A 72,089-nucleotide genomic window follows, 5' to 3' on the forward strand; every position below is an offset into this window, starting at 1 on the left:
ATAGCTGAAATTCTTATCTTCGTTGATGCAGTTCTGGTTGATGTCGAAGACGAGGTTGCACATTGATCTCCGAGTCTTGACGCCATCTGATGGTTCTCCAATGATGTTCTCCTTAGAGTGGAGTTCAAACCATCTTCGATACTTCTTGATTTCTTCAGGGGATGGTGGAGCTTCTTCGGTTAGAATAGCTCTGGGATGTTGAGCACCTTCTGGAGCAGGGGTGAGTTGAGCTGGGGCGGCTTCTGCGCATTCAACTTGAACTTCAGCAACTGGAGTTCCCCCTTGACTGATGCCATCTGTATTGGCTCCAGTCTGGACTTCAGACCGTTGGTTGATCTTCTGATACTGAAGCATCTCAGTATCTTCATCTTTGCCAGGTCCCCACACCAAGACAGTAGAGGGCTCGACAGTGTGGATTTCAGCTTTGGAACCTTCAGCGATCTGAACACCCTTTTCAGCATCTTGTTCCCTGAAACCATCTGTAGACTCATCAAAGATCACATGAGGTGTTTCTTCTACACAAAGAGTTTGAGTATTGAACACTCGATAGGCTTTGCTTGAACGTTCTGTTCCAGAGTATCCAAGGAAGACTCCTGGATCAGCCTTGCTATCGAAGGTGTTCAACCTCTTCTTATCATTGTTGTGTATGAAACACTTAGAACCGAAAGCATGAAAGTAGGCAATCGATGGCTTTCTGTTCTTCCATAACTCGTATGGAGTTCTTCCATGTCTCTGAGTGAGGAAGGAGCGATTCTGCGTGTAGCATGCTGTAACACCCCGTACTTTTCCTTATGTTGTGAGGTAGTGTCTTAACACTATTGAGAGTACTGAGATGTCGAGATGCGAGACTACTTTTTTTTTTTTATGACCAGATAAGACAGATTGTCTTTTTAATAGAGATATGAGTGGACAAACCAATGATAGAGTTAGAGTGAAGAGATTTAAGAAATGAGTTGAGTTAGAGATACTGATTGAATTGAGTTGAGATTTTATTTTATTTCCGACTACCGGGAATAGAATTACCGGATACCGAGTTATCAGAGATTTACTGTCCTATTAAGAAAATAGGAATAATGAGTTTGACATAGAGTCGAGGAAGAAAGAGTGAGAACCTTGATGAAAAGAGTCGGTCAGAGAGACGTCTAGTTTGTTTGTGTTTGCCGACTGCTTTGACGTGATATTATGTGAACTTACGTGACTAATTGATTATGTGATTTTTGTTACGTATGTCTTTATGAGCAAATTATTATATATTTTTTTTGAGGACTTTAGCGCTTGGAATTTTGATTAAGTTTTCAAAGCAAGTGCGGTTTATTTTTACCGAGAAATCGAATGATGTCGTTTTATGGAAATTTTTCCAAGCATAATATTTTTTTTAAATTATTTTTCCTACGAAGAGGAATATTATAATTGAGTGAGTGCACTAATAATAGTGCTATAATTATTATTTTGGTCACATGAATAATTATACTATGGTATTTTATTAATGAGTGACATTTCCATAGTTATTGTGATTTTTATTTAATCACCCTTCTCACACTTTATTTTAATTTCACTACCATATGTATATTGCCTTAAATGACTAAGTATAGAGTTTGAGAGAGTAGAGATTGAGAGTATATTATGGAGAGTGTAGAGATTAGAGAGAGAGAGATCATCCATTAATTGCAAATATTCTCCAAGATTTGGAAATCTCCTTTAAAGATCACAAGATCAAATTCAATCTTGCAAAGCCAAACCTCTCTCTCCCTCACTACAATTTTCGGCCATCATCTCTCTCCCTCACACACATTTTCTCCCAACACACACTCATCTTCTCCATTTATCAATTCCACCATTTTCCTCCATTGATGGAAACCTTCGAAGCTTCCTAAAATATTACCAAACACTTCAAATCACTCTAATATCCTCCATAAACCTATTCTATCCACTTATAATCAAGAAAATCCTTGAAGAAGAAGCTCCAAAGTAGAGTGAGAAAGTGAGAATTTTGGTGAGAACTTGGGTAAGTGGCCATGTTTTTTTTAAATTCTTGCTTGAAGGATGTTGTGTGAGTGTATTCTTGAAAGATGAAGCAAGAAAATCACCCCTCCCTATTTTCCATAATTTTCGAAAAAAAGGGTCTCCATCCCTTCAAAAAATTTTCTTTTTCTTTTCTTGATTTGGGGTGAAAAATGAGAGTTATGTGATGTGTATTGATGTTTGATATATGTTGTGAAATATGTGTCTTGAAATGTGAAACTTCGATGGGAGTTAGTTTACCCAAAAATGAGAACTTTTGAGTCAATGGGTTAAATGATGAATTGATGATGTAGATGAGTTCATGAGATGTATATGATGATGATTGATGGAGTAATTTGGGTATATGATGTTGATGGATGATTTTGATGTGAGTTAGTTTAATAAAATTAGGGATATGTGTAATCATGCGCTAATTTGTGAATTGATGGTTTTGATGTGGGATTAATTGGTTAAAAATGAAAGATCTATAAGTTGATTAAAGATTTGTGTGTGTTTGTAAAAAAATTTCAAAGAGTTAGTTTAGTAAAAATTAGGACTTTCTAGTCTATGTGTTATTTAAGTGGTTTTGCTTGAGATGTATGTTTTTAAGCATGATAGTAGTGTTTTTGTATATTTGATTAAGTCTATTGTAGGCTAAATAAAATTTTGGCTTATTTTAGTTTGTATGAAATTTTGAGTTTTTATATGATGTGAGTTTGATGCTTTATAAAATAAGGTTTAATTGCTCTATGATCATTATGAGAACTTTATCCTTGTTTGTTGAGAGTTTTATGTTGATACATGGATTTTCTATAAAATCTAGTTTATATGATAAAAAGAGAGTAAATATGTGAATAATGAGTTATATGATGTAAATGATCATATTTGAGTATTTGAGAAATTTCGAGCATGATATTAAAAAGGAATTTGTTAGATACGTTCGTTGAAATGTTTTCTATAAGATTTGAGTTGATGATGAAAGACAAGAGTCGAGATTGTATATTACGAGTATTTTGATGTATTTGAATGTTTTTAAGTGCTTTAAGTGCTTAAAATGAGTTTTGATGAGTTTGCATGGTTTAAATGTTGAGTTGAGCATGTTTGTTTGTGTGTATGTTTCGGAGTCGTTTTTCACGACGCGCTGACTCACTGTTTTCGAGGGGTTCTTGATACCCAAACACCCTGAACATTTTATGGTAAGTATATGTGAGAGTCTTGAGAATACCGGGAAAATTTCAAGTCATTTGGACTTCGTTTGCTATTTTTATAAAATGTAAAACTAAAACTGCTACGTTCTGCCGAATTGTTCGGTGAGTAGCCAATAGAGTCATCGTTTCCAGTAGCTTTCCTTAGCATTCTGGAACCCAAATTTTTATGGTTGAGATCTGAGTGTCTTAGCTAAGTTACCACTTCAGATCGTTTTGACAACGTTTACTATTTTTAAAAAATCAAACGTTTCGATTGCTAAAAACTGCCGAATATGGTAGACTGTAGTAAAACAGTCATATCTCCTAAAATACTTGGAGTTTTTGATCCTACGTTTTTTTAAATGAAACTAGACTCAAATAGGTTTCTTTTGGTATAAGTTACGACCCCAGAAGAGTTCTGTATAGAGTCTGGTGAGGTTTTAAAGTTGAGTCAGTGCAGAGTATAGCTTGTTTTCGACTTGTATATGTGTGTTTTTAATATGCTTAAGTGTTTATACTTGTTTATGTGCTTGTTTGCTATGAGTTTGAGTCGAGTTGAGAGTTAAGTCGAAAATTGGACGTGTGAATCCTTAGAAGCCGAGTATACCTAGGGATTGAGTTATAACGGGTAAATAGACGTTGAGTGAGAAGTTAAAGTAAAGAAGAGATTGGATTTGGAAATTGAGTTCTGACTAAGGTTTGTTTTATCACATGAACCTTCGATGACGATGACGATGTGATGATGACATATGAAGGCCCGAGCGAGACGAAGAAGTAAGTTGCCTGATTTCTTTCCAGAATAAGCGAAGGACTTCAGGTGGGCAATATTTTGAGTATACATATATCATACGAGCTTTCGAAACTGTTTTGATGATGTTATGAATTTATCAAATGATTTGAGATAAATGATATTTGAGAACTGTTTGACTTGCCGATTTTTGTTGATAATGACTTGTGTGTTACCCTCTACTGAGACGAATTCGGTCCTGCCACAAGCGGGATTTTGTGCACAGAGGTGACTGTGAGCCGTCTTCGGGTCGGCCGGTCACGGTACTTGAGAGGGAGGCCTACTTCTCAGTACCTTTGATAATAACGAGTTGTAGATGTGGTGCATACATGTTGAGATCTTTGACTGCAGTCGTTTCTTTATGATATCATGATTATTAAAATTGCTTACACAGGTTAATTTACGCTAAATTTATTCCTGTGTATTGCTGAGATGGGGCAAGTTTCAAACCTATAGCTCTAAGAGCACATTTCTTGTTTTTCGGCGTTTGCTCACTGAGTATTATGTACTCATGCCCTACATGTATTTCTAAATGTGCAGGCTAAGCGAGGAGCGAGATTGGTCTGGTGCTAGTGGGGGAAACGTTTCAATCGATGTAATTATGTTTTCGTATTGCCTTCATGTTAATAGAGTCTTGAGGATTGAGATACTTTGTTTTCTTTTGAAATCAAGCAATTTACTCACGGTTATGTGTCTTCATACATGTAATCGATTCGCCTTTTGCTGCGATACTCTGCATTTTATGATTCCTTATGAAAAATGAGCTATACCCGTTTTGTTTTTGTTCGTGAAATTCCTGATAATTAAAAAGTTATAACGACGTTGACGATTTTACCCTTGGGTTCATTTATGATGATTTTCCTTAGCATGCTTTGATGCAAGCTTCCGCTTGATGTTCGACCTATTCTTCTTATCTTTTATTCTTTTAAAAATAGTCGTATCGATACTCGTACCCCACTATCACTAGTGTCGGGAATCGGGCTGCGACAGGGTGGTATCAGAGCAGGTCATCTGCTCTGAGTCTATTGCTTGACTGAGTTGAACCTTTGATTGCTTCTACTCTTTAAAATTGAGTACTAGTCTAATTTGAATTCTTAGGCTAGTTTGAGAGTTAGTTCGAAACGAAACCCCAGCACCCCATCTCCTCCGGCTTAACGAGGTAAGAGGTTGATGTTGTTTCTTGTTGCTTTCCTGTTGAGAGTTGAGTTTGGTTTACTAACGAGTTATGTATTGTTTTGATGGCGGAAACGTTTGAGGTGATGGATTCTGATATGAGCTAGTTGTTGTGCCCCACTTCCCGAGGAGCCGTTTCCGATTGCACCTCCACCCCTAGTCGATCCGATTCCAGTTTCATCTGAGCCTCAGATTGAGCGAGTGCCCTATGATCCTTATCCGAGGGTCATTCCCTTACCGGAGCCGGGAACGTTGGAGTTTCAGTTATTTATGCATCCGATTCTCTACCCACCGTCCCGAGATGCCCAGGAGGGAGGATCTCGGCCAGCCCAGCTCTACAGCGACGAGGAGGACCCCGATGAGGAGACTCTGGAGATGACGGTCGGCTATGGACGGACCCAGCCACTGCAGCGTCATACTACTACCGATGGAGTCGAGACATGGGTACCTATCCCCGAGGTGCCGATTTATGGTCCGATGGTGGACACCGATGTCGAGGATGAGCCGAGCGACGATAGCATCTACCGACTGATCGACGAGTACGAGAGTCAGGAGTCGGAGCCGAGCGAGGAGATGGAGCCGAGTGAGGATATGGAGGTTGACGATGCGACGAGCAGGATTTCAGGAGACGACGACTAGCGATCACGTGTATTTAGTAGACGCGTACATATGTATAGATGCATAGTTGTTATATATATATATACATATATATAGGTAGAGAAGCATAGCATAGTGTGTATGTGTAGATAGTATATATCTATAGGTACTTAGTACCTATGATGCTTGTATAGTTAAAGCATCATTTTAGTGTTAGGACCTTTGTACATAGGATCCTACTTTTGTAAAAGACCTCGAGAGAGAGGCAGTTTTCCTTATATATATATATACAGAGATGTAGATGATTAGTGAGTTTCACTATCTTTATCAGAGCTTTGAGAATGATGATGATGTTGATGCTTGATGATAAATGAGAAATAGAGATTGATGAGAACTACGAACGATGATAGACGAAAAATAGAGTAGACGAGAATTTTGAGAATTTTGAGATCGCACATGAGATATAGAAGTGAAGTGAGAAAAAGAGAATTTGTATTTCGTACTGACGAACGGCTAGTTTCGGGGCCGATAGTTATACATATATTTTTTCCTTTATAGTATACCTCCGAGAAGAAGAGGGAACTGAAAGAACATAAACCGAGAAGAAGATGAAGAAGAGGAGCAGAGAAACCAACCGTTGAGACGATACGGAGAGAGTTAGAGATTTCATCGCAAATTATAGACACGACCCTAATAGGATGAACGTATTATGGAGACCTTATGGGATGCATAGATACTATTGACCAATTGTACTTTGAAATAGAGGTACTTCCACCGGGACCGCGTTTTTCATCACTAGAGTAGTCATGAGAGTAGACTTATTAAGTCCCTATTCCGCTTGGTCGTATTTGAATTTTTCTGCATCCATTTGAACTCCTATAGGAGATGAACTATTTGCTATTGAGAAATTTTTTTCCAGATCCACTGTGTTTGAGCCTGAGCCGTTTGTATTGGAAATCCTTACCCCTTGCTTTAACAGTGGACAATTTATTCATTTTCCATCATTTTCCACTTAATGGGTTGCTTCTATTTCCAGTATTGATTCACTTCCATCATACCATATCTCAGTTTTTATTCTAGTTTCTGTTCTAGCTTTTAATCTTCCTTTGATTGTAACTTCTTCATTATCCTTGAGATAGCACTGGCTGTTATGGAATCGTTCCATTACTTGAGCTCGTCTTGTACAAAGATCAAACATTTTTAGTCATCACATCCTATTCCCTACCACATCTGACAAGAGTTAGGAATGTCTAGGTAACTAGGATGGCATAACAAGAAGAGTGATTGGGAGAACCACGATTTATGAGAGCAGTCGTAGGATATAATTATTACGGGACGAGCACAACTTTTCGACCATGAATTTTCTTTTATTAGCCAGTTATGCAGAAAGCTAACCATTTCGAGGATGAGAAGAAGTGATGCTAAGCCAGAGTAGGCAATAGCAGATTCAAGGAGATCGAGATGACATGTTAGAGCAGATAATGTATTCCACGATAGCAGACTGAGATGACGACTAGTATAGATGTAGCATCGTCGTATATTAGGGGATGTTTTATTTTCGTTATGCCCCGCAATTAGTAAGAGTTCTCGAAAGAGAAAATTTTCTTATATATCTATATGACGATGACCAGAGAGTCTCTATGCTTGAGTAGAACTTTGATCTGATGTTGTGATGATAGACATGAACCATGTCTTTGACATTGAGTTATGAAAATTGAGAAAATAGTATGATGTTGAGTAAGAGTCTTATGATTTGTGAGTTATGAGAATTAGTTCTAAGGTTGATATATGTTCCCTTAGACTACCGCCGAGAAAGAAAAACCGAATGAAGAAAGAAATAGAGTTGTTAATATGAGATAAGGCAATAAAACCGTAGCTGAATACGAACGTCAGTTTCGCGACTTGGTTCGGTATGCCACATATCGAGTAGAGGAACGAGAAGATGTCAGAATTGTTTCGATCGGGATTAAGACAAGAGATTCGAGTTGATTTAACGAATTAGAGTGCGTTTATGTGTACTGAAGCATTAAATAGAGCGCTAGATATGGAACTAACAATGCAGCCAGAGAAAGCGATTCAAGCTTTAGCACCCCAATCGAATTAGAGCACTCAAACGTGAAATCCACCTTTTTCTGGACGAGGGCAAGAAGGAGAGAGAAAATGGGACGTTCGAAGCCAAGGTCCCAAGAAGTCGTGGCAGAGTAAAAATGCACCACCTTATTATCAAAATATAGATAAACGGCCTTACGTTGGCCCAACTGCCCCGCAACAGTTTCTTAAGGATCAAGAGGAATACCATCCTGCCAGAAGTGCAATATATTACATCTGAGAGAATGCAAGATGAGATAGAATAGCTGTTACACCTGCATAAGGGTTGGACATTTTTTTCGAATCAATGCCCAAATCGTCAACAAGGAGGAAGCGGAGGAAGATCGAGTCATTTTCATCCGCAATCAAGGCGATGGAGGGAAATCTACCGCTACCGCCACCACAGCGACAATAGCCAGCCTATCGACCACGTCAGTCAAGAAGGCAACCACCAGCCCGGCAGGCGAATCAACCGCATCACCAGAGACTGTTCGCGCTTGAGCAGAAAGCACCGGACAAGAATCGAGGAAATTTGACAGGTATAGGCGAGATGAAAGGTGCGCCCATAGTATTTTTGTTCGATACTGAACGTGGAGCCTGCTCCACAACCTCTAAAGACTAACCACACCCATAGGCAGAACTACTACGGTTTCATCCATGTGACCTAACTTAGAATTTAAGTTAGAATCGATTAAGCTCGAGGCTAGAAACCTGAGATTGATGCCTATGTGGCACTTGGATATAATTTTGGGAATTGACTGGTTAGAGGAGAACCATGCGAAGATACAATGCAAGGAGAGACGGATATCTTTTCAGCCACCTGGCCAAGAACCTACTTCCTTCATTGGTATTGAGGGAAAATGGAAGAAGACGCAGATCATCTCAGCACTGCAAGCAAGAAAGCTTTTGTAGAGAAAAGATACAACCGCGTACGTTGTATATCTGAACCAGAGAGAGAGATCCAAGACAAACGTTGATGACATGCCCGTCGTGCGAGAGTACAAAGATGTTTTTCCTGAAACTTTACCAGGATTACCACCAGATCGACAGCTTGAGTTTACGATCGATTTAGAGCCTGGCGCCGCACCGACGTCGAAAGCGCCGTACAGAATGGCCTTCACAGAGTTGCAAGAGTTAAAGCTGCAACTCCAAGAACTTCTAGACATGGATTTCACTCGACCTAGTGTTTTCCCGTGGGGAGCACCAGTTCTTTTTGTTAAGAAGAAGGATGGAAGCTTGAGGTTGTGTATCGACTATCGAGAGTTGAACAAAGTGACGTTAAAGAATAAGTATCCGTTACATCGAATCGATGATCTGTTCGATCAACTATAAGGAGCGAGCACTTTTTCGAAGATTGACTTGAGAACGGGATACCATCAGCTGAAGATACGATCGAAAGATATTCCGAAGATGACATTTCATACGAGATCAAGACACTATGAGTTTATAGTAATGCCATTTTGTTTGAAAGGAGACTGTGTGTGCCTGATAAAGAAGAGCTGAAGAATGAAATTATGAGTGAAGCTCATGACACCCCTTATACCGCACATCCAGGAAGTACGAAGATGTACCAAGACTCGAAAATAAAGTTTTGGTGGGAAGGAATGAAGCAAGAGATGGCATCTTTCGTAGAAAGATGTTTGACGTGTTAACACGTGAAGGCGCCACTTTGGCAACCTTATACAAATTACACCTATTAGAGACTTCCACAATAGAAGTGGGACCACATAGCCATGAATTATAGCATTGATTGGCAAAAACGAGAGAAGGAAACCCAACAATTGAGTAATCGTTGATAGATTCTTTTGACGTTAGAGACAATGTTTCTTTAAGTTCTCCCTATCTTGGGGAGTGTATCATTTTTATTAAAGGAAAGTTCAAACCGAGATATATAGGACCTTATGATGTACTAGAGAAAGTAGGCCCTGTAGCCTATAAACTAGCGATGCCTCCGAGCTTCGCGAACGTCTATAACGTTTTTCCATGTGTCTTAACTAAGCAGGTACGTGTTTGTCTCGAAACACGTCATCCATCAAGAAGAAGTATCCCTGGAATCAGATTTGAGCTATGAAGAGAGACCTGATGCTATTCTGGACCGGAAGATCCAACAATTGAGGAACAAGTCGATTCATTTGGCGAAAATCCAATGGAGACATCACGGTCAAGAAGAATCAACATGAGGACTTGAAAAGAAGATGAAAGAGAAGTACCCAGAACTTTTTCCCGAAGGTGAATAACTCAAATTTCGGGACGAAATTTTTTTTAAGGGGGGTAGGATGTAACACCCCGTACTTTTCCTTATGTTGTGAGGTAGTGTCTTAACACTATTGAGAGTACTGAGATGTCGAGATGCGAGACTACTTTTTTTTTTATGACCAGATAAGACAGATTGTCTTTTTAATAGAGATATGAGTGGACAAACCAATGATAGAGTTAGAGTGAAGAGATTTAAGAAATGAGTTGAGTTAGAGATACTGATTGAATTGAGTTGAGATTTTATTTTATTTCCGACTACCGGGAATAGAATTACCGGATACCGAGTTATCAGAGATTTACTGTCCTATTAAGAAAATAGGAATAATGAGTTTGACATAGAGTCGAGGAAGAAAGAGTGAGAACCTTGATGAAAAGAGTCGGTCAGAGAGACGTCTAGTTTGTTTGTGTTTGCCGACTGCTTTGACGTGATATTATGTGAACTTACGTGACTAATTGATTATGTGATTTTTGTTACGTATGTCTTTATGAGCAAATTATTATATTTTTTTTTTGAGGACTTTAGCGCTTGGAATTTTGATTAAGTTTTCAAAGCAAGTGCGGTTTATTTTTACCGAGAAATCGAATGATGTCGTTTTATGAAAATTTTTCCAAGCATAATATTTTTTTTAAATTATTTTTCCTACGAAGAGGAATATTATAATTGAGTGAGTGCACTAATAATAGTGCTATAATTATTATTTTGGTCACATGAATAATTATACTATGGTATTTTATTAATGAGTGACATTTCCATAGTTATTGTGATTTTTATTTAATCACCCTTCTCACACTTTATTTTAATTTCACTACCATATGTTATATGCCTTAAATGACTAAGTATAGAGTTTGAGAGAGTAGAGATTGAGAGTATATTATGGAGAGTGTAGAGATTAGAGAGAGATTAGAGAGAGAGAGATCATCCATTAATTGCAAATATTCTCCAAGATTTGGAAATCTCCTTTAAAGATCACAAGATCAAATTCAATCTTGCAAAGCCAAACCTCTCTCTCCCTCACTACAATTTTCGGCCATCATCTCTCTCCCTCACACACATTTTCTCCCAACACACACTCATCTTCTCCATTTATCAATTCCACCATTTTCCTCCATTGATGGAAACCTTCGAAGCTTCCTAAAATATTACCAAACACTTCAAATCACTCTAATATCCTCCATAAACCTATTCTATCCACTTATAATCAAGAAAATCCTTGAAGAAGAAGCTCCAAAGTAGAGTGAGAAAGTGAGAATTTTGGTGAGAACTTGGGTAAGTGGCCATGTTTTTTTTAAATTCTTGCTTGAAGGATGTTGTGTGAGTGTATTCTTGAAAGATGAAGCAAGAAAATCACCCCTCCCTATTTTCCATAATTTTCGAAAAAAAGGGTCTCCATCCCTTCAAAAAATTTTCTTTTTCTTTTCTTGATTTGGGGTGAAAAATGAGAGTTATGTGATGTGTATTGATGTTTGATATATGTTGTGAAATATGTGTCTTGAAATGTGAAACTTCGATGGGAGTTAGTTTACCCAAAAATGAGAACTTTTGAGTCAATGAGTTAAATGATGAATTGATGATGTAGATGAGTTCATGAGATGTATATGATGATGATTGATGGAGTAATTTGGGTATATGATGTCGATGGATGATTTTGATGTGAGTTAGTTTAATAAAATTAGGGATATGTGTAATCATGCGCTAATTTGTGAATTGATGGTTTTGATGTGGGATTAATTGGTTAAAAATGAAAGATCTATAAGTTGATTAAAGATTTGTGTGTGTTTGTAAAAAAATTTCAAAGAGTTAGTTTAGTAAAAATTAGGACTTTCTAGTCTATGTGTTATTTAAGTGGTTTTGCTTGAGATGTATGTTTTTAAGCATGATAGTAGTGTTTTTGTATATTTGATTAAGTCTATTGTAGGCTAAATAAAATTTTGGCTTATTTTAGTTTGTATGAAATTTTGAGTTTTTATATGATGTGAGTTTGATGCTTTATAAAATAAGGTTTAATTGCTCTATGATCATTATGAGAACTTTATCCTTGTTTGTTGAGAGTTTTATGTTGATACATGGATTTTCTATAAAATCTAGTTTATATGATAAAAAGAGAGTAAATATGTGAATAATGAGTTATATGATGTAAATGATCATATTTGAGTATTTGAGAAATTTCGAGCATGATATTAAAAAGGAATTTGTTAGATACGTTCGTTGAAATGTTTTCTATGAAATTTGAGTTGATGATGAAAGACAAGAGTCGAGATTGTATATTACGAGTATTTTGATGTATTTGAATGTTTTTAAGTTCTTTAAGTGCTTAAAATGAGTTTTGATGAGTTTGCATGGTTTAAATGTTGAGTTGAGCATGTTTGTTTGTGTTTATGTTTCGGAGTCGTTTTTCACGACGCGCTGACTCACTGTTTTCGAGGGGTTCTTGATACCCAAACACCCTGAAAATTTTATGGTAAGTATATTTGAGAGTCTTGAGAATACCGGTAAAATTTCAAGTCATTTGGACTTCGTTTGATATTTTTATAAAATGTAAAACTAAAACTGCTACGTTCTGCCGAATTGTTCGGTGAGTAGCCAATAAAGTCATCGTTTCCAGTAGCTTTCCTTAGCATTCTGGAACCCAAATTTTTATGGTTGAGACCTGAGTGTCTTAGCTAAGTTAACACAAAATTTCAGATCGTTTTGACAACGTTTACTATTTTTAAAAAATCAAACTTTTCGATTGCTAAAAACTGCCGAATATGGTAGACTGTAGTAAAACAGTCATATATCCTAAAATACTTGGAGTTTTTGATCCTACTTTTTTTTAAATGAAACTAGACTCAAATAGGTTTCTTTTGGTATAAGTTACGACCCCAGAAGAGTTCGGTATAGAGTCTGGTGAGGTTTTAAAGTTGAGTCAGTGCAGAGTAAAGCTTGTTTTCGACTTGTCTATGTGTGTTTTTAATATGCTTAAGTGTTTATACTTGTTTATGTGCTTGTTTGCTATGAGTTTGAGTCGAGTTGAGAGTTAAGTCGAAAATTGGACGTGTGAATCCTTAGAAGCCGAGTATACCTAGGGATTGAGTTATAACGGGTAAATAGACGTTGAGTGAGAAGTTAAAGTAAAGAAGAGATTGGATTTGGAAATTGAGTTCTGACTAAGGTTTGTTTTATCACATGAACCTTCGATGACGATGACGATGTGATGATGACATATGAAGGCCCGAGCGAGACGAAGAAGTAAGTTGCCTGATTTCTTTCCAGAATAAGCGAAGGACTTCAGGTGGGCAATATTTTGAGTATACATATATCATACGAGCTTTCGAAACTGTTTTGATGATGTTATGAATTTATCAAATGATTTGAGATAAATGATATTTGAGAACTGTTTGACTTGCCGATTTTTGTTGATAATGACTTGTGTGTTACCCTCTACTGAGACGAATTCGGTCCTGCCACAAGCGGGATTTTGTGCACAGAGGTGACTGTGAGCCGTCTTCGGGTCGGCCGGTCACGGTACTTGAGAGGGAGGCCTACTTCTCAGTACCTTTGATAATAACGAGTTGTAGATGTGGTGCATACATGTTGAGATCTTTGACTGCAGTCGTTTCTTTATGATATCATGATTATTAAAACTGCTTACACAGGTTAATTTACGCTAAATTTATTCCTGTGTATTGCTGAGATGGGGCAAGTTTCAAACCTATAGCTCTAAGAGCACATTTCTTGTTTTTCGGCGTTTGCTCACTGAGTATTATGTACTCATGCCCTGCATGTATTTCTAAATGTGCAGGCTAAGCGAGGAGCGAGATTGGTCTGGTGCTAGTGGGGGAAACGTTTCAATCGATGTAATTATGTTTTCGTATTGCCTTCATGTTAATAGAGTCTTGAGGATTGAGATACTTTGTTTTCTTTTGAAATCAAGCAATTTACTCACGGTTATGTGTCTTCATACATGTAATCGATTCGCCTTTTGCTGCGATACTCTGCATTTTATGATTCCTTATGAAAAATGAGCTATACCCGTTTTGTTTTTGTTCGTGAAATTCCTGATAATTAAAAAGTTATAACGACGTTGACGATTTTACCCTTGGGTTCATTTATGATGATTTTCCTTAGCATGCTTTGATGCAAGCTTCCGCTTGATGTTCGACCTATTCTTCTTATCTTTTATTCTTTTAAAAATAGTCGTATCGATACTCGTACCCCACTATCACTAGTGTCGGGAATCGGGCTGCGACACATGCGTTGTTGACTGCTTCGGCCCAAAACTTCAAAGGGGAGTTTTGACTCGGCTAGCATCGTCCTGGCTGCTTCCTTTAGAGACCGGTTTCTTCTTTCTGCAACTCCATTCTGCTGTGGAGTTCTTGCTGCAGAAGTTTGATGACTGATTCCTTGTTCATCACAATACTCACGAATGACAGTATTGAGGAACTCAGTCCCACGATCTGATCTGATGCTGATGATGTTGACTGATTGGGCGTATTTTATACGCATATTTTGAGTGTTTTTTGGTGGATTTCAATGCCTAGTTCCTTCTTATTATTATCTTTTGGAGTTAATTGTGGAACTAATGAATTCTTTTAATGATTTTAATGGGTTTTGGAGAAAATGCTCAGTTTTGGAAGAGTTTGGAAGTAAAGATTTCGTGAAGACAAAAGTTGTGCACATATGCTGAGCAGCGTGCCCATACCATCTGAACATCTGAATTGGCTTATATTTGCTTAAGTGGCGAGAAAATATTAATGGGCTGGAGTTATTTTGCTTTTGACGTTGACTTTTGTTGGTTTGTTTTTTTTTGGGCTTTATTTGTCCAAAGCCTTTGCGCCAACTTGAGTTGTTAGTGTTAGAGTAGGTTTTATTTAATTAATGGCCATGACTTTTGCGCCACTTTTTAGTTTCCTTAGTTAGATTAGTTTAGATTAGGTTTTTTATTTTCCTTAGTTTATATATACATATTAGACGCCACTTTTGAAAAAAAACAATCAGACGCCAATTTGGAGGCAGAGTGAGACGAAAACTTTGGTTTTAATTCAAGTTTCTTTTCTTCATTATTCTTTTCGCTATTTATTTATTTATTTTCTTGATTTATTTTATTTATGAGTTCTAGTTAATTTCTTTTATTCTGGCATCGATTAGGGAAGCACTAGCAAGATTATTCTGTGAGATCTAATTTGTTCTTATACTTTATTTTATGCTTGTATCTGTGATTCTCCGTGTTTATCGTTATTAATTATTTTAATCCATTAGGTAGTGCGCAATATTTAGTGGGTTGAACCGGCCATCCGTAATTGTGGTTTAGGTTTGATTAGTGGTAAATTGACACATCAGGGTCAAGGGAAAAGCAGTCTTAATTCAATAATCCTGCGTCAGAGTTTATTGGTTTTGAATCGGGTTTCTCTAGATATTAATGCTGTCGGCTCATTAAACCTATAGAGCGTCTCTTACGGTTGTCAGTCGATTAGGGTAGTAATTAGTGAAGCGTCTTCCTGGTTACCGAATAATTAAGGAGAAATAAGATCACGTCAGAAGCGTCTTCGGTGGTTATAACTGGTTTGCTTGCATAAATTAAAGTTATATATGCATCAATGATCGGAATGATTAAGCTAGGGTGGACTTAATTGATTGCTGGAATTTTTTATTAATTGTTGGAATTTTCTATTTATTTAATATTAGAACCATTGCAATTCTTATAGGTTTTATTTATTTATTTCTATTTTAGTATTTCATATTTTCCCCATAAATTTCATTTTTGTTGAGTTTCTTTGCAGGTTGAATTTTAGGAGAATTCTAGCCGATCCCTTGGGAGACGATCTTGCTTACTGCTGTCTGCGCAGTGTGGGCATACCGGCTGACTGCCGGATATTTTTGGTGTAAAACGACACACCATTGACTTCCTTTTCAACGCTCAGTCTTCTCAGCAGCTTTGGCAGTTCCTCCAGTGTCTCCTTCTTTTTGAAGAGAAAGATAACCCAAGTATATCGTGAATAATCATCCACAACTACCAAGGTGTACCTCCTACCGTTGTAGCTTCTTGGAGTGATCGGGCCAAACAGATCCATGTGAATTAGATGCAGAATCCTTCCAGAGGAGTGTCCTGTCTTTGACTTGAATGACGTCCGCGTCTGCTTTCCTCTGAGGCATGCTTCACATTCTTACTTCTTCTGGAATACAATAGAAGGAAGACCTTGTACCAGTTGATGTTTAGCAAGTTTGTTGATCGTCTTGAAGTTGAGATGGTTGAGTCTCTTGTGCCATAGCCAATTGAGCTCCGAGCTGTTCTTGCTGATGAGGCACGTTTCTGGTGGGCTGTCTTCCCAAGAAACGACGTAGAGACTCCCTTGTCTGAATCCCTTCAGAACCACCTTCTTCTGATTGTTTCTAACATTGAATTCATCCTTTTTGATTTTCACTGTGAAACCACTGTCACAAAATTGACTCACAGACAACAGATTATGTTTAATACCAGAAACAAAGCTAACATTACTGATACTGGCGTTACCCATGTTGAGCACACCGTAGCCTTTTGTTTCTCCAATCGAGTTGTCTCCGAATGCAACTTTAGATCCAGCTTTCTCAACATACTGGGATAGATATTCTTTGTAGCCCGTCATATGCTTCGAACAGCCACTGTCCAGATACCACGTTCTGATTGAAGCTTTGGCCTCTTCCTTCTTTTTATGTTTCCTGACATTGACCTGCAAGGAAGAGTTGCTTCAGGCACCCAATCAAGCTTTGGGTCCTTCAATGTTAGTTCGAGTTCCCTTTGGAACCCAAATCTGCTTCATAATTGGTCTGGCTGATCTTTTGCGCATTTTTAGATGTCTGATCGATGTCGTTGGCGCTTCAGGTGGCATATGAGCATTCTTCTGTTGAGAAATCCTTTTGAAGGCCTCACTCTTGTAGCAGTTCTGTCTGATGAGTGGTTGAGGTCTTCTTTGCTCGGCGAAGTATCTTCCTTGAGATACTTTAGTCTTTGCAGACTTATGGAGATTTGTCTGACGTCCAGTGGCTTGTCGTCGAGGAAGTGGCATGGCTCGACTGGACTCAGCATTGCTTGATCTCCATGGATGTTGTTCCTTCTGAAACTGAACTGAGGATGTCAGTTTCTGACTGATGTGGCCTTTCTTCCCCCTGGATTGATGAGGAAGATTCTTCTTGGCTCCTGATGTTCCTTCCCGGATCTTTGACTGAAATCTGCTTTCCAGCCTTTTCAATAAGATGATCTGGTTGGGAGCCTCCTTAGCTCGTCTGTAGCTACACTTTCTGATTCGTTGGCCATCAGGGCTCGGCTCTCATTATCTGAGCTGGAACTGTCGAAGTCGGATGATTCTGATGTGTCGTTGGAAGAATCAGCATCATCAACAACCATCGCTTTCTTCTTCGAAGATCTGCGATCTTTCTTCGCTTTCAGTTCCCTGCGCTCAGCTGGAGTCAAATCAGGGCATTCATGTCGAAAGTGCCCTTTCTTTCTACATCCAAAACATTCTAATTCTTTGATGTCGTAAGCGGCTGACTTCCTTTCTCCGCTTCGATCTGTGGAATGTCTGGAGTCCCCTTCTCTTTCTTTTCCCTTGAAGTGCTGCTTGTGGAACCTTTTGTACTTCCGGAACTTGGACTCCATCTTGTTGAATCTGTCAGTCAACAAGGCATATTGACTGAAGAAGTCCTCAGGGTTGAGTTCCGTTGGCTCCTTGATCTGCTTCTTGCCTTCTCTGGTCGAGGCCTTCAGTGCAACTCCTCTTGAGGTTGATGGACCATCTTCGTCTGATCCTCCAGCCTTCTTGTTACCAAGATTTCTCATAAGGTCGAACTCATTTGCCATGAGATCGGAGAAAAGCTTGTTTGTCGGGAGCTGACTGAATCCTGGCTTATGCTGATGAGCGACTGAGTAGATCTGCCATTCTCCACCTGGCAATGCTCGAAGAATCTTCAGGTTGATTTCTCGTTGAGTGTATTTGTCTTTGGAAATGAATTGAACTTCATTCAATATAAGATTGAATCTTTGTTCCATTTCCTCGACGAATTCATTCTTGAGCATGAGGAAGGAGTCGAATTTCTGGCAAGCTATGGATAGCTTATTCTCCTTGATTTCCTCAGAACCTACGCACATTCTTTCCAGAATGTCCCACATCTCCTTTGCTGTTCTGCACTTGATGATCTTCATGACATGCTTGTCGGGAACGGTGCCGGAGATGATGCTTTTGGCGAGGTTGTCTAACTCATCTTGCTTCCTTTCTTCTGTGGTGAAGTCTGCCTTTGACTTGGGCTGGTCCTCATCGTAAGGTTCCTGACGGATGTCATTAGGAACCCTTTTTACAGTTTCGGTGATGATGATCGGACCGCTGGTGATGACTTCCCACATTCTGCAATGTTGGGCGGTGAGGAAGCTTTCAAGCCGAAACTTCCATATGTCGTATTTTTCAATACTAAACATAGGTAGAGAAGATAATCTGCTGTGGTTAGTCTCCATCAAAAAATAGAGAACAGATAACAGCAGATAGAGCAAATAGCAAGCACAAAAATAAGAAAGAGTAAAACTTCTTCGAGACCTTTAAGAAATGATCTAGTTCAAGTAGGAACTAGTCAGAGACAGATAGTTCTTGCGAACAACCTGCTATGATACCAATTGTTAGGTCCGGGGGGTCTCGAATAGGTGTATGGGGGGGGAATACACCTATAGGCTATTTTTGACTATCTACCGACCTCAATCAGAGGGATCTCAGTCAGAGAAAGAAAAGAAACTTTGCATGCAAACCAGACACCTGTTTAATCGAAATTAGTTTTGACCAACAGGGTTGACGACTGATACTGAAAGCTCTTCAGTAAAGAGTTATCAGTTAAGTCACTAGAACTTAACTGATCCACGTAAGGGCTTCAGTCGTGTTTGCAAAGATGAAGATGATATCTCTCTTCCTTACTATCAGAGGATAGTGAGTCAGATTGATATCATACGCAGCGGAAATTAAACTTAGTTTCGAATAGCCTCAGTGGAGCAGATAGTTGGATTAGGGTTTCTCTTTGCTGTTAGTCAGTGTTCAGTTTTATCAATTGAAATAGCACAGTTATGAATGTAAAACTGAAAGCTGTAAATAACACAATGACTTTTACGTGGTTCGGAAAAACTCTTTCCTACATCCACGGCTGGTTGATCAGACCAACAATCCACTCCGCAAGTGCTTGCCTGGTGCACTGCAAACCGTAAACTGAAGATAAACTCTCTTCAGCACCTACACACCTCGCGTAGGGTTTCCCCACCTACACACCTCGCGTAGGATTTCAGCACCTACACAACTCGCGTAGATTTCCCTGCTAAGCACACCTCGTGCTCAGACTTCCCTTTCAGAGTTCAGAGTACCTTCCTGAACTCCGAGTCACTCAAACACTCTTATGGGGGAGAGGTTTAAACGAGTGCCAACTATACTTACAAAGAACAAGTTCTTTGAAGCAAGTTTGACCTTTGGCTTCTGGGTACACAGATATATGCCTAGGGTCTAAGAGAATGTATGTAATCAGCAGTGACTGATTTTGGCTTTGGAATTCTCTTCTTCGATTCAAGCTTTGAGCGGTTAAGCTTTAGGCTGAGTAGCTATTTCGGCAGAGCTTCAGCTTATGTCGTTGAATCGGTGAAGATTGAAGTGATCCTCGAGCGCTATTTGTAGGAGAACTCTTGAATAGATCCGTTGGCGTAAATCATCCTCAAGATTTCTTCCGTTGGAGAGCAATTCGAATTTGGGCTGAGGCTTCAATCTTCGAGGATCCTTGTCTGTGTGGAAACGGCTCTCTTTGAAGGACAGGAGATGTGACATCTCTGAAAAGTAGCTACCAGATAGGAATGACCTCTGCAGAGATAAGATATTGAGGTATCTCTGCATTTAATGCGGCTGTACTTTGAGCGTACGTGGCTTCCTCTGAACGTTGGAAGATCAGTCCTAGGAGGAATGTTCAACTGATACTTGACTTTAGTATCAGTCTATGGCGCGCATTAAATAATCAGTCTTCAGCTGATTCTTCAACTGACACTTCAGTTGGTAACTCCAGTCTTTGTTCGCTAATATTTTCACCACGCCGCAAGTATACGGGTAGTTGTAATATATGGAAGCAAGGTCGTATCCCACAAGGATTAGTAGTTCAATCTAGTGATTATCCTAATTCATTTTACTCGACTATTTAGACTAAACGATTGAGTGATTGGTTTGATTATCTAACTAAATACTTAACAAGTGCAAAGACAAATAAAAATCAAATAAGCAAAGTGGATAAATAAGATGATTAAGGCGATTTAGGGACTAGGCATCGATGATTAAGCAAAGGACTTCAATTATAACTCAATACTAATCTTGACGAACCTAATTATCTAGAGTGATCTCCCAACTAGTTCTAGCCCCCTCCCGGACGACTAAAACGGTAGATTACGGGTCATAGTTGCCGTCCCCGGTCAACTTCTAACCTATAACTCCCAAAAGCACACAAAGATCGACATACTCTCACCCAACTCTCAACCTCCCGGTTATCGAATTGATATGTTTCAAACACCTTATCTATTGCAATTATCCTCTCCCGATTCAAAGTGCAAATTAGAAATGCATAGAATGTGGCCAACAATCCATACAAGAATAAAACAAGGGTTTGAAAAGATAATGCACAAATGAACAAACAAGATTTATATTGAGCATAAATAATCAATCCATTACAATAATCATCTAGCCTAATCCCCAAATCAAAGAGAAATTTAGCCTAACATGTTCAAACACAATAAATCAAAGTTAAAGGTGTACATAATGAAAGAGAGAGTAAGAAATAACAAATCCTATTTATGAGCTTCTTCTTCCTTCTCTTCTCTTCAATGGTCTTCAATGGTAGATGGGTGTGTTAAAGGAGGCTAGGGTTTAGTGTGTGGAGTGTTGGGGAAGATGAGTGATGGAGAAGAAGAATAATGAGAGAAAAAGGGGGAAAATGGGGTTTAAGGGCTGAAAAACGCGACTCCGCTCTTTTCCCGCGGTCATGGCCCGCGCCCGTGGTGCTCAAACGTGGGCAAAACTCAGGGAACCCGCGGTCCCGCCCCGCGGCCGCGGGTGGTGACCGTGGGGGGGACCCGCGGTCCCAGACCGCGGTCGCGGGTGGTGACCGCGGTACACCCCTGGACTTGAGCACTTAGCCCGCGGTCCCACCCCGCGGCCGCGGGTGGTGACCGCGGGCGATACCTTCCGCACGACGCGTGACCGCGGCCGCGGCCTCTGTGCGCGGCTGACTTTGTCGGCCCCGTTCTCCCTCGTCCGAGCTCCGATTCGGGCGCCGTTCACGCTCATGGATTCCTCTCGAGACGTACTTCAATCCTATGCTCTCACAATTCTCCAATCAACTCTTGATTTGCCCTGAAAATACTCAAAAACTATACCAAGCAATCAAAACTTCATAAATACTCAAAATTGGGATACAAACACATATATGCAATCAATTCATGGGGAAAAATGACAACAATTCGTGTGATATTGAGGTATGAAATCCATGTTTGTCAGTCTTCATTCTTCAGTCTTCAGTCTTCAGTCTTCGACACCGCAACTAAACTAGAAACGAACTCTAACACTTGAGTTCAAAACGATTCTAGTCTATTACATTTAAGTCCTATGAATTTTGGTATCATCAAAACAAGGGTTAGGATATTCCACAAGATTCCCAACAATTATTATACATAATATTAAATATATATGTATAAGTATGTCGTGTGCCTAAGAAAATATGTACATATATTTCTGCCTCCCAATTTACCTATTTATACTTGTTAATAGATGTGTAGGTTTGATTAGTCAGCATGTCATAGGTTTAATATTAGACTTATAGGATAGATTACTACATTTCCTAAAAATTCTACACGTAGCATTTTGTATGAATCATGCATTGTAATCTATAACATTTATCTCATGCATGCATATATATATATTGTACGTATAAAAATAACTCCTTAATTCTTAAGACTTCAAGTTTTATTTATTTATTTATCTGAGGAGATATATAGATACAATTGTTTAATTCTTAAGAAATTCAAGTTGCTATATTCCGATTACCAATAATTACTAACATTTACATATACAATTCTATTTATGAAAATAGATTTTGTAGTAAAGCTTAATTTTAATATCAAAATTATTATTATCTTAATTAGGGGCACGACAAATTCAATAAATAAAATATTTTTCAAACACTTTAATTTTTTTTAAATAATTTCAAATAAAAATTATAAGGAAAATAAATGGTTTTGGGATGTGATAGAAGCATTAACTGAATTATCAGTTTGTCGACTTGTTCTTCATACTGAAGTTATTCACTGAAACAAGATCAGTATCAGTCTACACCTTCTTTCAACGGATCTTGCTTCTCACTGATCATATCACTGTACTAACTTTAGTCAACGAAATAAATTTTATTTTTAAAAGGGTTAAGGTGCAGATAGGCCCCTCAAGTATAAGCCCCTATAGCGTATTGCTCCTCTTACTCACTGTGTGTGCAAATTAGCCCCTAAACATAAAAAAATCGCACACTTAAGCCCTTCTGACCTAACGTCGTCAGTCAACGTTAGTCAATTTTTTTATTATTATTTTAATTCGAGAAACACACACAAACACGCAGTCGTTTGAAGATGAGGAAACAGAGAGGAAGGGGAAGGCGGTGGTGGTCAGTGACAGCATCGCTGGGTTGTCATGCACGCACGCGCTGATCATCGCCAGCTGGGGAGTAGTGGTGTTGGAGAAAACAAGCTCCCCGGCGACGGGTTGCGCCAACGGTGCCGGGCTCGGGTTCGACCCGTTGGCGCAGAAAGTCATCAAGTCATGGCTCGATGAGCCTCATGCGCTTGACCTCACCACGCTGCCGCTCACCATTGATCAAGTAAGTAAACTAGCTTTTCGATCATTTTGACTATCGAATTACTGATTTTAATGTTAATTGATAAGATCTGCCACTTTTTCACATTGATACTTGATTTTGCTTCAAATCAGAGCTTTAATTAGGGTTGGGATCAGTAGAATGAAATTTTTTCAGTTCCTTATGTTCAGAACAATATGTGGAAATAATCACAATTCATTTTGGGATAAATGAGCTTCTGGTAATTTTGTGACACTATAGAATGAAGCAACTGATGGGGATAAGAAAATCAATTGGATGCTAATAAGGGATGAGAGCTTCAATTTTAGGGCAGCACTCTGGTCTGATCTGTACAGCCTTCTATACAAGGCATTGCCTCCAAAGACAGTCCGCTGGGGGCAAACATTTCTTTCCTTTTGCGTTTCCGACGACGGAAACCGTGTGAGAATGAAGGCTAAAGCTTCTCAATTTGGAGAAATAGTTGAGGTTGCAGGTGATCTTCTTGTGGCAGCTGATGGTTGTCTCTCTTCAATACGGCAGAGTTTCTTCCCTGAATGTAAATTGAGGTTTGTGAATTGGTTGTTGATGAATTACCTGAAAACTTGAGAAGTTTTTCCTTGGACTAAATCACAGATTCAGTTAGATATTCAGGTTATTGTGCATGGAGAGGGGTCCTTGATTTTTCGGAAAATGAGGATTCTAACACCGTTCTTGCGCTAAAAAAGGCTTTCCCTGATCTTGGGAAATGCTTATATTTCGACTTAGGATCAGGAACTCACTCTGTGTTTTATGAGTTGTTGAACAAACGGTATACTCTCTCTGGATTGTTGTTGATGATGATGGTGTTGGTGATTCTCATTTTCTTGTTTGTGGATGGAGTGTCTGCAGATTGAAGAAGGTATGGAATGCTTGGCGACTGTTGGAATGAAAGGTGGGTAGGAAACTAGCGTAAATATTAGAGGTGGGTCAATTTTCGAATTAAAAAAAAATTGACTAACGGTGATTGACGGCGTTAGGTCAGAGGGGCTTAAGTGTGCGACTTTTTGAAGTTTAGGGGCTAATTTGCACACACAGTGAGTAAGAGGAGCAATACGCTATAGGGGCTTATACTTGAGGGACATATCTGCACCTTAACACTTTTTAAAAATAGCCTACGGGTGTATCCTCCCCAATATACCACTTCAGTGACTATTCGGGACCCAACAACATATTATGGTTGCAGTGTAATGATAATGAAGCTCTCCATCGTTAATTTCTTGTGCCCAATTAGCATTTTAATATGTAGTAAGCATTTCACAATAAACATATAGTAACGGGGCTGCATTTTTTAGGTATAACAAATTATACCGTCGACATAATACATTATATCACCAACATAACTGATTATACCGTCGGCATAACCGAACTGTACTTGAAGTAGGGCAACCCAAAAAGGAAAACAAGACATTTGAAGTAGGATGGAGGGCGTACATGTTAACTTTGAATTAATTAACTTAATAATTAATTATTATTTTAACAAAAAAGTTATAAATCATAATTGGATCATTAAACCATACTTCCTTCGCCCACAAATAATAGTCCTAAGGGGACGACACGAATTTAATAAAAATAGTTGTGTGTATTGTGAGTGGAGATATGGTCTTACTTAAAAAGTAGTACTCCCTCCGTCCCAAACGAAATGTCCTATTTCTTTTCGGCACGGAGATTAAGAAATGTGTATAAAGTAGATAAAGTGGGTTGGTAGAAATTATTTAAATATTAAGTATAGAGAGAGAGTGTATTGCCAAAAAAGGAAACAGGACATTTCGTTTGGGACAGCCCAAAAAGGAAAACAGGACATTTCGTTTGGGATAGAGGGAGTATTAATAATTATAATTAATTGTATTGTGAGTGTAGAAAGAGGTTCACCAAGTGATAAAAAAAATTTTAAAAATGGAAGGAGACTAATTTTTGTCAACGTTTTAAAATTACAAAAATTGATTATTTTTTGTAGACGGATGAATTGGTTAATTAACTTAAAATTATAGTTAAACATAACAAATTAAAATTGAAAAAAAAAATGATTAAAAACTATTAAAAAAAAATTGAAAGTGATACGCAGTGTGACACTAAAATGGGATAGGGGGGACGAGGATATCATATATGCTCCACCTTTTACATGAATTATAAATGGTGAGCAAGACTGGACCTAATTTTTTTTTTTTTTTGATAAATTACATAAGTAAATAATTTTTTTTAAAGATAGCATAACAAACGATTCGAACCCAGGACCTCCGGATGATATATGGTAACTGGTAAGGATTAACCAACCTTACTCTTCACACATAGTCTCATGGATCCATCGTTTAAAAGCTATAATGAAAAAGGGTAAGGTGCAATGCATCCTAAATGTTTTTTTATTTTTAGATCCAAATATACGAGATCTATTTGAGGCTTTGAAGTTGGAAGTAGCTAAGCAGTCTCCCGTGGAAATTTCCACCGTAAAAAAGTCACGAATTTCCTGTACCTACACATTACCACTTGCTCATGCTCGTCAGTGATCACAACCTCGTTACCCTAACCATCATTCCCTTGAATGTTCCATTGCCCACTTGTCCTTAATTAATGTTTGTTTCAATAATATAGTACACTCAGAGCATCCGTAGCAGGGCTTGCCAGATGGGCTCGAGCTGCGCTCTAGCAAGCCCCCCTCCCCAATGGCGCACCGGGGAGCTTGAGAGGGGGTGCGAACATTTACGCCGGGCTCGTTGGATTTGTGTGGGATGCGTGCCCTTTAAAAAAAATATTTTAAAAAAATCATTTAAATTTAACGATTTTAATTTTCAATTTTAACTAGAGAAGCCTATACTTTTCGACATGAGATTCAATACAAAATCAAATTAATGTAGTTTCTCTTTTTATAATGCACTCCATATTGTAGAGAAGCCTATATTTTTTAATGTGAGAATCAAAGTGTATGTTTCAAAATAGTTTTAATTTTTAATTTATTTTTAAAAATAAAACCACTTTCTCATATAAACATTGTGGGCTCTATCACTTTTATCTTTTAATCACTCTTCTTCTTAATAGCAGTGCTTAAAAATATAGAGTCATATTAAATGAGACGAAGAGAATATTTATTTTATTATTTTAATTATTCACAGAAAATATATTCATTTGGGAAGCAGAAATCAATCATGTGATTAGTCCACAAAGGTTTTGCAAGAACAATTCCTTTAGTAGGGTCAGCTCTGACATTTAAGGTTCTACACGTAAACAAAAATGAAAAAAAAAAGTTTTTTTGAAAAATGAAACTTCGAGATTTTTGTTATCAGACATAACACAGTGATCATCTTTTATTATTGCATGACTATATAATTTTAATCTATAAAATGTCATAAACAACAAAATAATGATCAAATAATTATTAAAACAATTTAGAGCTTTTAGCATTTTGAGAAGCAAAATCATTAATAATATTTTTGATTCAAGTGTTTGCAATACCTCATGTTCAATGCATAATATAGTTATGCTAGTTAAAAGCATCTTACATGCAATACAAACATTAAAAAAAGCAATATAAACTTTAACAAGCTAAAAAATCATCACTAATTGACTTTATATCTAATGGTAATAACAGGTTAGTAGCACTCGCAACTAAAAAAATAAATTTTTAAAATCAATAAAAGATATTATATTTTCTAATAAATTTAAAATTACTAAATAATAAATTACAATTAATGTAACTATTTCTGAAATTTGGGGGCCTGAGCCTTTGCCCTTCCAATAATGAAGAAGGGCCGATCCTGCTTAGCAACACAAAATAGTCAAGAGTTGGCGGGCCTTTTTCACCGCTATAACCAATAGAGAGCGCTTTCTACTATTGGTAGATTGACTAATTGGGAAGCTCTCTTCTCTTGAGCACGAGATTTCTCTTACGCCGCGGAGACAGAGTATGTCTCTTCTTTTGGATCGAGGGTGATTGATACCACTGGAGACTAAAGATCTATTTATTAGATCTTTCTAAAGTTTAACCTTCAATATCACTTCTTCTTCTTCTTCTTAATGGACTCATTATTCAATCAAATTAATCAATTTAAAATAATAAAAATATACTTTGTTTCATGCACCCACACAACCCATTTAATAATATCTAGCTATCAATATTACTCTTGTTTGCAATATTGTCAATAACGGATTTACTACTCGACCAAATTAATCAATTTAAAAACTTTCATAAAAAAGTTGGATCCTTATTTCACTCACAACACATTTGACCAATTTATTGAAACTCGTGTCATTACAAAATATACCCACTATAAAAGAAAACTATAAAAACTTATTTTGAGTTTGAAAAAACAAAATTGTCTTTACTTAAATTGTAAACTTTGCTCGACATGCTCGACCAATGCAACTTGAGCATGTCGAGCATTAGTTGTACACTAATGCTTGGCATGCTCGCTCACGACGATTCGAGTATGTCGTGCATTAGTGTATTTATGGTGAATATATATTAATGCTTGACATTGTCGACCTCGGCGAGTCAAGCATTAATGCTAAATATGTTAATGCTCGACATGCTCGATCATTGTGAGTTTAGTAATTGAGCATTCTTAGAAAAAGCACTAATATTTGATACATTCGACCATTGCGAGTTGAGCAGTCGAGCATCAGCGTAAAATGTATTAATGTTCGACGTCATGGTAAAAAAATTTCTAGATGATTACAATTTATATATTTTATAAATGATGAATTTTTATATATCATTTTGCGGCAAAAATTTTGCCCCTATATTTTTTTATGAATAGATGGAGTATATGTTATTATGAAATAGATATCCCCATATGCAACTTATTATCAAAACTACGTATAAAAATTTCCCACATACCCTATTCATATTATATTCGTTTTATGGGATTCTTTTCTTTCTTAATTCAAAATCAGTTTCGGGTCATGAGATTTTTTAAACAATAACCATCCATTAATTAATCTATCTGATACCAATTTGGATATCATAAAGGACCACTTTTGTCTATATAACCATTCATCAATGGAATGTTTGCTTTCCATCTCAAATCGGTAGCTGTGAGTGAAAGTAGGAATAAATGCACCTTCCTTTAAATAAATATTGTTTCCATGCAGTAGAAATCCACAAACAGATTCACAAATACCATAAAATAGTATATTGGAATTGGAGGATAACAGCGATGAAGGCAATAAATTCGAAAGTTCGTTGATAAGGCTGGGATAATTAAAATACCAACTCCAAAATAAAAATAAATGAATAAATATAAAAACGGGTTTAAGGTCGATCGATTAATTATTAATTGGGGTTTAGAAACTTTACTAGATCACACTAAACGTTTTTAGAGTTAACCGTAAAAAGTGGCCGTTTGATTTAGTAAAGATAAAATAAAATATAATCACAAGGATAAAAATATATATATAAAAACTAGTCACGTAATGTGAGTGATAGGTCTAAATTTGCCTTTAATGAAAAACTATCACTTTCCCCTTCTTCCTCTCCCTCGATACGTGCAATTTGGATGTATGACTACACGAATACACAAACATATCATCATATATTCGTACATTTGTAAAATTATACAAAGCAAATAATGCAAATATACACAAATAAATTTGATGTATATATATGAGGGGATAGTTTTAATTACCAAAAAAAATAAAAAATGAGGGGATAGTTTTTATTCTTTGTGGCTAGGGGCGTATACTAAGGAGCTGCATTGGGCTCCGGATCGCTGCAAGTCCAATTTCTTTTACATATTCATATTTTTTTTATCAGTAAAATAAACTTTTATTGAAAGAGCAAAAGCATGGCACCAGGGATGCCAATCAGAACAACAAAGAAAGATTGAAACCCTTAGAACACCATGCCGAAAAAGGTATTCCCAACCCCAAAACTTTGTAAGCCTCATTCCAACTCCAAAGTCTACCCTCAATCTGTAAAACAAGTCTATCAATCTCCCAAACCTTGCCCTGAAAACAGCTTTCGTTTCTACTCTCCCAAAGCAGCCACACAGTTCCCACCCACAACGCTTTGAGCAAACTCCTTTCTTTCTTACCTTTTCCAGCAGAAATGAACGAAATGAAGTGTTGTAGGATACCTCTAGGATTCGCCGTTTTGATGTCAAGCCATTGAAAAATCTGGTCCCAAACCGCCGCTGCTTTCGGACAATGGAGGAACAGATGTTCCGTCGTCTCCTCGCTAGAAATACAGGAATACATGCGTTACACCATCTCTCCTCCACCCCGATCTGGACATTTCTTCTGCACAAATTCTCGCATGTTGCCAATCTGTTACTGAGACATCTCCACACAGTCACCATGGCTTTATGCGGTGTTGGGGCCTCCCAAACCTTAACCATCTCCAAAGGTTGGACTTGTTGCTCTTCTCTGGTTGCCGCCAAAAGATCATATGCCGACTTGGTTGTGAAAAAACCTTCTGGTGTCGCCTTCCATCTCCAACCATCAGTTGAGCCTGTACAAGGAGCAAAATCAGCAACAACCGACAAAAGTTCGTCCACCTGCCTTTTCTCCCTCTCCCTTAACTCCCTCCTCCACTCCACCGCCCACAACCACGACTCTCCCTCCCAAAACCCGCTCTCACCGGCCAGACTTTTCTTGTTCAAACACAAATTATACAATCTCGGGAAAACAAACTTGAGGGGTTTGTTAGCAGCCCACACATCCTCCCAGAAAAAGATATTCAAACCATCCCCAAGCCTTCGCCTCAGATTTTTAATAAACCAACAGTCGCCCCTCCCTCCTCCCCTTTCCACAATTTTCCGCCACCACCCTTTCTGCCCACCTCTACCCGCCACCGAACATTCCCCCTGTTCCCCCCACACAAGCTCCCCATAAATCGATTTAACCACCCTCGCCCACAGAGCTTCCCCATCCCTCAAAAACCTCCAAAGCCATTTAATTAACAACATCTGATTAACCCATTCCAAATTCCGAAATCCCAAGCCACCTGTTTTCTTATCGAAACACAAAGAATTCCATTTAAACCAAGTGATACTCCCCATCTGTGTCCCTCCCCCCCCACAAGAAACTGGAGAACAACGAGTTAAGGCTCTTGATCACTGCTTTAGGTATGAAAGCGAATGAGAGTTGATAAACCGGTATGGATTGTAGCACCGATTTAACGAGTGTAATCCGCCCTGCCAACGAAAGAGGTCTTTTTTTCCACCTTGCAACTTTATTTGAGATTTTTTCAATCAGGAACTTCCAATCTCCAATACCGTTGCTTCGACCCCCCACTTTAGTGCCCAGGTACTTGCAAGGAAAGGATCCAATCTTGCAAAGGAGAAGCGAAGCCCATCTCCTCTCAACCGTCTCGTCAACTCCCACTGTCAACAAACTGCTCTTCTCAAAATTCACCGCTAAACCCGAGACAAACTGAAAGAGAATAAGGAGTTTCTTCACGCACTCCACATTTCTGTCATATGCTTCAAACAAAAAGATAGTGTCGTCCGCGTACTGTAGGTGTGAAATCGACACTTTATCCTTGCCAATCTTCACCGGGAATAGTAGCTGCCTTTCCACTGCTCTTTCAATAAACTCATGGAGTCCTTCTGCAACAATAAGGAACAGGAAAGGTGACAACGGGTCGCCCTGTCTCAATCCTCTCTCCAATTTGAAATCTCCCGTTGATGACCCGTTCACCAAAACACTTGCCGTGGCAGACTCGAGACTCCCTAAAATCCACTTCCTCTAGATTCCATCGAAGTTAAGTCGATCGAGCAAAATATCAAGGAAATCCCATTGCACTGAGTCGTAGGCTTTGGCGAAGTCAATCTTGAAGAAAACACGACCAAATCTCTTTTTTTTGCTTCAACGATTGCTTCATTCAAAATAACCGCTCCATCGAGAATGAACCGGGTCTTGATAAACGCACTTTGATTATCGGAAATGACCGACCCAATAACCTTCTTCAGTCTCCCAGCCAAAATTTTTGCTATAATTTTATATAAACTGGTGATAAGCAAAATTGGGCGGAATTCATCCAGCGTACCAGCCCCTTCTTTCTTCGGAATTAGAACAATGAAAGAAACATTACCACCTTTCGGAATTTTACCGCTCGCGTGGAATTCCTTCAAAACCTGGAGCAGATCCTCTTTAACAATGTGCCACGCCGCTCTCCAGAATGTGAAGTTGAATCCGTCGGGACCGGGGCTCTTGTCTCCACAGCAACTCCAGACAGCCTCTTTAATCTCGTCAAAGTCGAAGTCCCTAATCAGCCATTGCCGCTCCTCATTGGATAATTTTCTTCTCATGAAGTCCAGGGGCAAATCAGGCATCTGTCGTTCTTTCCGTTTGAAGAAGTTTTTAAAGTGATTCCTCACTCTAGCTTTAACCTCAACCGGTTTGGAAATCCACGTGTTGTCAAAGAACAGTTCGCCAATATCATTTTTCAACCGTCTCCCTCGGATTGCCCTATGAAAGAAACCTGAATTAATATCTCCCTCTTTGAGCCATTTAAGTTTGGCTTTCTGTTGCAACACCATCTGTTTATTCTTGAGTTGAAGAGAGAGTTGAGCTTGAATCTCGTTTCTCCTGATAATATCCGATTCTCCAAGACAACTCTGTTCGTCCTCCTTATCCTTATCTTGAAGTTCCTTCTGAAGTTCATGAATTTTGTTGCCAATCTCTCCAAAAGAAGAGCGATTCCACACCTTCAAGGCCTCTTTCAGTTTCTTCAGTTTCTCCTTAACCACAAAAAAACTCCATCCCTCAATATCATTCCCCGTCCACATTTGCTTGACCACCTCCTCAAACTCCGAATGATTCACCCATGCATTGAGGAACCGAAAAGGTCTTGGTCCCCAGTCCTCAGATCAGGTGGTAAGAACAATCGGGCAATGATCCGAAATTGAGCGTTGGAGTCCACGTGCTGAAGTCCCTTCCCAAGTAGCCAACCATTTTCCGTTAACGAGGAAACGATCAATCTTACTCTTGCATTTTCCATTGGGTTTGTGCCAAGTGAACTTCCGGCCTTGAGTTTTGATTTCCTCCAGATCGTTCTCCCGAATAAACTCCTCAAAAAGCCGCGCATCCGCCGTTCCAAACGCCTCCCCGCTGCCCATTCGCTCTTCCCTTCTCCTAACTGAATTGAAATCGCCCAAGACACACACACATCTATCCGGATTTTGTTCCACAATTGTACTAATGGCATTCCAAAGGATCCTCTTGTCCCCTGATCCAACCGGGGCGTACACATTGATGAAGCAGCAAGATTGATCGCCCTCTTTGTACCTTCCATTCACCACCACAGCCCCCGGTAAATCCCACGTACTAGAAGCTTCGAAAACCTCCCTATTCCACAAGCACACAATTCCTCCAGCCCTCCCCTCCGAATTCCTAATCGCCCTATCTGTGTTGTTAAACCCCCACCAAGAATTACAGAAACAATCACGGAAAACCTCCATCTTTGTCTCTTGTAACCAACAAAAATCGATCTTCTGCCCTTTCACCAAATCAGTAACATCTCTCTGTTTCGCGACACTCCCCAAGCCCCTAATGTTGTAAGACAGCAAATTCATGGATCATTCCTAAAAAAACTCCCAGCATTTTCACGGGTAGGAACATTACCTTGCAACTCAATCTGACGGGCAACCTCTTCATCTTGTAACTGGCAAGAAAGTCCAATCTTCTTTCCAAAATCCCAGATCTGCTGCCCTGAAAATCTCCTGCTCTCAGTCGTCTCCAGCTCCTCTTCATTCTCCCCATCTCTTTCCTCCCCTTTGTCCTCCTCCCCTCTTCCACCCGATGGCTCTAATTCTGAAATAAAATGATCCCAGTTCTCTTTCTCCCTTGCTTTACTCTTTTTCTTTTCTCTCCCTTTTTTTCCTTTTGTGTTTCGGTTGTAATTTCTTTTGCTCTGATTGGTAGGCCTCCCCTCCCCGATGCAGGAGCTCGGAATTTTCTTCAATTCGATCCTCTGTCCTTCCTCTTTCCTCACGTTTTCCTCCCCTTCTTCTTTCTCACCAAGAAATTCTCTCTTATCTTCCGCTGCGCCCTCTTCCCTTTCGAACAGTGCGCATCTAACCTCTCCTTCTTCATGGACCGTGGATAAGGCAGGGCTTTCCTCAAGATCAATTCTTTCAGGCCCATTTGGAAGTAAACCAGAAAAACAAGTTGTTGGGCTGAAATCCTGTACCGGCTGTGTGGCGGCCCAATTTTGATTCTCCTTAAATGAAATTGGGCTAAGAGAATCGGGACAATAAGACTGCCCATCTCCAATACGTGTCTGACACGCCTCATCGACACCAACCCAATTCAAAAGCAATATCGATCCTCCCAACACCGCCTCCTCATGATTGGGTTCCTCGACCAACGTGTCTGCAACGATTTGTTGTGAAGGAGACGAATCGTTAATTTCTTGAAGAACTGAAACGTCGCCATCCCTCTCACCGGTTTCGTCCAACTTTAATTTACATATTCATATATTATAGTATTAAATTCTACTTAAAATTATTTCAACCTATAAATGATTAAAAATTAAAATAAAATTGTTGTATTTATAAAGTGTGCTGACACAAGCAAAGAAATTAAACTGAATACCTCGAAAAAAAAAGAAAAAAAAGAAAGGGTGTTAAGGATGTTAATTTGGCTAAGTTTATTTTAGAGAGCTATAAGCTCTTGTAACTTATAATAATGTCTAAATAGTTTATAAGTTGTCAAAGTGTTTGAGTAATTGAATTTATAAGTTAGAGAGATAGTTGTAAATTAAAGAAATATTTTTTTTTGATTGTTTCTTATGAGATTATAAAAAAATAAGTTAGAGTTGGGAAACTTATTCTTTTGGAGAGTTTATAAGCTAGTAAAATTTATTTTAATAACTTATAATCTGTTTACGAGCTTATTTTATCAATTTTTTTTATAAAATTACAAATAATTTATAAATTAATTTTAAAAAATTATAAACTCACTCAAACACCCTCATTGAGTCATTATCCTGTTTTGCCTAAAATAAATGTTTATATCTTGTATTTAATTGGAGTAATTTTTGTTCTGTAACTTATTTAAGTGGAGTAATTGATTTGCAGGGCGTCCAACCAACCACAACTGCGATTACATTTTAATTAATGCTGTGCAGGATTTGTAGTACGAAGTTCATACTCAATTTCTCGACTCCATACGCATAAATGTCAAGATCGAAATAAAGTTTCTTTCAGCCTAAAAATATAAAAATAATATTTATTTACTCTGCCAATTTTGTTGATGGACATGTGCTGTGCTGCTCGAATCAGATCTCATTTTCGGAGTCAGTAGCACAAATCTTTCTATACATAAAAATGTGAGCGTGTTTTTTTTTCGGTGCCGGGCATCCCACATTCCCACCTAATTAAAATCTAATTACAATTAATAAACACAAGCTAGATATTAGTAATTTTAATTGAAAATTAATGAATCCGATTTGGAATACAGGCACCTTAAATCGATGTACATGAGTGTCAAAATTTTTACTCCCTCTGTTTTATTATTAATGTCTCAGTTACTATATTGTATCGTCTCATTAATAATATATACCCCTTTTAGTAAAAAAAACTTAATTATTTAAAATATTATTAAAGATAGGTCCAATTCATTTCATATACCAATTCACTTAAAATAATTCTTAGATATCATCTACCAACTCACTTTATACACTAAATACATTTAAAAAAAAAAAAAATTTGTGTCCAAAAGTAGTGAGACATTACTAATAAACGGAAATGAGTACAACAAACAAACGCGAGAACAAAAATGAAAACTTATGTAACAAAACTGGCATCTGAGTTGTATACTCTGAATTTTGTAGCTTGTTATTGGGTTGCACTCCTTGTGCATTTATTTTATACACTAAATACATTTATTTTAGTTGTACCAATTCACTTAAAATAATTCTTAGATATCATCTACCAACTCACTTTATATTATACACTAAATACATTTTTTTTTAATTTTTCTGTCCAAAGTAGTGAGACATTACTAATAAACGGAAATGAGTACAACAAACAAACGCGAGAACGAAAATGAAAACTTATGTAACAAAACTGGCATCTGAGTTGTATACTCTGAGAAAGTGAAAAATCTCGAAATCTGAGAAAGTGAAACATAAGAAATCTCAGAAAGTGAAAAATCTCGAAATCTGAGACATTAGCTAAAAAACTCCAGTTGAACAAGTGATTGCTCGTACTTTTAGAAGAAAACAAATTAATTATCCGAAATTCAAATTGCGTACGAGTTTGTGAATCTTTATAATGAAACTCAGAAAAAAAATTCAAAAGTTTCCCAACTAAACTTGTGTGTTGGTCTCGAGCGAGTAAGTATTGATGTAGGAGATACGTGCGTTAATTAGAAATTTATCATTACTTGTTAAATTTGACAGATGATAAAGTTGATCAGCAAGCAAAAATCAACTAGCTTTAGGTAATAATACAAGATATGAATGAGTTGTTTGTCCATATAATTTGTCTTACAAAATATGAAGTCAGTTGACTAACTTACTGACAGTTGATAGCTTATAAATTGGATAAATATCTTAATTTAGAGTTTAATTGGAAGTGTGGTGATTGAGAAATTTTATGAGCTTATCAGTTTGTATGTGTAATACCCCATTTTCTCAAGCTAAGTTTAGAATAATGTTGAACTTAGATTTAAGATGATTCACGCAGGATTGAGAAAAAAATAAAAAAGAATTTATTTTAATTCCAACAAAAATTATTTACAAAAGCATTTGTAAATTTAGTTATTAAATTTATATGCATTGCATATTTATTTAATTAAGCATTCAAGCATTTATCCGAGCTATTTATTTAGCAAAGCCTGACGAAGCCTGATATTTTAATTCGGAGATATTTCCTGATATTTTCCACTCACCCCTACAGCCGCCTCACTGTTCTCTCTCTCCTCAAATATATCTCCTCCGCAATCACCTAAATTACACTCTCTCAATTCACTCACTTTCTTTCTCTCGTTCCAACACCCAGACTGAGCTTCAAGAACAACAGCCCAACGAATTCAAACAGCCGACCATCAGAATTTGAGTAAACCTCTAAAGGTTCCACCTTTAACTCTCCTGCTACTTCACTTCACATTTCGATTAAGAATCCCAATTCATGTTCATGTATCTGTGTATATATATATTAGCTGCATAACTTTTAAAAGAAAAGAAAAAGGTAGAGTCTTGAATTGCGTTGCTTTAGAGTCGAGTCTTGAACGTGTTTGTTTTATGGAGTTTTGGCTGTGTGGATCAGTCGAGAGTGGATGAGAGTTGAGGGCGGCGACCGTGGATTCGGTGCGATCGTCGGAGTTAAGGGAGAGGGCTGGTGTTGAATGGTGGCTGAATTGGGGATCTAGGGCTCGACGGAGGCGTGGCCTGTAGGTTGCGTTCCGTCGGATCTAGAGGAGATGAGAGTGAGGATAGCGGCCGTGGCTTGCTGCGGTCGCCGGATAAATAGAGGGAGGTGACGACGCTTCGCCGTTGCCAAGGAGGTGATCGGCGTGAGGTAAACCGATGGGCTGAGAAAGAGAGAGACGGCAGGTGTTCAGAGGTTGGGAGTAGAGAGCAGAGTAGAGAGGGGCAGAGCAGAGTACAAAGCTGACTAGCAGAGCTGAAAATGGGAAGAAGAAGAAGATGAAGAGAGGGAGGTATTTATAGAGAAGGAATTTGAATCGAAGGGACGAGGGGAAGTAATTATTAGGGTTGGGAAATGTGTAATGGGAAAAGGAAGGTTGAGATTTCACCTTAGAATGGCAGTTGAAAATGGAGGGCCGAGATCTCACCCTTGCAAAGGTAAAAACGAGGGATGACGTAATAAAGTACTCAAATGCATCAGACAACATTAAATTCGATTGGACGAGGCCTGTACTATGATGTTCGGCGCAGGCAATGACATGAAGCCCTCCTGCACAAGATACCTTGAAGCAAGCACTTTTCATCAACGAAAATTCATGTAAAAATCCACTTCTTTTCGTAGAATTGGGGGGGAGTAGCTGATGAGGGGTAAGGTCCCCATCAGCGCAGTACCTGATTTACACTTCATATTTTACTAGCATTGATTTTTGTTATTATAATAATTACTACACAAATTACGGAATTAACAGCGCAGGATAAAGAATAAAGATTTCAGCGCAGCCAAGGAGTCAGTGCAGGCACCAGCGCTGCCAAGGAGCCAGAGCAGAGCAGACCCCAGCTATGCCGGGGAGCCAGAGTAGAGCAGACCCCAGCTCTGCCGGAGAGTCAGAGCAGAGCAGACCTAGCTCTGCCGGGGAGCCAGAGCAGAGCAGACCCAGCTCTGCCGGGGAGCCAGAGCAGAGCAGACCCCATCTCTGCCGAGGAGCCAGAGCAGAGCAGACCCAGCTCTGCACGGAGCCAGAGCAGAGCAGACCCCAGCTCTGCCGAAGAGTCAGAGCAGAGCAGACCCGGCTCTGCCGAGGAGCCAAAGCAGAGCAGACCTCAGCTCTGCCGAAGAGTCAGAGCAGAGCTGACCCAGCTCTGCAAGGAGCCAGAGCAGAGCAGACCCCAGCTCTGCCGAAGAGCTAGAGCAGAGCAGACCCAGCTCTGCCGAGGAGCCAGAGCAGAGCAGAGCCCGGCTCTGCCAAGGAGCCAGCGCAGAGCAGACCCAGCGCTGTCAAGGAGCCTGTGCAGACCCTAGCGCTACCAAGGAGTCAGCGCAGACATTGCCAGCGCAGATGCCAGCACTGCCAAGGAGTCAGCGCAGGCTTATCGCAAAGACGTTAGCGCAGGCAAGAGTTCCCCAATTACTTTCTGAAGAAAGCAAAAGCTGCAAGGCCGTTGGAGCAAGGACAATTATCGGTGACAACGACATCGGGAGTGCACTGAGCACGTGCCATGAAGGAAAAGACGATCATACCCCTCCATCTTTGTTCCTTATAAATAACATATCTGTAATAGAATAGAGGATCCGGATTCCAGTTTGACACTTCATATTTGTACTCCCGAAAAACTAGTGTATGAAAAAAGGAAGGTTTTATTGAAGAACATTCAAGTGTTTGTCTGCCTAGCTACTTCAGGTTTCGATCTTCTATTTATTCTTTAGTTTTAGGATGTTGGTGAGTTGATGCTTCACCAACTGGCGCCGTCTATGGGAACTGGCCCTTAAGGCGTGAGTTTTGTTGATTTGTGAGTTCTATTTTTCCTGTTCTTGTTCTTTCTCAACATGGATCTGTGGTGGGTGAACACAGATCAGGGCAGATCCCTTAACATGCACACAAATTTGGTTTCCCTTTGAATGCTTGCATGAAAATTTTCTTTTTCGAATGGTGGCAGAACGAAATTTTTGTTACATGATGGGTTGAAATTTTCGTTATTTTATAAGTACTGAAGGTGATGAGTTTATGTGATCCCTGATATATTTGGTGAAGTTACTTTTATTTTATCTTTTGAGGTTATCGTCAACAATTCTCTATTGTGTTTACATGTCGTTCACAAATTTTTGTGTTTACATGGGTTCTCTGTTGGTGTGCGATTAGAGGTTGCTTAAACTCTTTCTTTTTCTTGATACTTTTGCTATCTAATATCTATTTTCCTTGGTTGTGGTTACCTTACGACTGAGCTCTTCATCGTCTTAGTGGTTTTTGTGCATTTTGGAGAACAGGTGCGACTATGATTTTTTGGGTTTATTTCCCAGAAAATTTGATATCCCTCATGAACATTCATGAGGGAGGGTTTTCTACGCAACTTTTCTTTTCGATGAATCCGTACGTTTGATCCTAAATTATCTTATGGACCGAAGTTCCTAGGATTTTATGAACCGTACATCTCAAGAATCTTTTCAGGGTTTCTCTAGGGTTTTACGGGCCCCATCATCGCAGTCAATGATTCTAAGGAAAGGGAAAACAAGGCTGCACAAGAATAATTATTCATATTTACTTGTCCTAACGCCATTGCACTTCAGGTACCAATCATGGGAACTGATGATCCTCATCGGAATCTGACTAAGAACTTCGATATGGTCGCGGAAGATTTAGGAAATGGGAAAGTTGGGGTCCCTTCGACCCAAGGGATTAACTTATCTGAGCTCACACCACCAGGATTTACTACTTTTAATAATCCGGCCTTGGGGCCTCCCAAGACCACTCCGGGGACAACACAGTCTTTGATCGGAACATCAGCACCGGTCAGCATAGTGCCCACCTCCACACAGGGACTTCTCAATGTCACAATCACTAAGCAAATGCTAGCAATGCTTAACTACGCCACAATCCGCCAGCTAGTAGGAGTGCAGCCCCCTCTTATTACCCCAACCACACCGAGAGAAGTCGAGCCCGTAACACATAAGAAAACCACCACAGCGCTGGCCCAGGAAAGGGAATGCGAATTACCCAACATATCACAACTAGTCACGCAAAAGGGAATGAGGAACACTGAAGAAGGGCAAGGAAAGAATAAGAGAAAATTTATCACTAACAGTGTCCAAATCGAAGACGTAGGCGACTCTACAAGTGGGACCACTCCACAGCGCAGTAGGGGCACTCAAAGGGAGAACACCAGACTCAAAGAGAGAGTATCATTCCTTAAAAGTCAGCTGAAGAGTCTAGAAACAGAACTGAGAGAACACCCAAAGAGACCATGAGGAACGAAGTTTGTGACGATGAAGCATATTCATCAGACGACTAGTGGGAAGAGCCTCGGAAGGAAAGTCAGCACAAGCACATGGACGTGGGTGCATCAAGGGGAAAAAAGAGGAACGCGCCTCGCCGAAGGGTGCTGCGATTAAGCAATAGTCCATTCTCAGATGAGATTTTACTGGAACCTCTACCCGTGAACTATCGCCCAATCTCTCTCGCCTATGATGGGACCACCGACCCAGAAGTGCATATAGCACGGTTCGAAGGCGTGGCATCATTACACCAATATGGAGAAAGTATCAAATGCCGGATTTTCGCCACCACCTTATCAGAAATGGCCCAAAGATGGTTCCACAACTTGGAAAATAGCTCCATCCACTCATATAGAGACTTATACCTCATGTTTATGCGACAATTTGCTAGCTCCAAGAGAATGGGAAAGACCGCTATATCTCTGATGGATGTTAAACAGAAACCGCAAGAAACGCTAAGGGAATATGTGGCCAAGTTCAACATGGCTGCGCTGGATACACCAGAGGCAGAATCACAAATCAAGTGTTATGCATTTGTCCGAGGGTTAAAGCAAGGTCCACTTTCGACGCGCTACAGATAACACCTCCCAAGGAGTTCGACGACATCATGGCTATATTGCCAGGGTATTTGCAGTTGGAGGATGCTACGGCCGCACGAAGGGTCGAAGCCGATAAACTCCGCATAAAGAAAAATGACAATGGGATGAACCCTAGTGATAAGCACTCTCAGAGAACACCACACAAGGGCCTACCACCAAGAATACCAGCCATGACAGTGGAAACAAGGTCCCCTTCTCCAGGGCCTGCGCAGACTGATCGACGCAACAAAGACGGCGATACATATGAACGTCACCCACTGGACAGACCTGCTGACGAGATCTTCCATCTTGTCAAGGACAAGACCTGGTTCCGAGCTCCATGGAACTACACCCGCGGTAATCCCAAGCTAGGGAAAAATAATCTGTTGTGCGAATACCATAATGCTTATGGGCACTCAACCGCAAACTGCGGACACTTGATGAACCAATTAGAGATATTGGTAAGACAAGGTCGATTATACAGATTCATCACTGGACCTCCGAAGAAAATAAACAGAGAACGGCACAACCGTAATGATGATAATCATAGACATGACGGGAGGGAAATGAGGAATGACGCGGATGGCAGGCGTGAAGAAAAACTAAGGAATGATGTACCAGAACGACCACCTTTCCGAAGAGAAATTCATATGATCGTCGGAGAAAATGGGACACCCACATCAAACATAGCGAAGAAACAACTCGTCAAAGCCGTAAGAACAGGGCACTTTAACACAAAGGTCATGGCCATTACCAGCGCAGCCAGTGAACCCACTATATCTTTCGGCCCGGAGGATGCCAGACCATTAATGTACTCCCATGATGACGCGCTAGTCTTCTCAACAGATGTGGCAGGTTGCCTGGTCCATCGAGTTTTCGTAGACTCAGGCAGTGCGGTGAATATTGTGTATTGGGACTGTTGGAAGGCTCTTGGCTCGGATGTCATTATTGAACCAACGAATGCACCACTCTATAGATTTTCAGGAGAATCAGTAGTGCCGATCGGGATGGTGGAGCTGCCGGTCACCATGGGACGATTGCATGATTATAAAACCAGAACAATCAGATTCTTGATCATCGATGCTCCTAAGCCCACATACAACATCATTTTGGGGCGGCCTACTCTGAACACCTTCAAGGCAGTGGTTTCCACACTCTACCTTAAAATGAAATTTTCGGTACACGGTGGGAAGATTGGAGAAGTATGGGGAGACCAAGCTACGTCGAAGCAATGTCACGTACAAACTTTAACCCAACATATTGTGCAACAAAAGGATAATGCTGGAGATGACCCCAGCACTCTAAAGCAAAGACGAAAGCGAGCGAAAACTTCAGGAGAACCCGATGACCGAAGAAAGGAGAAAGTGGGGATAGTCACCGCGTCAGCCCCCGAACGTAGAGAAATCATGGAACTCAGAGATTGAGCTCACAAACAACCTCTAGTTTCAACGAGTGACACGTGCTTGCTCATCGAACTTTTTCTAGACAGAGAGGGATGCACCACCAAAATTGGAGCAGGAATGACACCCGTTCTCCAAAAGGAGGTCACCGCATGCCTGCGCAGGATTGCAGACGTATTCACATTCAAAACTTCCGACTTAAAAGGGATCGACAGAGAGTTAGCTGAACATCTCTTAATGTGGACCCGATGGTTAAACCTGTCAAACAGAAAATGAGACATTTCGACGCAGAGAAGGATGCAGCAATTCAAGAACAGGTCCAAGGCCTCTTAGAGGCAGGACATATCGTAGAAGTCCAATACCCCAAATGGGTATCTAATGTCGTCATGGTAGAGAAGAAAGCCAAGGTGTGGAGGATGTGTGTGGACTATAGAGATCTTAATGCAGCTTGCCCCAAAGATTGTTACCCACTCCCTCGGATAGATCAACTGGTGGATGCTACCTCAGGGTGCGAACTACTGTCCATGATGGACGCTTACCAAGGATACCATCAAGTAAAGATGCACCCCGAGGACGTAACCAAAACCGCCTTCGCAGTATGCACAGGAGTTTTCGGATGGAAGAGCATGCCTTTCGGCCTCAAGAATGCAAGGGCCACATACCAGCGCATGATGGACAAAATTTTCAAAGCACAGTTGAGGAGAAATATCACAGTGTATGTTGATGACATGCTGGTGCGCAGCATTAGGGCCAGTTTCCACGTGGCCGATCTGGAGGAAACCTTCTCAGTAGTCCGCAAGAATAGACTAATGCTCAACCTTGCTAAATGCACCTTCGGAGTGCAATCAGGAAAGTTCTTGGGTTACCGAGTAACGCTAGAGGGGATCGAAGTCAACATTGACAAGGTTAAAGCCATCTTGAACATGACCCCACCCAGGGACATCAAAGAAATCCAAACACTCAACGGTCGGATTACCGCGCTGAGTCGGTTATCTCACGCTCAGCCGAGCGAAGTCTCCCGTTCTTCAAAATTCTAAGGAAAGAAAGTCGATTTGAGTGGAGCAACGAGTGCCGGAGAGCTTTGAAGACCTAAAGGCCTACCTAACCAAACTACCAGTGCTGACAAAGCCTTCTCTGGGGAACCACTATACCTATATATCTCTGTGGGAGTAGAATCTCTGAGCTCGGTGCTGGTCCGAGAAGAGAACCGGCAATAAAAACCAATATACTTTGTAAGCAAGATTATCCAGGGTGCGTAGTTGCGCTATACTAAGGTTGAGAAGACTGCATACACGATCATGATCACAGCCAGAAAGTTGAGGCCATATTTCTTATCACAAAAAGTCATTGTGAGAACAATAATACCATTCAAACAAATCCTAGGATGGCCTGACTTAGCAGGGAAGATGGTAAAATGGGCCATAGAGCTGGGAGAGTACGAGGTTGAGTTTGAGCCGTGCACTACCATTAGAGTGCAGGCGTTAGTAGACTTTATTCAAGAAGCAACAAGGTGGCCTATGAGGGGACCATGGACAGCGCAGGTCGATGGATCGGTCACCAAAGAGGGTTGTGGAGTGGGAATATACATCACCTCGCCTGAAGGCGAAGTCTACCAATTCACTGTCAAATTTGAAGATAAGCTATCCAACAACGAAGCCGAATATGAAGCGGTGTTAAGGGCCGCCCACATCCAAAGCGAACTCAGAGCGGACAATGTGGTGATCAAGACCGATTCTCAATTGGTGGCACAACAATTGTTAGGAAGCTACGAGATAAGAGAAGAAAGAATGAAACATTAATTTGACAAAATGCAAGAGACCGGGAAGAAGTTTGAGAAACTCAAAATACAACAACTGCCGAGGGAAGAGAACCAGAAGGCAGACCTCTTGGCCAGAGTAGCCAGCGCAATCGAACAAACTTGGAGCGAGGACATCACTTTGGTGTTCGAACCTACGAGGGAAGCGGTTGCACAAGTATACAACATTGAAACTAGGGATGATTGGAGAACTCCCATCATATACTATCTGAAGAATGGTGAACGAATGAAAGAGGATACTTCACGATACGCCAAATATGAGAATTATTGCCTCATTAGCGACCAGCTTTTTAAAAGATCCTTCACACACCCATTTCTGAAATGTTTGGCTCATGAAGAAGCACAGTTTGCCTTAGAAGAGATCCACCACGGGTGCTGTGGTAATCATGCCGGGTACAAGGACTTGACAAGGAAAGTGATCAGGGCAGGATTCTATTGGCCCGGAATCAAAGGCCTTCATGCAAAATTGCGAGGCCTGTCAGAGGCACGCTCCCAGAATCAACATACCTGGAGAAGAAATGGGGATTATGTATGCCGCGCATCCTTTTGACAAGTAGGGAATCGACATCGTAGGTAAACTACCAACTGCTCCAGGAGGCAAATATTTTCTCATAGTCGCTGTGGATTACTTCTCTAAATGGATCGAAGCAGAGGCTATCACAAAAATTGATGATAGCACGGTGGAGAAATTCCTATGGAAAAACATCTGCTGTCGGTATGGGGTGCCAAGGATCTTGGTCTCGGACAATGGAACTCAATTTACAAGTAAGAGGATAGAGGATTTTTGTTCCCGGATGGATGTCACACAGAAATTCATGTCAGTGGCGCACCCCCAAGCCAAATGGGTTGAGGAGTTGGACACCGTGTTATGGGCACTTAGAACCAGTCCGAAGACCGCAATCGGAGAAGCCCCTTTCACTTTGGTGTACGGTTCAAATGCTGTGGTACCTGCTGAGGTAAGACTGGAATCCTACCGGATCATTACCTACGACACCGCACAGAACGAGGAATTGCGTCGACTTGATCTAGACTTGATTAAGCTGCAGAGAGAGGAAGCTCAAGTGAGAGCAGCAAAGTACAAAAGCATTATCAAGGCTGGTTACGATAAGAAAGTAAAGTTGTGCAGGCTTGAGAAGGGAGACTTAGTACTCAAAAGAGTAGATATCTTGATGCCCACAGGAAAATTCGAAGCTAACTAGGAAGGTCCTTTCATTATCACGGAAGTCTTGGGAGGAGGAGCTTATCACCTAGCAGACCAAGGAGGGCGGCCTCTCACTAGGCCATGGAACATAAATCACCTTAAGAAATTTTATGTGTAAGTGCTCTATTCAGTTACCATCATGTAGACCAAATACTATTTTTTCCACTGGGTTTTAATGAGGTTTAGGCCATGAATATCTTAATAAAATGAATTTCATGGTTTAGGGAAACCTACTCTTACTTGCATGACATCTTGACACACACCCACACTGAATCTGTGTTCCACTAAGGGCCGCTATGCGGGGGTGTACCATCTGTGTTCCACTAAGGGCCGCTCTGCGGGGGTGTACCATCTGTGTTCCATTAAGGGCCGCTCTGCGGGGGTGTACCATCTGTGTTCTATTAAGGGCCGCTCTGCGAGGGTGTACCATCTGTGTTCCACTAAGGGCCGCTCTGCGGGGGTGTACCATCTGTGTTCCACCACAAAGGGCCGCTCTACGGGGGTGTACCATCTGTGTTCCACTAAAGGGCCGCTCTGAGGGGGTGTACCATCTGTGTTCCATTAAGGGCCGCTATGAGGGAAATTACCACCATAGATCTAAAGAAAGAAAATAGCATCATCGCTCAAGAAGAAATGCTATGATATCAAGAAGATGAAATTCTTAAATTTTTTACAAGACAAAATTCTATCGCAATAAAAAGATAATGGCTTGCATAGTGGCCGCGCAGAAGTGGCTGCGCAAAGAAAGTGGATAGTGGATGCGCAGAGATGACTGCGCAGAGAAATGGGGATAGCGAATGCGTAGAAGTGGCTGCGCAGAGAAAGTGGATAGTGGATGCGCAAAGATATCGCAGCCCGATTCCCAACGCTAGTGATAGCGGGGTACGAGTATCGATACGACTAATATAAAATAATAAAGAACAATAAAACTAAACTGAACATTGGACGGAAGCTCACATCAAAACATACTAAGGCAAAGCATTATAATTCGGCTCAAGGGTATATACGTCAACATCGTTATAACTTCTTAAATATCAGGAATTTCAAGAAGAAAAGCAAAGTAAGTACAACTTATTTTCCATAAGGAAGCACAATATCAAGAGTATCACAGCAAAAGGCGTAACAATTATATGTATGAAGACATATAACCGCGAGTATATTACTTGATTAGGAAGGAATTAAGTATCATCTCACTAAGGTTTTATCAATATCAGAAGGAAAGCAAAGTATATCATCCTTAAGACTCTAACATCAAAGGAAAGCAGCAAAGAACATCATCAATGAAACAATCCCCACCAGCACCAGTCCAATCTCGCTCCATTGCTTAGCCTGCACATTTAGAAATATATGCAGGGCGTGAGTATATAATACTCAGTGGGCAAACGCCGAAAAATCATGAAAGGCGCTCTTAGAGCTATATGTTTGAAGCTTGCCACATCATCAGCAATACACATAAATAAGTTAGCATAAATGAACCTGTGCATGCAGTTTTTTTAATAATCATAACATCATAAAGAAACGACTGCAGTCAAAGATCTTAACATGTATGTACCACATCTACAACTCATCATTATCAAAGGTACTGAGAACTAGGCCTCCCTCTCAAGTACCGTGACCGGCCGACCCGAAGACGGCTCGCAGTCACCTCTGTGCACAAAATCCCGCTTGTGGCAGGACCGAATTCGTCTCATCAGTAGAGGGTAACACACAAGTTCAACATAAAAAATTGGCAAGTCAAACAGTTCTCAAATATCATTTAACTCAATATTTGATAAACTCATAAACATCATCATCAATCATTTTAGAAAGCTCGTACGATAAACGTATACTCAAAATATTTCCCACCTGTAGTCCTTCGCTTAAGCTCGGATAGGAATAGGTGACTTACTTCTTCGTCTCGCTCGGGTCTTCATAAATCATCAACATCATCACGAAAGTTCATGTGATAAAACAAACCTTAGTTAGAACTCATTACTAAAATCCAATCTCGTCTCAACAATAACTTCTCACTCAACGTCTATTTACCCAATAAAACTAAATCCCTAGGTATACTCAACTTCTAAGGATTCACATGTCTTACTCTCGATTTAACTCTCAACTCGGACCATACTCATAGCAAACAAGCACATAGGCAGGTACAAACACATAAGCATACAACTCACACATACACAAACAAACTCCATTCTGCACTGACTCGACTTCAAAACCTCACCAGACTCAGTACAGAACTCTACTGGGGTCGGAGTCTATACCATTTGAAACCTCTTTGAGTCTAGTTTTATTCAAAAAGAAGTCTGATGAAAAACTCCAAGTAATTAGGAGTTATGACTGTTCTCCTACAGCCTACCATATTGGCAGTTTTGAGCAGTTGAAAGTTGCGAAATTTTGAAAAATAGTAACCATTGCCGAAAAGGCATTGGAAAGTTACCAATGTGCTCAAGACTCTTCTGTATACTTCTCATAAAATTTTCATGATGTTTGGGTAACAAGAACTCACCAAACTGTAGGTACAAAAGGGTTGCAAAATGACTTCACATTTCTCAAGCAAGCAAACATAAGTTAAACTCGGTGACCAGAGCAGAGAAATTCTCGCCAGAGCAGAGAAATGAATTCTCGGTCAGAGCAGAGAAATCACTAGTCAGAGGAATCACTAGTCAGAGGAATCAATAGTCAGAGGAAAATTCACGTCAGAGCAGAGAAATGAACTCTCTGTTCAGAGCAGAGAAATTAAGAAATCTCTGTCAGCAGAGAAATGAAGAATTCTCTGTCAGCAGAGAAATGACTTCTCGGTTCGGAGCAGCGAAATGAATTCTCGGTTCAGAGCAGCGGAATCACAACTCGGCAGAGTAGATCAAGACTCAAGACAGAACAGTGCAGTCAAGAGCAACTCGAAAACTCATTTAAACACTACATTCATCAAACATCACGTTAATCCTTTCATATATTCATGCTCATCATCAAATCATCATTCAAGACATAACCTCAAGGATTTTCCAAATTTATATATATCAAACTGAATTTTGTAAAAATCATGTCTCAAGACTAAGCTTTGCAAAACACACCTTAATCATCTCAAATAATCACATATAACATATTTCTCACCCCAATTTAAGAAAAGAACCAGAAAGATTTTTAAAGGGCATGAACCCTAATTTTCGAAAATGAAGAAAAAGGAGGAGGGGGAGTTTCTCATGCTTCAGTCATCCTTCTATACACATATATCTCACAATAAAGTCTAGATCCAAAAGATTAAAACACTTACTCAAGTAGTTTCAAGAAAAGGAAATCTTCTCTCTATTCTTCAAGCATTAAACTCCACTAATCTCCTCGAATCAAGAGTAGAAAGTGTTTAAGGACTGGATTTAGTGGAGGATCACACCATAGATATGTCTCGAGAAGCTTGAGCTTGGTCTCCAATAGAGGAGAGAAAGAATGGCGTGAGGGAGAGAGAAGAAGGTGAAGGGCCGAACATGAGAGTGAAGGAAGGAGAGAGAAAAGGTCTTTTGTTTTAATCTCCAATCTTACTCTCTAAGCTAAACGCATTTAATGCCCAAATAGTACTTTGTCTCCCCACTTGGCCACTTGTCTAATCCCACATGTGAGGATGTTTAAAAAAAAGTGTGAGTGTAGGAATGTGTGGTGGAAATTTAAATCATGTACTAACACAATTACTCAATTATAAGTGCACACGTATCAGGTAAATCACATAACGTCAATCAAATAGCTCACAAAGTTGTCACGTTAATCAACAGATCATCACTCGTCATTAATCTAATCGTCACTCTAGCTTAATCCTCTTTATAGTGACTCTCAATCACTATCTCGACTCTATCTCTCGTCTTTCATCTCAACTCAAAAATCAATTAACATCTCTATCTCAATTCTAACATCATTCTCAATTCTATCAACATCTCTATTTTACTCATATTACCTTCCATCGATAACTTCCTCTCGATTTTTGTAAGCTAGTCTTTAACTCTCAAGGTTCTCAATAGTATTTCGATGCTATTGCAAGGTAACCAAAATACGGGGTGTTATATCATCAAGGGTTCTCTCTCTCTCTCTTCCTCGACTCTATGTCAAACTCATTATTCCTATTTTCTTAATAGGACAGTCAATCTTTGATAACTCGGTATCCGGTAATTCTATTCCCGGTAGTCAGAAGTAAAATAAAATCTCAACTCAATTCAATCAGCATCTCTAACTCGACTCGTTTCTCAAATCTCATCACTCTAACTCCATCATTGATTTGTCCACTCATAACTCTATTTAAAAGAAAATCTGTCTTATCTGGTCATAAAAAAAAAAATCTCGCATCTCGACATCTCAGTATTCTCAATAGTGTTAAAACACTATCTCCCAACATAAGGAAAAGTACGGGGTGTTACATCCTACCCCCCTTAAAAGAAATTTCGTCCCAAAATTTGAGTTATTCACCTTCGGGAAAAAGCTCTAGGTACCTCTCTTTCATCTTCTCTTCAAGTTCCCATGTTGACTCTTTTTGACCGTGATGTCTCCATTGGATTTTCACCAAAGGAATCGACTTGTTCCTCAATTGTTGGATCTTCCGGTCCAGTATAGCATCAAGTCTCTCTTCGTAGCTCAAAACTAGTACCAAGGACACTTCTTCTTGATGGATGACGTGTTTTGGATCAAACACGTACTTTCTCAGTTGAGAAACATGGAAAACGTCTTGGACGTTCGCGAAGCTCGGAGGCAACGCTAGTTTATAGGCTACTTGGCCTACTTCTTCTAATACATCATAAGGTCCTATATATCTCGGTTTGAGTCTTTCTTTAACTCGAAAATAACACGCTCCCCGAGATAGGGAAAACTTAAATAAACATCGTTTTTAGCGTCAAAAGAATCTATCAGTGATTACTCAACTGTCGGATTTCCTTCTCTCGATTTTGCTAATCGATGTCATAATTCATGGCATGTGGTCTCACTTCTATTGTGGAAGTCTCTAACAGGTGTAATTTGTATAAGGTTGCCGTAATGGCTCCTTCACATTTTAACACGTCAAACATCTTTCTACGAAAGATGCCACCTCTCGCTTCTTATTCTCTTATCAAGGTGTCGTTTCAGTCTTGGCACGTATTCATACTTTCCGCATTTGCGATGTAAGGGTGTCATGAGCTTCGCTCGTGATTTCATTCTTCAACTCTTCTTTGTCAGGCACCCATAGTTTCTCTTAAAACAAAAAAAATGGCATTATCTGGCGCCTCTTGATAATTCTCCATTTTCTAGATTCGAATCTTCATTCGCAACCTTTCCATCTTTATATCCTTTCTTTGAGCTGAGACTATTCTCGGTCGTAAGTCTGGTGTAATGCTCAGTGCAGAAATTACTATTTCTGTCGTTTGTGGGGGTATTACTACCTCCAAATTCATCTTCTCGAATTTCTTGATTAGGTTCACTTCTTGAGTAAGGAGAAATCCTAACTCTCCATGATTCTCTCTGCTTAACGCGTCAGCTACAACGTTAGCCTCTCTAGGGTGATAATTCATTTCACAATCGTAATCCTTCACTAACTCTAATCGTCCTCTTTGTTGCTCAAAGAAAAATTTGAGACTTTTATGATCGGTGTATATCTCACATTGTACTTCGTAGAGATGGTGTCTCCAGATCTTCAAAGCATGCACTACGGCTGCTAATTCTAAATCATGCGTTGGATAATTTATCTCATGTGGTCTCAAAAGTCGCGAAGCATACGCTATAACTTTTCCCTCTTGCATCAGCACACAACCTAGACCATTCCTCGCTTTCGGAATAGCAAACGCTGGGTCAATAGTAAGTCTCTTCTTTAGCTCTCGAAAACTTCGTTCACAATCGTTCGGCCTAGGGGTGTCTAAACGGGTAGCGGGTATCGGGTATACCCGACCCGAACCCGATACCCGAGCGGGTATCGGGTACCCAAAACCCGACTAAGGCGGGATACGGGTCGGGATCGGGTATTGCTTAGGGGAGATTTGCGGGTATCGGGTATACCCGAATACCCGCATAACAATTAATTAATATATATTTTTATAACTTAAATTAGTTAATATCTAAAATCTTAATTTTGAATTCTGAAAATCCTATGAAGAAACGCAGCGTGCCTACCCCATTGCCCTAACTTTGGAAAAAAAAAATCTAATTCTCTCATTCTTCGTATATAATATATATGATATAATACTATAAGACAGACTAGAACTAATTTCCTCCAAAATATATTGAAGCTTTTTGTTGTAATTTATTTAAGGTTTTACTATTTGCTATTGTACTCGTTGGGAAGCAAGAATAAGGCAAAATTTTCATTATGGGAACTTAGGAAGCAAGCTTGAAGTTACCATAGAAATAGTATTTGCTATTTGCTAATTGCTAATATTAGGGAACTTCCATTAAATTTATTAGTTATTATAATAAAGTTTCTTTCTATTTCCATACGTCATTTTAATTCAGCTTCAGAAGTTGGATACACACATTCAATCAAATTCGCTGAAGAATTAATCAAAAAAAAAAAAATCAAAAGATTAACTAAAATGCGGGTATGCGGGTACCCTAGTACCCGTATCGGGTACCCGCGTCGGGTATTAGGGTACCCGACATTTTCATCGGGTCGGGTATCGGGTAGACGATTTGCGAAAAAATCGAGATCGGGTACCCGCAAAATTCGGGTAGGGTACCCGACCCGTCCCGTTTAGACACCGCTAGTTCGGCCAAACGAACTTGACTTCTTTCTTTAGCAGGTGCGTCAATGGCTTAGCGATTTTCGAAAAGCCCTCAATAAAACGTCGATAATACCCTGCTAATCCCAGAAAACTGCGAATCTCGTGCGGTGTGGTTGGCGATCTCCATTCCTGTACCGCTTGAACTTTCGCTGGGTCTACCTCAATTCCTCTTGCGGAAACGATATGGCCAAGAAAATTGATTTCTTTAAGCCAGAACTCACATTTGCTAAACTTCACATAAAACTTCTCAAATCACAATCTCTCTAACGCGATCTTGTCTAGGTATTCGCGAAAAATGCAGTTCATGAGATCCATGAATACTGTCGGGGCATTCGTCAAACCGAAAGTCATTACTATAACTCATGGTGTCTGTATTTTGTACGAAATGCCATCTTCGGAATATCTTCCGATCGTATCTTCAGCTGATGGTATCTCGTTCTCAAGTCAAATTTTGAAAAAGTGCTCGCTCTTTGTAGTTGATCGAATAGATTATCGATCCGAGGTAACGGATACTTATTCTTTATCGTCACTTTATTCAACTCTCGATAATCGATACACAACCTCAAGCTTCCATCCTTCTCTTTTAACAAAAGGACTGGTGCTTCCCACAGGGAAACACTAGGTCAAAAGAAGCCCATATCTAGAAGTTCTTGTAGTTGCAGTTTTAACTCTCGCAACTCTGTGGGGGTCATTCTGTATGGCGCTTTCGACGTCGGTGACGCGCCGGGCCCTAAATCAATCGTAACCCAAGCTGTCGGTCTGGGGGTAATTCCGATAAAGTCTTAGGGAAAAACATCTTTATACTCTCGCACGACTGGCATCATCAACGTTTGCTTTTGGATTTGTCTCTCTGGCTCGGATATACAACGTATGCGGTTGTATCATTTCTCCGCAAGAACTTTCTTGCTTGCAGTGCCGAGATGATTAGCGTCTTCTTCCATTTTCTCTCAATACCAATGAAGGAAGTAGGTTCTTGGCCAGGTGGCTGAAAAAAAATATCCGTCTCTCCTTGCATTGTATCTTCACATAGTTTTCCTCTAACCAGTCCATTCCAAAAATTATATCCAAGTGCCACATAGGCATCAATCTCAGGTTTCTCGCCTCGAGCTTAATCGATCTCAACTCGAATACTAAGTTAGGGCACACGGATGAAACCGTAGTGGTTCAGCCTGTGGGTGTGATTACTCTTTAGAGGTTGTGGAACAGGCTCTTCGTTCAGTGTCGAACAAAATACTATGGGCACACCTTTCAATTCGTCTATATCTGAAAATTTTCCTCGATTCTTGTCCGGTGCTTCCTGCTCAAGCGCGAACAGTCTATGGTGATGAGGTCGATTCGCCCACGGGGCTGGTGGTTGCCTTCTTGACTGACGTGGTCGAAAGGCTGGCTGTTGTCGCTGTGGTAGAGGTAGCGGTAGGATTCCTTTTTTTTTTTCTCTTTGAGTTGCGGCCGAAACTGACTCGATCGTTCTCCGCTTCCACTTTGCTGACGATTCGGACACTGGTTGAGTAGTGCTCGACCCCTCGACAGGGGTAGCAGGTATTCTGTCTCATTTTCTCCTTCCTCCTTGCCCTCGTCCAGAAAAAGATAGATTGCACGTTCGAGTGCTCTTAACCGTTTTGGGGTGCTGAAGCTTAAATCGCTTTCTCTAGCTACATTGCCAGTTCTATATCCAATGCTCTATTTAATGCTTCAGTACACATAACCGCACTCCGACTCATTAAATCGTCTCGTACTTCTTATCTCAAACCTGATCGAAACAATTCTGACATCTTCTCGTTCATCTCTTCTCGATATGTGGCATACTGAACCAAGTCGCAAAATTGTCGTTCGTATTTAGCTACGGTTTTATTGCCTTATCTCATATCATCAACTCTATTTCTTTCTTCAATCGGTTTCTCTTTCTCGACAAAGTCTAAAGGGACATGTATCAACCTTAGAACAAATTCTCATAACTCACAAATCATATGACCCTTACTCAACATCATATTATTTCCTTAATTCTCATAACTCAATGTCAAAGACATATTTCATGTCTATCATCGTAACATCAGATCAAAGCTCTACTCAAGCATAGGGACTCTCTGGTCATCGTCGTATAGGCATATAAGAAAATTTTCTCCTTCGAGAACTCTTACTAATTGCGGGGCATAGCGGAAATAAAACATCCCGTAATACTACGACGATGCTACTTCTATACTAGTCGTCATCTCAGTCTACTATCGTGGAAAACGTCATCTGTTCTAATCTGTCATCTCGATCTCCTTGAATCTGCTATTGCCTATTCTGGCTTAGCATCACTTCTTCTCATCCTTGAAATGGTTAGCTTTCTACATACTTGGCTAATATAAGAAAATCCATAATCGAACTGTTGTGCTCGTCCCGTAATAATATATTCTACGACTGCTCCCATAACTCGTGTTTTCTTCCAAATACTCTTCTTGTTATGCCATCCTAGTTACCTAGACATTCCTAACTCTTGTCGGATGTGGTAGGGACTAGGAGGTGATGAATAAAAATGTCTGATCTTGTACAAGACGAGCTCAAGTAATGGAATGATTCCATAATAGCCAGTGTTATCTCAAGGATAATGAAGAAGTTACAATCAAAGGAAGATCAAAAGCTAGAACAGAAACTAAGATAAAAACTGAGATATAATATGATGAGAGTAAATCAATACTGGAAGTAGAAGCAATCCACTAAGTGGAAAATGAATAAATTGTCCACTGTTAAAACTAGGGGTAAGGATTTCCAACACAAACGGCTCAGGCTCGAACACAGTGGATCTGGAAAAATTTCTCAATAGCAATTAGTTCATCTCATATAGGAGTTCAAATGGATGCAGAAATAAATTTAAAAACGACCAAGCGGGATAGGGACTCAATAAGTCTACTCTCATGATTACTCTAGCGATGATAAACGCGGTCCCGGTGAAAGCACCTCTATTACGAAGTACAATTGGTCAAAAGTATCTATGCATCCCATGAGATCTCCATAATACGTTCGCCCTATTAGGGTCGTGTCTATAAATCGCGATGAAATCTCTAACTCTTATCGTATTATCTCAACTATTGGTCTCTCTGCTTCTCTTCTTCATCTTCTTCTCGGTTTATGTTCCTTTCGTTCCCTCTTCTTCTCGGAGGTATACTACAAAGGAAAAGAATTATATAACTATCGACTTCGAAACTAGCCGTTCGTCAAAATAAAATACAAATTCTTTTTTTCTTACTTCGCTTCTATATCTCATAAAAGATCTCAAAATTCTCAAAGTTCTTGTCCACTCTAGTTCTCGTTTATCATCATTCGAAATTCTCGTCAATCTCTATTTCTCATTTATCATCAAGCATCAACATCATCATCATCATTCTCAAAGCTCTGATAAAGAAAGTGAAACTCACTAATCATCAACACCTCTGTATATATAAGGAAAACTGCCTCTCTCTCTCGAGGTCTTTTACAAAAGTAAGGTCTTATGTACCAAAGCCCTAACTCCAAAATGATGCTCTAACTATACAAGCATCATAGGTACTAAGCACCTATAGATATATACTATCTACACATACATACTATACTATGCCTTTCTACCTATATATATATATATATATATATATATATATATATCAACTATGCATCTAACATACGTACGCATCTACTAGATACACGTGATCGCTAGTCGTCGTCTCCTGAAATCCTGCTCGTCGCATCGTCAACCTCCATATCCTCACTCAGCTCTGACTCCTGACTCTCGTACTCGTCGATCAGTCGGTAGACGCTATCGTCGCTCGGCTCATCCTCGACGTTGGTGTCCACCATCGGACCATAAACCGGCACCTCAGGAACAGGTACCCATGTCTCGACTCCGTCAGCAGTAGTATGATGCTGCAATGGCTGGGTCCATCCGTAGCCGACCGTCATCTCTGGAGTCTCCTCATCTGGATCCTCCTCATCGCTATCAACGTGTGCTGGCTGAGATCCTCCCTCATGGGCGTCTCGGGACAGTGGATATAAAATCGAGTGCACATACATCTGAAAAGCCAAAGTGCCTGGCTCAGGCAATGGGGCAACCCTCGGATAAGAATCAAAGGGAACTCGTTCAATCTGAGGCTCAGTAAGAACAATCGGCTGTGAAACATCAGACTCAAGAGAAACTGGAATCGAATCAGCTGGGGGTAGAGGTGCAATCGGAAACGGCTCCTCGGAAAGTGGGGGCACAACAACTAGCTCTCCTCCCTGGGCTGGTCCCTCAGGCTCTCCATACGGCGGTGAAGGGGCTCGCCATAAGTAAAGTAGCGGTGGCTCAAAGTCGCGATGAAGCCACGAAAATTGGCGCTCACGAAATGCCCGAACTCAGTCCTCAAGATATGTTGCGGCACCAGCGAAGCCGCCCAGTCTTGCCACTTGCGTGGCAGCTGTGGAATCAGGTGAGTGATGGCCTCAGCCTCGTCAATCCCGTGGATACTAGCCTCCAACCAACGACGGTGGTAATGCGCTAGAAACTCTCCAAGAGTATCGCCCTCTCTCAGTCCAGTAGATCTGAACCAACGGCGCATTGCTTCACTATATCGTCTCTGTATCACTGCCTCTTCTCGACTTCATCCTCGTTTGGTACGGTGGGGCATCGGCTATACTAGCCTCAACATCTCTCCTCATATTCCACATCAACTGCCTCGTATCAGAATTCATCATCTCAAACAATTCCGTCATCAAAACAATACATAACTCATTAGTGAATCAAACTCAGCTCTCAACAGAAAAGCAATAAGAAACAACATCAACCTCTTACCTCGTTAAGCCGGAAGAGATGGGGTGCTGGGGTTTCGTTTCAACATGACTCTCTCTCAAACTAGCCTAAGAACTCAAATTAGACTAGTACTCAGTCTAAAAAAGAGTAGAAGCAATCAAAGGTTCAACTCAATCAAGCAATTAACTCAGAGCAGACGACCTGCTCTGATACCACTCTGTCGCAGCCCGATTCCCAACGCTAGTGGTAGCGGGGTACAAGTATCGATACGACTAATATAAAAGAATAAAGAACAATAAAACTAAACTGAACATCGGGCGGAAGCTCACATCAAAACATACTAAGGCAAAGCATTATAATTCAGCCCAAGGGTATATACGTCAACATCGTTATAACTTCTTAAATATCAGGAATTTCAAGAAGAAAAGCAAAGTAAGTACAGCTTATTTTCCATAAGGAAGCGTAATATCAAGAGTATCACAGCAAAAGGCGTAACAATTATATGTATGAAGACATATAACCGCGAGTATATTACTTGATTAGGAAGGAATTAAGTATCATCTCACTAAAGTTTTATCAATATCAGAAGGAAAGCAAAGTATATCATCCTTAAGACTCTAACATCAAAGGAAAGCAGCAAAGAACATCATCAATGAAACAATCCCCACCAGCACCAGTCCAATCTCGCTCCATTGCTTAGCCTGCACATTTAGAAATATATGCAGGGCGTGAGTATATAATACTCAGTGGGCAAACGCCGAAAAATCATGAAAGGCGCTCTTAGAGCTATATGTTTGAAGCTTGCCACATCATCAGCAATACACAGAAATAAGTTAGCATAAATGAACCTGTGCATGCAGTTTTTTTAATAATCATAACATCATAAAGAAACGACTGCAGTCAAAGATCTTAACATGTATGTACCATATCTACAACTCATCATTATCAAAGGTACTGAGAAGTAGGCCTCCCTCTCAAGTACCGTGACCGGCCGACCCGAAGACGGCTCGCAGTCACCTCTGTACACAAAATCCCGCTTGTGGCAGGACCGAATTCGTCTCATCAGTAGAGGGTAACACACAAGTTCAACATCAAAAATTGGCAAGTCAAACAGTTCTCAAATATTATTTAACTCAATATTTGATAAACTCATAAATATCATCATCAATCATTTTAGAAAGCTCGTACGATAAACGTATACTCAAAATATTGCCCACCTGTAGTCCTTCGCTTAAGCTCGGATAGGAATAGGTGACTTACTTCTTCGTCTCGCTCGGGTCTTCATAAATCATCAACATCATCATGGAAGTTCATGTGATAAAACAAACCTTAGTTAGAACTCATTACTAAAATCCAATCTCGTCTCAACAATAACTTCTCACTCAACGTCTATTTACCCAATAAAACTAAATCCCTAGGTATACTCAACTTCTAAGGATTCACACGTCCTACTCTCGATTTAACTCTCAACTCGGACCATACTCATAGCAAACAAGCACATAGGCAGGTACAAACACATAAGCATACAACTCACACATACACAAACAAACTCCATTCTGCACTGACTCGACTTCAAAACCTCACCAGACTCAGTACAGAACTCTACTGGGGTCGGAGTCTATACCATTTGAAACCTCTTTGAGTCTAGTTTTATTCAAAAAGAAGTCTGATGAAAAACTCCAAGTAATTTAGGAGTTAGGACTGTTCTTCTACAGCCTACCATATTGGCAGTTTTGAGCAGTTGAAAGTTGCGAAATTTTGAAAAATAGTAACCATTGCCGAAAAGGCATTGGAAAGTTACCAATGTGCTCAAGACTCTTCTGTATACTTCTCATAAAATTTTCATGATGTTTGGGTAACAAGAACTCACCAAACTGTAGGTACAAAAGGGTTGCAAAATGACTTCACATTTCTCAAGCAAGCAAACATAAGTTAAACTCGGTGACCAGAACAGAGAAATTCTCGTCAGAGCAGAGAAATGAATTCTCGGTCAGAGCAGAGAAATCACTAGTCAGAGGAATCACTAGTCAGAGGAATCACTCGTCAGAGGAATCAATAGTCAGAGGAATCACTTGTCAGAGGAAAATTCACGTCAGAGCAGAGAAATGAACTCTCTGTTCAGAGCAGAGAAATTAAGAAATCTCTGTCAGCAGAGAAATGAAGAATTCTCTGTCAGCAGAGAAATGAAGAATTCTCTGTCAGCAGAGAAATGACTTCTCGGTTCGGAGCAGCGAAATGAATTCTCGGTTCAGAGCAGCGGAATCACAACTCGGCGTCGCCTCCACTTGATCAAGGGCAAGTCGACTGCCTTCCTTCACCAAGAATTACATAGCAGGTCCCATTAAGAGGAGCATATCAGGGGAACGACGGAAGGCTTGAAGAGAATCTTCTAACATGTAGCGCAGGAACAATTGACCACGTGCAGATAGGAAGTACTGTTGGCGGTGCTCTTTTATCCCTCGCATGAAGGCTTGGGTTTCTTGATCAGCAACCTTTGCCTTCACTTGATTCAACTTCATCCGGCATTCCTCCGACATCTCGTGCTTGATAGCCTCAAGTTCTTTCGCCTTATTTTTGGACATACGAGCAAGCTCGGTTACGATAGACTCCTTCTCCACCTTCATCTTTGCTAGCTCAGCCTGGGCTCGGCGCAGCTGCTCCTGCAGCTCAGTATTATCAGCCAAAGAGGCCATGAGTTCCTCTTCCTTTTCATGGAGGATAGAGGCTGCCCGGGTCATATGTCGGGAAGCTGCCAAGCACTTCACCCGCAACTGCACAGACACAATCATGACCCACAGTACAAATTGAATATTCGAGTACAGTAAAATTATAAAACGAGAACACACATAACTTACCTGCTCCACATCCAGGCACATGTCGAAGGCCAGTTTCCCCATGTCCATAGCATCGTATCTGCGCAGGTCGACAGAGGCGATCTGCGATTCCATTTGGGATCAACACTCTTAGCCGGTCAGATCCTTCAAAGCACGAGGACCTGGGATTTCTACAACGGAGTCGTACCTTTCCCCCGCTTGCGCAGCTTGATGAGAAACATCATCGAGTAGAGCGTCGAAGGAATCCTTACCGCCGACATCAGGGGCAGGGGCCTTCTTTTTCTTGGATGGCTGGGAGGAGACCACCTGTTGAGCCTTACGACGTTTACGAGTAACAAGGGCCTCACCTTCAGCAGAGCTCGCTTCACTCTCATTGCGGAGTTGAAGGGGTTGAGTGCCAGCAGTGGACAAGACCGGGCGAGGTTGCCCAGGATTGAAAGATTCAGGAGCCACACGCTGCGCAGACCCTGTCCGTGCAGTAGTATCTTCCTTGGCAGCATGATCGGGGAGGAAACGGAAGGTAGCGAGTGCACCATGCTCCTTGGATCTCCACATACCTGCGCAGAAATAAAAATGATTAAGAAATTCAAAACATCAACACTCTAAAAAAAATAACAATACAAACACTTAAAGTGTACCGATGGAGGTTTGGGGATAACGAGAGAAGAGGCCTGCGCCAGCTAAGACAGAAGGAGAAGTAACTAGATTTAGGACATCAAAATCGTCGTTCACAAAGGCTTGGTTCAGGAGATCTATGAAGCTAGTTTCTAGGTCATCTATGCGATTCCTATTTTGAGGAGTGGAGTGTTTCATCCGATGCCATTCCACCTCGTTGGTTCCTGCGTAATCCGCCCAAGTTCCATTCCGCACTTGTACAAAGAAATACTTGTCACGAAATTTCTTATCCATAGAGTGAAGATTACCTAAGAATTTCAAATTTATTTTGGGCTTAGCGGTGAAGTTATAACGGCAATCGGTCCGTTTGAGGATGTGGGTCTTGTGAAACAACTCTACACTGTGGGGGTAGTTGTTGACAGCGCAGAGGATGTGAAGAATGTGGGCCCTACGGAGAGAAGAAGGGGAGATTTGAAAAAAGGGGACCCCGAATCGTTCACATACTTTTACAAGGACATCTGAAGGGGGTAAACGCAGGCCCGCCTTCACTTGCGCAGTCCAGATAGGGATGGTGTCATCGCGCCAATTTTCGTCTGCATCAGGCATGTCACCGGAGTCTCGCTGCATTCGGACCTTCAGTTCTGGATCGTCCACCGGAATATGTAACAGCCCTCGCATTCCCGATATTTGAGCAGCGGTGGCGGTGGAACGAGGAAAATGACAGCCGTGGCACGTCATATCTTTCGCCGCATTTATTTGTTGTTGTCTAGCACCCACGGTGGCCATGATATACACATGAAGAATTTGCAGGCAAACAAACGCAACAACACACCCGAGAGAAGCGAACAAATCGATGGGGAAAATGAAGGAAGGGAGAACCTAACCTGGCAAAGGGAGTGATGGTCGGATGGGGAGCTTAACAAAGAAACCGGAGACAGCGGGAGATCGGAGAAACCAGAAAAGCTTAAAAGAAAACTTATAGATGAGGGAGAACGAAGAAGAAGAAGATGATGATGAAGAGAGGAAGGTATTTATAGAGAAGGAATTTGAATCGAAGGGACGAGGGGAAGTAATTATTAGGGTTGGGAAATGTGTAATGGGAAAAGGAAGGTTGAGATTTCACCTTAGAATGGCAGTTGAAAATGGAGGGCCGAGATCTCACCCTCGCAAAGGTAAAAATGCGGGATGACGTAATAAAGTACTAAAATGCATCAGACAACATTAAATTCGATGAGACGAGGCCTGTACTATGACGTTCGACGCAGGCAACGGCATGAAGCCCTCCTGCGCAAGATACCTTGAAGCAAGCACTTTTCATCTACGAAAATTCATGTAAAAATTCACTTATTTTCGTAGAATAAGGGGGAGTAGCTGATGAGGGGTAAGGTCCTCATCAGCGCAGCACCTGATTTACACTTCATATTTTACTAGCATTAATTTTTGTTATTATAATAATTACTGCACAAATTAGGGAATTAATAGCGCAGGATAAAGAATAAAGATTTCAATGGATCTGGACCGGATCCGGATCTAAGTCGAAAAATTCGGATCTGAATCTGGACCAAGCAGGATCCGATCCAGATCCGGCCCATTGCCATCCCTAATTAGCCATGAAATGAATAGACGAATAGGTATTGTAGAGTTTGCTCTAGAGGGAACGAGTATTGGACAAAAACTGAAAATGAGCAGATTAACACCACAAACAATTAAGAGAGGGAAGAAACAAGAACGAGAAAATTTTCAGAGGCTAGGGATTAAGTGTTATATTATTTCATGTTAAAAATTAGTATAGTAACTATATTGTTTTAAGGGATAATTGCGTGAAAATACACAAACTTTGCCAAAAATCCATATTTGACGCGAAGTTAGGATTTTACATTTTAATACACCAACTTTCGTTGTTGTCCAAATTTCACACGACTTAATTCTTAAAAATTTAAAAAACAACCCCTTTTTGTAAATAATTATACAAAGACCCACTTATGTTATTATTTGGGACATTTAAACAAAAACAAGATATCCTTATGATGTTTTCTTTTAATCTTTGATCCGCGCCTAAAATGGTTTAAAAGAAAACATCATAAGGAAATATCTTGTTTCGGTTTAAATGTCCCAAATTATAACATAAGTGGGTCTTTGTATAATTATTTACAAAAAGAGGTTATTTTTTGAATTTTTAAGAATTAAGTCGTGTCAAATTTGGACAACAACGAAAGTTGGTGTATTAAAATGTAAAATCCTAACTTCGCGTCAAATATGGATTTTTGGCAAAGTTTGTGTATTTAGGTGCAATTTTCCCTTGTTTTAATTAAGAAACAATATACTCGCATGGCCATTTTGAAGAAGGTAACACAAAATTTGGCCAATAATTGAAAAAACACAAAATTTGGCCTTTTTTTTTACGTTTTATGACTATTTTGCTCTTAATAATTAGAGCGGACCAAATTCGGGTCGGATTCGAATTTGCGCGCAGGTTAAGCACACATGGCACTATTAGTGCCATTAGTGCCATATACGCAGTGCTGCACGAATGGTACTTATGGCCATATTAGTGTCATTAGTGTCATATACCCGTGTGCTGCTATTATTTAGATGGGTACAATTATATGGCCATTTTGAACACTTCCCTGTAGGGTTTAAATTATCCATTTAGGGTGTATTTATTTTTTATCCCTCTAAATGGAGGGATAATATAATGAGGTATAAATTTATCACTTAAAGTGGGGATCACATTTTTTATATCTTGTTTGGTTTGAAGGATAATATATTTATCCACTCCTTATAAAGTGGTATAAAATTATACAACCCTTTCTTAGGTATAAAATTATCATTTTCCCAAGGGATAAGGAGCTGCCCGAAATATTATACAACCTGCCCAGATTTTTTCATACATCAAAGCAAACGAGGTATAAGGTGGTAAATGTACATTATCCCTTCCTTATACCTCAAAGCAAACACACTTAGGGTTTAGATTATCCATTTAGAGTTTAGATTATCATTTAAGATTTAAATTCCCCATTTAGGGTTTAGATTATCCATTTAGGGTTTAGATTCTCCAGTTAGTGTGCTGCACGAATGGTACTTATGTTCATGTTAGTGTCATTAGTGTTATATACTCTCTTATGTGGTGTTGCACGAATAGTACATATGCTCATATTAGAGCCATATACTTAGATTTTATTTTTTTATTTTTTTTTCGGTTGGCACATATGGCACTATTAGTGCCATATGTGCCTAACCCGCACGCAAACTCGAATTCGGTCCGCCCTAATTAAGGGCAAGACAGTCTTTACACGTAATAAATGGCCAAATTTTGTGTTTTTTCAATTAGTGGGCAAATATTGTATTTTCTTCTTCAAAATGGCTATTTCAAAAGCGCTTTCTTTAATTAATATATATGTGAAATGACAAAAATACCCTTAACATATTTCATCAATTATAAAAAATAATTAAAAATGTACTAAATATAATATTATTCGAGGCGAGTTTGGGGTAGGGATCTATATATCCGTCCCGCCCCAAACCTGATTCTGGTTTAATTTTTCATATTCGTCCCCCCAAAACATTGGCCCCGTCACCGCCCTATTAGGGTTGGGTATTCCATCCCACAGGTATAATTGTCATCCCTATTAATGGGATAACTATATGGTCGGAATTAACAATGGCTTTCACCAAGTCCTTCACTCACACAAAAATAATACTATACGAGTAGTGCTTAGAGTTAGGGGAAACTTCTTTCACTTGGAAAAAATTAACGACACCATGACTGACTACAAACAGCTAAAACTCTATGACCATTCTTAGCTCAAGAACGATCAGTTAAATGAAAGACTTTAGCTAGTTGAGAATGGTCAACAAAAGTCAGCTGATACAGTGCAAGGGAATTTAATTTGGCCAATAAATAATTCAATTTATTTAATTTAATCAAATAAATAGTTTTGCCAAAATTATTTAATTAATTTTTAATGAAAGACTATGTGGCATTTTTCTTGCTTTTTTATTCTTATTTTTTAAAATAATGCAATCGATCCCATATCGATTTTTAATTTGTGGCGTCCGTGGCAGAAGTAAGGAGTGATGCCAGTGCACAAGGCATAGACAAAGAGTGGCTCCTGTTAAAGCTTTAAAGTGGAGGGGTACATGAATGAACCGAAACACACCGGATATGTGGGTATGAGACTGTATATTCAAGTATAAGTTAAATGACTTGATAGGTGCTACTCATATCAACAAGATGCATCTTCTTTTCTGGTGACCACGTGAAAGAAACACTAAGGTTAAGCGTGTTTTACTTGGAGCAATTCAATGATAAGTAGAGCTGGCAAATCGGGCGGGCTTTCGAGATTTTCCGGGCTGGCCCGAAATTGACCGGGCTTTCATTTTTCAGGCCCAGCCCAGCCTCGACCGGGCCACCGGGCGGTCGGGCCAAACCCGCCCAATTATTTTTTTTTCACTAAATCCTTTTTTTTTACAAAAAATTAAATAAACTAAAATCAATCCAAATAATAATTATAGACAAAATAGTAATATAAAATCCTACTAGTCTACTACAATCGACAATTCAACATGAATAGATTTTCAATTCAAATAGTCCGATAAATAAAAGAAAACTAAAAAATAAAACTCCAAGTCCAAACAACAAAATATTCAAAAAAAAACATATATATTTAGCAAGGAGAATGAACTATGGCTATCACTATCAGTAGATGCTAGACGGAAATACCGAAATAAAATTAAGGAAAATTGAAAAGGATGTAATAAATTAAAGTTATTAAACTATAACTAAAATATTAAAAAATTAAAAAATTAAAAAAAAGGTGGGCGGGCTTTTTGGCCCTAAAACCCCGGGCTTTTTAGCCCCAAAGCACGGTCGGCCCGACGGGCTTACTGGGCGGGCTTTTTAGGCCCGGGTTTTTTTGGGCCTATATTTTATACAGCCCAGCCCAACCCTAAACACGGGCGGGCCGGGCCGGGCCGGGTCGATTTTGCCAGCTCTAATGATAAGTGACCCTTTGGGAAGTTTATCAGGGGAGTGTGCAAGTGAGGAAAAATACGCTAGAAAAAATTTGTGTTGGCCTGTGGAAGAATATTTATATTCCCTTAATAATAAATTCTCATTTAATTGGCAAAATGTTGAAAATAATATCTTTTGAACTGGACAACAATTTTAATTTAACTAAATAAATAGTTTAATTTATTTGGTTTAACTAAATAAATAGTTTTGACTAAATTATGTAATTGTTTTTTAATGAAAGATGTATATAAAAATTATAAATGAGTAAAATATTAAATTTAATAATATATTAATTTTTGATTTGAATAAATAGAGGGATATATGTGGTATCGATGAAATTAGAGTGGACAACTCCTGAAAGTGAAGGAAGTTTGTTGTTGTTGTTGTTGTTGTTGTTGTTGTTGTTGTTGTTGTTGTTCATTCCGTCCCAACTTTTAGTATCCATTTGAGAATGACACGGATTTTAATAAAGTGATTGAGTGTATTATGAGCGGATTACATGTCTCACATTTATGACAATGTTAAGTAATTAAAGTGAAGTAAGGGTCTCACCTATTTTTACTAAAAAATAAAAATAAATACCAAAATGAGAAACCAACCTCACGTTTGACGCATCTTCTTCCTTTGGTGTTAGCTCCAAATCAGAGCAGTTTCGTGAATGACAGATTATTGAGTGATAATGTTCTGCTTGCCCAGGAGATGATTCAGGATTTAGATAATAGTGTCCCTACTCCGAATGTTGCGCTTAAACTTGAGATGGCTAAAGAGTATGATCGTGTTCAGTGGCGTTTCTTATTCAGACCCTCAACAAATGGGGTTCCCTTCAGTTTGGTTGAGTCTTATCGAGTGATGTATTAGTCGATGCTGATTTTTTGTGCTGCTGAATGGGACACCGTATGGCATCTTTCAGTCGACTCGTAGGCTCAGACAGGGCAACCCGCCCTCTCCTTCTTTGTTTGTTCTGGTTGCTGATTATTTATCCAGGATTTTAGATTGACTCATTATTGGACAAAGGCACATGATGTATAGGACGGCTTTCAGGGGCTTCCCTATTTCTCATCTCTCGTATGTTGATGGTATTATTATCTTTACGCAAGCGAAGACTGGATCCTTACAGCGCCTGGTTGAGTGCCTTAATCACCACTCTACTATTTCTGGACAGAAAGTGAACAATAGCAAGAGCAGTTTCTATATTGGGGATCGTCATGGGCAGTGCGAGCAGAGTATCAGAGATATTGGTGGTTTCCAGCGTGGTACCTTACCCTTCACTTACCTTGGAGTTCAGATCTTTTGTGGTTACCAACGTGTCTCTCACTACTTTGGTGTTAGAAAGAAGTTGACGGATACGATTCACGGCTGGTCTCATCGCCATCTCTCCTTTGGTGGGCGCCTGGCACTGGTTCAGAGTACCCTTAGTACTATCCCCCTCCACATCCTGCAGGTTATGGAGCCTATGTAGAGTGTTATCCAGGATTGGGAGTAGCTGATTGTTAGAGTTTTTTGGGGTTCTACGGGTGAGCAGCAGAAGATTCACTGGGTGAGCTGGGAACAGATTTGTATGCCTTTAGTGGAGGGAGATCTTGGTATTCACCGTTTCTCTAAGGTTGGACGTGTTTTTAGCTTTAAGTTGTGGTGGCTTTTTCAGGCTAAGGATTCTCTTTGGGCTTACTATATGTGGGCCAAGTATTATGTTGGGCGTTTTCCTCAGCGCTCGCATTATACTGTTCATGTGAGTCATACTTGGCGTCGTATGATGCGTATTTTTGTGTCTGTTCAGTGTCATATTATGTGGTTCATTGGGAATGGAAGGATTAGCTTTTGGGATGACATATGGTTTGGGGATCGTCCTTTAAGCTCATATAGTCACCATGGAAATAATCACACCATTCCCCGTGTCTGTGATTTTTGGCATGACTTCGCTTGGGATGAGCCTTGTTTGTATGATTTATGTGATTTGCATGATATTCCTGTTGATTTGATTGATGCCCTGATCCGGACACCGATTGTGATGTGGATGGGGGATGTGATGCGGTGGGATTTGATCAGCCACGGTGAGTTATCTATTTTCTCTGCTTGGGATTTTGTCCGGAGACGGCTGCCCAGGCAGACTTTGTTTGCTGACATCTAGAGTAACTGTCTTACTCCCTCTATCTCTGTATTCCTGTGGCATCTGCTTTTTGGTCGTCTTCCTATTGATTCTCGTCTCGAGTCGCGGGGTATTTCCCTTGCCTCCATGTGTCTTTGTTGTGTTTCTCCCCAGTCTGAGTCGTGTCTGCATGTTTTCCTGTGCAGTGAGGCTGCTTTGATTGTTTGGGCTCATTTTGACTCTTGGTTTCATGCTGTGCACACATCTTATCACACGAGCACTGATATTGCACGTAAAATAGGTCACTGGCGGCGCACTTGGGAGGATAAGAGGCATATTTCCTTTTTGGTTCCTTGTGAAAGTTACGTGGTTCTTTGGACGGAAAGGAATATTCGTAAGCACAAGGCTACTTCTTTCCGTGCTTCTCATGTGATAAGACAGGTGGTTCGATATCTTTGGTTGCTCGTTGAGGCGGGAAACTCACCGTCTCTCATTGGCGAGGTTGTGCCGCCCCCCGGTTGATTTCATGCCCCCAGCTCCCTCATGAGGCGGACACTTCGGTCCACTTTGGTTCGTTGGCTCCCTCCGGAGTCTGCATGGGTGAAGCTGAACACAGATGGTTCTTATGATTCTCAGACGCAGTGAGGTGCTGGTGGAGGAGTGGTTCGTGATCATACTGGGGCCCTTGCCTTCTGCACCCCATGTGATGCTACTTCCAATTTTGATGCTAAGTTAGCTGCTCTGCTCGAGGGTATTAGGCTGGCTATCACCTTTTGTTCACATATCTGGGTTGAGATGGATGTGGCGGCAATTGTGTTGCTCATATCTGCTGGGCGTCATGGTCACGCTAGTATTCGTCATTCTGTTGCTTGAATCCAACTGATTACTCAACTTCGGCGAGTCCGTTTCACTCACATCCCCTGTGAGGGAAACCGGCCTGCGACTTTTATGGCGAGGAAAGGACATCAGGTTCAAACGTTGACTATTTTTGACTGTTCTTCTGCTCCTCGGTAGTTTCTTGCTCTGGTTAGGATGGATCAGCTTGGCTATCCTAATTTTAGATTCAATGTACATGTTGATAGCTAGTTTGCTTTGGTCTGTTTCCTTTCTGGTTTCGTTTGTTTTGTCTTCTGGATGTAACCATTGTTGGGTTACATCTCTTTATATTTTTGTTCGGTCTGTTTTCGATTTCTCCTTGTTGATTCTGCTGGGCGTTGTCATTTTTGGCCAGCGTCTTGTATGGGACACTGGTTGATGATTTATCTATTGGTTGGGGGTCTGCCTAACCCTCATTCATTCGGGTGTTGTTTTTTAATATATATATATATATATATATATATATATATATATATATATATATAGTGAAGGGCTACCATGAAAACACTTCTTAAATTAAAAATAAAAATCATATGTATATATATATATATATATATATATATATATATATATATATATATATATATATAGGAGGCCGCTCCAATGAGACCCCCTAATTTTAGTGAGATCTAGGGCACGATCTGGTGCGTTTATTTCATAAATCCTATTACTGATATTGTATCTGGAGGGTGATTTTTTTTCGCAGGGTTCGAATCCTAGAGGGAGCAGAATATTTTAAATTTTGTTATTCATCAGTATATACGGTCCTGTTCATCAGTATATATGTCTTATTCATTACGAATTTTTTAAATTTTATTTTTCATCAGTATATACATCTTGTTCATTAGATATACGTTTCGTTCATTAGTATTATATGTCTTATTCATTGTACTCATGTTACACGAAAAATAGGGGGTCTCACTGGAGCATATATATATATATATATATATATATATATATATATAGGGGCGCGCTCCAGTGAGACCCCATAATTTTCGTGAAACACTAGGACAATGAATAAGACATATAATACTAATGAACAAAACGTATATCTAATGAACAAGATGTATATACTGATGAAAAATAAAATTTAAAAAATTCGTAATGAATAAGACATATATACTGATGAACAGGGCCGTATATACTGATGAACAATGCAGTATATGCTAATGAATAACAAAATTTAAAATATTCTGCTCCCTCCAGGATTCGAACCCTGCGAAAAAAAATCACCCTCCAGATACAATATCAGCCATAAGATTGATAAAATAAACGCACCAGATCGTGCCCTAGATCTCACTAAAATTAGGGGGTCTCATTGGAGCGGCCCCCTATATATATATATATATATATATAGGGGCGCTCTCCAATGAGACCCCCTATTTTTCGTGTAACATGAGTACAATGAATAAGACATATAATACTAATGAATAAAACGTATATCTAATGAACAAGATGTATATACTGATGAAAAATAAAAATTTAAAAAATTCGTAATGAATAAGATATATATACTAATGAACAGGGCCGTATATACTGATGAACAATGCAGTATATACTGATGAATAACAAAATTTAAAATATTCTGCTCCCTCCAGGATTCGAACCCTGCGAAAAAAAATCACCCTCCAGATACAATATCAGTAATAGGATTTATGAAATAAACGCACCAGATCGTGCCCTATATCTCACTAAAATTAGGGGGTCTCATTGGAGCGGCCCCCTATATATATATATATATATATATATATATATATATATATATAGGGAGAGGTTCAGGAAAGAACCATAAATAAAAGAAGACCGGAGAACCATTTTCAGCCATTCGATCATCAAGATCTACGGTGGATGCATCATCTTGTTGGATGAATGCAGATCCTAGGTTCGAATCCTGAAGGGAGCATTTTTTTTTATTTTTTTGAGTGCATTAATTTTAACAGCGGATGCATTAATTTTTACAGTGAATGCATTAGATTTGATGGTTCACCCGTTCTCACAAATAATGTGGTTCTCTCTAGAACCACACCCTATATATATATATATATATATATATATATATATATATATATATATATATATATATCAACAATTCAGAGTGACCAAATCATAATCAAGTATTAAATTAGCTTTTTAAATTCTACTTATAATTAAATTACGAAGAAATTAAAAATGATTCCTCATCAAAATTCGATGGATTACATGTGTGTACAGGGAGTGACCCCCCTCCCTCGTTTTAAAATAGCCATATTGAAAATTGAAACTCAATATTTGACCATCCATCTTTAAAATACAAATTTTAGCAATGTTTTACAATTTCGGAACGTATTACCCTTAATTTGGGCGGACCTAATCAGATTGGACGCGTGGGTTCTGGTGGTACTTTTGACACTAATGTTATAATTTGTACCAAAAGTACCAACAATAAGCAAAACAAAAAAATAGTAGGTAATTTGCTACTTTTGGCACAAATTTAATAATTTGTGCCAAAAAGTACCAAATTACTTAGAACAAAGAGAATAGTAGTGCCAAAAGTACCAAGAGAAATTAAAAAAAAAAACAGATAATTTGATACTTTTGATACAAATGATAATATTAGCGCCAGAAGTACCAAATTACTTGGTATTTTTTTTTCTAAGCAAAACAAAAAAATACTAAGTAATTTGGTACTTTTAGCACGAATGTTGTAATTTGTGCCAAAAATATCAAATACTTAGAACAAATGAGAATCTTAGTTCCAAAAGTACCAATAGAAATTTTAAAAAAAAGAACAAAGTAATTTGGTACTTTTGACACAAATGAGTAATTTGGTATTTTTGGCACAAATTATAACATTAGTGGCAAAAGTACCACCCGAATCCGCGCCCAACCCGATCCAATCTGATCCGTCCAAATTAAGGGCAATACAATTCGAAATTGCAAAAAATGGTCAAACTTTGTGCTTTTAAGATGGAGGGTCAAATATTGAGTTTCAATCCCCAATATGGCTATATGAGTGCATATTTTCATTTGATTTTATATAAGTACTAGTTTTGCTACCGTGCGATGCACGAGAGACATTATTTTTTAACAATAAATATTATTTTAAAGTATTTATTATATCAAAAATTTAAATATTTAATAATAATTAACTAATACTTTAATTGAGGCAATATGAAAAATTACAATAAAAAATATTTAAAAAAAAGTTATTTCTAAAAATAGTCAGGTGATTTTGATGGAAAACAAAACTTACTATTTATGTTAGGGATTGTGCTTTTCTATATACATATAGATATATAGATGAGTAAAATCTATCTGCCATATATGTTATTAAGGGTACTTTGTTAATGCTAATTTCTATTTGAATACTTAAAAATGATAATTAGTTTTAATCATTGTTATAGCAAATAAGCTAAATCCCGGGAGCCAAAACGCGTACTAAGATATACTACCATACAACATTAAATAAAAGATTCCATTGCTAGTCGAGTCCTACTACCTTTGCCAAATCCTTAAATGTCAATTTCTTCCCGTACGTGAAATGAAATTAATATTTCAGGTCAGATTATTTAATACAGCTAGCCAGTAAGAATCGGGATTAAAATAGTTTCACCCACCTCCCCTTCTCTTCTTTATAACCCGAACACTAGTCCTCACCCCATACTTCAATCCTCAAACCACCTCCCCAACCCCATACTTCAATCCTCAAACCACCTCCCCAACCCCATACTTCAATGGAGCTGATAGACATCCTACTACTCTTCTTCTCCGCCCTCTTCCTCCGCCTCTGGTGGCGGCACTGGTCCCCCACCACTGGCGGAGAACTCAGAAACCTCCCACCGGGACCACCTGGGTGGCCCTTGGTGGGAAACTTGTTCCAAGTCATCCTCCACCGCCGCCCCTTCATCTTCATGGTGCGCGATTTACGCACCAAATACGGCCCCATTTTCACCATGAAGATGGGGCAGCGAACCTTAGTCATCGTCACGAGCTCCGACCTCATCCACGAGGCGCTCGTCAAGAAGGGCGAGCTCTTCGCGAGCCGCCCGCCCTGACTCGCCCATCCGCCTCATCTTCAGCGTGGGCAAGTGCGCCATCAACTCCGCCGTCTACGGCCCACTCTGGCGCTCCCTCCGCCGCAACTTCGTGACGGAGCTCATCAACCCGGCGCGGGTCAAGCAGTGCGGCTGGATCAGGCAATGGGCCGTCGAGGGCCACATGAAGAGGCTCGAGGAGGAGTCGGCTCGAGCCGGCCACGTGGAGGTGATGGCCCACTGCCGCCTCACCATCTGCGGCATCCTCATCTGCCTCTGCTTCGGCGTCAAGGTCTCCGACCGCCGCGTCCGCCTCATCGAGGCCGTGCTCAAGGACGTCATGATGATGACCACGCCGAAGCTGCCGGACTTCCTGCCGGTGCTCACGCCGCTGTTCCGCCGCCAGGTGAGTCAAGGCCGGGCATGGCTCGATGGCAACTTTTTACTATTTGTTATTACATTTAGGTCCTATTTTACATTTTCCTCACATTTTATTTTCTTCTTAAAAAATTTGTTACATCAAAAAAAGAAAAAACACAGTTACACTATACTAGTTTTTAGGTGATTCGACCCTCTAGTTGGAAGAGAAGTGTCTTATCAACAGAGTTTCGTAGTCATTTTCCTCACTTTTATATGCATAAACGAAATTT

At 39.9% G+C, this 72,089-nt stretch overlaps 5 protein-coding genes and 2 long non-coding RNA genes across 7 annotated transcripts in view; 5 read left to right on the forward strand and 2 right to left on the reverse strand.

The window, feature by feature from the left end:
- Positions 1 to 1,690: 1,690 nt before the first annotated feature.
- Positions 1,691 to 4,757, forward strand: LOC131013654 (uncharacterized). Its single transcript, XR_009097768.1, has 3 exons — positions 1,691 to 2,005; positions 3,944 to 4,005; positions 4,516 to 4,757. It is a non-coding gene; the product is annotated as an uncharacterized LOC131013654 (long non-coding RNA).
- A 6,050-nt stretch (positions 4,758 to 10,807) lies between these two features.
- Positions 10,808 to 14,165, forward strand: LOC131013655 (uncharacterized). The gene is made up of 3 exons (XR_009097769.1): positions 10,808 to 11,356; positions 13,300 to 13,361; positions 13,872 to 14,165. It is a non-coding gene; the product is annotated as an uncharacterized LOC131013655 (long non-coding RNA).
- A 3,830-nt stretch (positions 14,166 to 17,995) lies between these two features.
- LOC131007970 (uncharacterized) lies at positions 17,996 to 24,370 on the forward strand. The gene is made up of 3 exons (XM_057934877.1): positions 17,996 to 18,014; positions 22,686 to 22,963; positions 23,201 to 24,370. The coding sequence occupies exons 1-3, from the start codon at positions 17,996 to 17,998 to the stop codon at positions 23,543 to 23,545; spliced, it is 642 nt and encodes a 213-aa protein (XP_057790860.1). The 3' UTR covers positions 23,546 to 24,370.
- Positions 24,371 to 29,066: 4,696 nt separating this feature from the next.
- On the reverse strand, positions 29,067 to 31,698 carry LOC131007971 (uncharacterized). Its single transcript, XM_057934878.1, has 4 exons — positions 30,802 to 31,698; positions 30,184 to 30,655; positions 29,263 to 29,912; positions 29,067 to 29,144 (listed from the first exon to the last, which is right to left on the reverse strand). The coding sequence occupies exons 1-4, from the start codon at positions 31,696 to 31,698 to the stop codon at positions 29,067 to 29,069; spliced, it is 2,097 nt and encodes a 698-aa protein (XP_057790861.1).
- Positions 31,699 to 31,779: 81 nt separating this feature from the next.
- On the reverse strand, positions 31,780 to 32,484 carry LOC131007972 (uncharacterized). The gene has a single exon (XM_057934879.1). The coding sequence runs from the start codon at positions 32,482 to 32,484 to the stop codon at positions 31,780 to 31,782; it is 705 nt and encodes a 234-aa protein (XP_057790862.1).
- A 10,854-nt stretch (positions 32,485 to 43,338) lies between these two features.
- On the forward strand, positions 43,339 to 44,545 carry LOC131007973 (uncharacterized). The gene is made up of 2 exons (XM_057934880.1): positions 43,339 to 43,830; positions 43,904 to 44,545. The coding sequence occupies exons 1-2, from the start codon at positions 43,339 to 43,341 to the stop codon at positions 44,543 to 44,545; spliced, it is 1,134 nt and encodes a 377-aa protein (XP_057790863.1).
- Positions 44,546 to 71,099: 26,554 nt separating this feature from the next.
- LOC131013376 (cytochrome P450 77A3) overlaps positions 71,100 to 72,089 on the forward strand; it is a 3,501-nt gene continuing 2,511 nt past the window's right edge. The window contains 2 exon segments of the mRNA XM_057941442.1: positions 71,100 to 71,454; positions 71,456 to 71,845. Of these exon segments, the coding sequence (XP_057797425.1) occupies positions 71,140 to 71,454; positions 71,456 to 71,845 (705 nt within the window). The 5' untranslated portion in view covers positions 71,100 to 71,139.

Source organism: Salvia miltiorrhiza, chromosome 2, assembly GCF_028751815.1.
Source record: "Salvia miltiorrhiza cultivar Shanhuang (shh) chromosome 2, IMPLAD_Smil_shh, whole genome shotgun sequence".
In the NCBI taxonomy this organism is placed as follows: Eukaryota; Viridiplantae; Streptophyta; class Magnoliopsida; order Lamiales; family Lamiaceae; genus Salvia; species Salvia miltiorrhiza.

What these genes read in the sequence shown, in the direction of transcription:
- LOC131007970 (XM_057934877.1), top strand. An exon ending in TGCCGCTCACCATTGATCAA is followed by an intron (nt 22,964 to 23,200) that starts GTAAGTAAACTA and finishes GTGACACTATAG; the next exon opens with AATGAAGCAACTGATGGGGA.
- LOC131007971 (XM_057934878.1), bottom strand. Translation starts at nt 31,698, where the DNA reads ATGTGGACGGGGAATGATATTGAGGGATGGAGTTTTTTTGTGGTTAAG. An exon ending in GGTTCATTCTCGATGGAGCG is followed by an intron (nt 30,656 to 30,801) that starts GTTATTTTGAAT and finishes GATGGAATCTAG; the next exon opens with AGGAAGTGGATTTTAGGGAG. An exon ending in AGTGGGGGGTCGAAGCAACG is followed by an intron (nt 29,913 to 30,183) that starts GTATTGGAGATT and finishes ATAAGAAAACAG; the next exon opens with GTGGCTTGGGATTTCGGAAT.
- LOC131007972 (XM_057934879.1), bottom strand. Translation starts at nt 32,484, where the DNA reads ATGAATTTGCTGTCTTACAACATTAGGGGCTTGGGGAGTGTCGCGAAA.
- LOC131007973 (XM_057934880.1), top strand. Translation starts at nt 43,339, where the DNA reads ATGCAAGAGACCGGGAAGAAGTTTGAGAAACTCAAAATACAACAACTG. An exon ending in AATTGCGAGGCCTGTCAGAG is followed by an intron (nt 43,831 to 43,903) that starts GCACGCTCCCAG and finishes TTTGACAAGTAG; the next exon opens with GGAATCGACATCGTAGGTAA.